Genomic DNA, 72089 nt, shown 5'->3' with positions numbered 1-72089 from the left:
TTGTCAACATGCTGGCTCTTAGGCACCCAGTTCTGAGTGTCGTACAACGTGACCCCAAAATCCTTCCAGCCCTTCTGTGGGCGGAATTCGGGTCCTCATCCCCGAGAGACGCTTCGCCCACCTGAGCAAGCCGGGATCTGCCTGATTGGGACACCCCCCCACCCCCCCGATCCCTCTCCTGGCCTGCGGCCGGACTGGGACCCAGCCAGGAAGAGGGCGGCGGGTTGTGCGGGACCGGAGCCACCTAGCCGGCTGCGTTCGGCCCCCGCCCCTTCGCCCGGCCGCGGGGCGGGACTAGGGTCGCGCGGGCCGGGTAACAGGAGCCAGCAGTGGGAAGCAGCCGCCGCCCGGGCCGCGCGGGGCGAGGCGAGGCGGGGCGGGGCCGGGCGCGACGGGAAGGGGAAGCCGCGCGGGCCCGGAGCCGCGCCGCACCAGCCCGGCTGCATCCACCGCTCATCAAGCGCCGCGATGGGGCTGGAGACCGAGAAGGCGGATGTCCAGCTCTTCATGGACGACGACTCCTACAGCCGCCACAGCAGTGTCGATTACGCAGACCCCGACAAGTTCGTGGACCCAGGCAGCGACCGAGATCCCCACCGGCTCAACTCGCATCTCAAGGTGAAGCCGAGGGCGGGCCCTCCCCTGGGTTTGAGGGCGTCCCAGGACCCCCGCCAAGGCCTAGGATGAGGGTGCCTCCTCTACCCTGCTCCGACCCCAACTCCCACACTTGCCACTGGGTCAGCCCCGCAGGGTCTGGGGCCCAGATTCTCGCCTCGGGGCCGCCTGCGTAACCAGGAATTTTTTACCAAATCCCTGTTCTCGCACCGTGACCCTAAGAGAAGGTGGGGCATCCCAGTCAAGTCTCTGTCCTGAGTACTCCCGGTCCTGGTGAGGCGGCTGGAGGGCAGTTCAGGATCCGCGAGTCTTGTTTCCGCAGGTGGGATTCGAGGATGTGATCGCAGAACCAGTGTCCACGCATTCCTTCGACAAAGTGTGGATCTGCAGCCATGCTCTCTTTGAAATGAGCAAATACGTGATCTACAAGTTCCTGACGGTGTTCCTGGCTATTCCCTTGGCTTTCGCTGCGGGAATTCTCTTTGCCACCCTCAGCTGTCTGCATATCTGGTGAGAAGGGGCACACTGGGATGGGCCAGCTTTCTGAGACGTCGGAATGTTCTTTGCCACCTGCCCCCTGCCCTCCCCTTCTTCCAGCTGGGCAGAAGAATGTGCATCATTTCCCAACCTAGTAGCAGGAACTGGGAGACCTGGAAAGGCAGTGTGCTTCGATCTGTAGGTAGGGTTAGGAGTTAAAAACAGAAGAAGGTGTGTCCCTCTGTCCTCGGTGTGATTTTCCGTTGAGTTGCTAAGGCCCAGCTGATGGTGGAGGTGGAGGTCTGGAGGCCATTCTTCCTGCCACAGGCTGCGCCCTCCCGGGGCCCTGTTTTGACTTATGCCTCTGGTTCTGGGCAAGGCTCTTACTTCTTTTATTACCTTTCATTCAGTCACCACCCGTGTTTGGGGTAAAACAAAAGTGATCTCTGAACAGAATGCTAGGGACAGTATCATTGCAGAGGGATGTCAGACCGGGTTAAGCAGTGCTATGGAGGGGTTGCTCCACGCCTGCCACTGGCAAATGGCAAGGATAAGACCAGAGAAGATGCAAGGTGTGTGCAATTAAGATGTATAGGCTCCCAGCACAAATGAATGAAAATTCAAACTACAGATAATGAAAATGAGAAGGCTTCCAAGTTACTTTTTCACCTCTGAAAACCCCGATAGGAGTGGCATCTAGGGCATTAAAGGGAAAATAAATATAGAAACCTATTGGACATTTTAGGATGTTTTGAGTAACCTTCTTCACACAAAAATCCATCATAAAGCTTCAGAGAACATTTTTAAGCATTAAAAAATTTTTAGGGAAATGTCACATTTGACCTGTAAGTTGTGTTATTGTTGTTTTAAAAGATGTCCACTTTATTCTGAGAGGAAGAGCATTCAGATTATCCCTGGTATGGCAACAATTGTGAATCTTGTCTTTTAGGGCAGTCCTGGAGAAATACATAACCCTTGATGCTACCATATCTTTTTCTTAATCACTTTATATGGTAATACCACACCCTAATACATCTTGTGTTCATTGTTAGAAGTTATGAAATTGTTCTACATTTGCCTTTACCATCTGAATTATTTTGTCAGTTAGCTAGCTGGTTAATTCAACTAAGAAAATTTATTGAGTACTGAGTTTGCACCGGGTACTGGGCCCAGGATGAATATGATGCAAGATCTGCCTTCAGCTTACTCACAGCACATCAGGGCAACTGGCTAGGTACAGAGGTGGCTGCTGAGGGAAACACCTAAATCTGTGGAGGAAGGAAACACAGGGAAGGCTTTGTAGAAAGAAAAGAGTTTAAAAGACTTTTTAAGGATAAATTGAAGTTCACTCAATTTATGAGATTAAAAATTATGAGATTAAAATTAACAATTTATGAGATTAAAAATAACAAACATCAATTTAATTTGATTACTAAAAGCTGTAAACAAACTATATTGAAAGTGTCAAAAGACTACTAAGAGGAATGAAAATCTTTGCCTTTTTTACATGAACAGCTCCTCAAAGGCCAGATTTACAATCAGGTCATATTTAGGTATTAGCACAAATCAGCACATCTTTTGAATAAAACCAGTCATGTAACCTCTATGTCCATTTTCTCACTTTCCAAAATGTGAAAAACTGAGTGACCACACCGTGTATTATGAAATGCTGGCTATGGAACTATTTGGAAATACAGACTGCCAGTCAACAAAGCTAGGCTTTCCTAAAGCACTTGTGGAATAATTGACAACAAAAGGGTTTTTATTTACCAAATGGTAGAGGGATATAAGTAAAACTACAATTAACCAAATGATGCTTCTCTACACCTGGCTCTTCTGAGAATGGGAGATGTTTTTGGTGTAGTGCTTCCAGCAATCATCAAACCACTTTTTTCCAACCACAGAAACTGTATTATTTAACTTCAACTTATTTTTCAAATTACTTTCATGTTGGGACATTAATATTTAACTGTCATACATCTGTCATGAGGTAGCTGTGATTGCAAGTAGAGGAGTGACTTCAAACAAAAATGTTTAGAAGTTAGTTTATATCTTGATAAAATAGGTTTATTATTAATGGATTACATTCCCGTGACACAATAAGACCAGATCAAGGAAAGGTCTCATAGAAGAGCTAACTTATTTTAAAACCTTATTTTTTGGTGGTCAAGGCTATGAAAATATGCAGTTAAAAGCTCTTTGAACCACACTCCGTGGTCACAACAGATCTGACTTTAGATTATTTAAACAAACAACAACAAAGCACTCACAACTCAGTCTGATGATGTTGGATCCTAGGACAGAAGTATACAGGACATTAGGAACAGGTGAATTGGTTTGAGTTCATATCAGAGACGGGTTTGAATCTGTATGCCATTTGACAAACGCAGGTCATAAGTGGATCATATCAAAGAAATGTAACTTGATACATTTTACTCTGCCTTTTACTTTTGCTTGAATGTAATCCAGATATAGAATCTAACTGATAGAAATGCAATAGTAACAGTCTCATTTCCCAGAAGGTTTTAATACAGCTAACTGCTGTGACAAGGCAATCTGCGTGACACTATAAATACAAAGCTAAACAAAAGTCCCAGTTCTCAGGGATTTATTGTCCAATGGATGAATATATCATTTTGCTAATTATAAAATGTGTTTAAGAAATGACTGAGGCTGACACTGTTCAGGCTGACACTGAGCCTGAACGAAATTGTGGGTCACTCCAGATCGCCTGGAGTTTCAGAAAGGGAACCAGCTGGAATGTTAGAACACAATTTAAGTTTGTTGTCAAAGAATCATTGGATCCTCTGATCCAAAGTGAGAGAACAACTTGAAGAAAATGAAGTTAAAATCCTATGAACTGAGTCCTCAAATGTGGGTAACTACACTTTTGTCCTGTGCTTATTTCCCTCTTAGGACATGGAGATCTAAGGCACTAGAGGTTAGAAAATTTCTCAACCTAAGAAAGAATGGAAAATGCGTTATATACTGAGGAAAGTGAATTTGGTTAGGAAGCGTTCCAATCTAAACAAGTCAATTTGAGATTATTTTGTCATAATTGTTTTTATTATATATTCTGACTTCATAATAGTTCTATTTATTGTTCATCATAATGGCATCATCATATGGACATGTCAGAGATGCATAGTAAGTGGTAAGCCTGATAGCTGGTCTCTAAGATTTCCTGTTCTTACATTAATTTGGAGGGAATTGCCCAAAGCCACACATCAAGTGAGAAACATAATGGAATAAGAAGTCAAAAGTTACCATCACTCAGGTTTCTATTCAACCATTTAGCTCTAAAACACCTAGTAATTAATTTTCTTTAAAAAAAAAAATTGCTTCAAATCTTTAGCACTTGGGAAAAAAACACAAGATAAATATAATTTTTGTAGAAAGTCCATATGAATAATTCAGTAGTTTAAAAATATCTCAAAATCAGACAAATGCCTGATCTCCTCTTCATTTTCGGCTAAATACAACAGACCTTTATTTAAGTCACTGTTTAATAGGAAACCAAGAAAATCAACCTTACTTCTTTGTGTTCACCCAAGTAATAATAAAAATTCTATTAAAGCCCTCCAGCAATGCCTGAGAGTTCACAAATACTTTTGTGCCCAAAAGCACTACAATGACAAAGAACATTATTCAGAGGATTACTGAAAAACTTAACCAACCTGAGGAATATGAAAATATGTAGTTACTTTAAGAAAAGGCGTACAGAAAAAATAAATTCAGGGTATTCGAGTTCTTCTTGTCTAAGGATTCTGACATAATTGCACGACTCTTTTAGCTACACTACACAACCCTTTTCAGTGTGTGTAATTACTATGAAAAATTAATAATATAAAGCATAAGAGAATGTTAAATTCACTTCAGTTCAAATGTTTACCAAGGGTAAAGGATGTCCTCGCTTAAAAGCTTACATTCTAATATGAAAGAGAAACATAATCATCTATTTATGATATCTTTTGGTAAATTTGAGAATTAAGAAATTTGTTTTAGTACTTCATAAACACAAAAACGGAGTATCCAACCTATCGTGGTCCAATGGGGAGGGAAGACAACAGGAAAAGCTACCAGGAAGTGGAACTTCAGAGAAATATGAAGATTTAGGTAGGTTAATATTTAGGGCCAGAGATCAAGTAAATAAATTTACTATTTTGTTTAATTTTGCTTTACTATTTTAAATTGCCTGCTACCAATAGAAATAATATTGGTGTTGATCACATACATGCCTGTTTATTTTTTTAAATATATTTTTTGTGTATCTTATCACAATGTAGGTCACTGTTGATTTGTTTCAAATGCTCAACCTGGCTTAGGTGAATTGGACCACTGTTGTATCTTTTCATGCATGTGCAAGAGTCAGCGGCCTTATTTGGTAACAGCAGCAATCCTTACATATCTCTCTTCCTCCATTCCAGGATTATAATGCCTTTTGTAAAGACCTGCCTAATGGTCCTGCCTTCAGTGCAGACAATATGGAAGAGTGTGACAGATGTTGTCATTGCCCCATTGTGTACGAGTGTAGGACGCAGCTTCTCTTCCGTCAGCCTGCAACTGAGCCACGATTGAATACTGGGGCCCCAGGTCCAGAGATCTGGATACTGTAATACTTGTTTTTATAACATAAAAGCACTACTGTTCTGTTAATTCCCCAACTGTTCAGATTAAGAAAGCTATTAAGATGGGCAACCACATGTAGAATGTTTATTGGCAGATCTTTTCAAATAATGCTTTTCTAATTAAAAGTCAAGGATTTCATATCTAACTTTATAACCAGAATTATTCAGTAGGCAACAATTAATTTTAAAGGCAGACAGTTTTTTCTTTAGTACAAAGGTATGCATTTTATAACGATGAATCTGCAATGATCAAGAGACCTTTCTCTCAAACACTACAATAGTTTTGTGTACAACTGCTCATAAAAATAAGGAATTTCCTATTTTTTCACTCTGGAAGTAATACTTTTTAAAACCTTTGCAGATAAAGTCATAGGGATACTTAGAGATAAGATAATACAAAGATCCTAGAAATTACAGTAACAAAAGTGACGATAGGGGCTCTCAAATAAATGTGAAAATAGATTCATGAAGACATGTTCCTTTAAATAGGGTATTGTTAACTTACAGGTATATTTAATAAGATCTTTCAATTTACTGTATATTTTGTAGTTATTGTACATGTTGCCCTAATCAGATTGCTTTAAAGCACTCTTTTTATATTTGCTATCTTCTTGTACTAATATATAGAAGGAGTAAATGTATCTTCCATAAGGAACTTCATTGGTGAGATGGCACTGTCTAGATTACATAAGCATATGCATCTTCTTTGGTAATTGAATGCAAAAGAGAGATATACAAGGCTTTTATTTCTTACTTTTCCAAGTGAAATCCTTAAATGTTTCATGACTAATGTTTATCTGGCTGTGATCTTAATACAAACCTAACTGATATTTCATCTAAGAGATTATTTCTGTCTTGTAGTTAAAAATTAATCCTGTATTCTGCATTCTTATTAATGTTTCTCTTTACCTTCAAGTAATATTGGTGCTATTAAATAACACTGTATAATAATGGCTATTTCTGATACTTAAGTACAATTTCAGCTACAGTAATTCATGTATTAACTTCAGCAAAGTTGTTAACTTATTGGGTCCATGCTACTGAGCTATGTATATATAAATTAAAAAGTAATAGCTACAAAGTTTCAAAATATTATCTAATATGAGTCTTACTGCACAGTATAAAATTATTATTTTTGAACTGTAGAGTCCTATTTCAGTGTTATGAGTCACTGTTGTTTTAAAAATCTCTATTCTAAAATGATAGGCCTATACAAAAGATGTCTATAATGTGAGTGGTTAACTATAATTTACACATCCTAAAAGTGTGTCAATGCTCAAATTTCAGAATTACTATCAGAACTTGGATTAACAGTCCTTTGAATAGTTTCATAGATGACAACTCCTCATTCAATGAAAATTAATTTTATTTTCCCAAGTTTCTAAGACTGGTGAATATAAAGGATGATTGAACTGGAATTCTACTGGGGAACCAAGCAAATGAATGATTAAATTATGAAGCTTATATTCTTTTGAAGGTAACTACAAAAGAGATTTTTTCAAAACTGTCTTAGGTCATTATTAGAAAACACTCATGATCATTAAAGCATTACTACTCATTTGACAATATGGATGTTACTATGTTAGTCAAAAAGATCAATCAGTCTCATGACTTTATAGTTATACCTTATATTTAAGATGTTTTTAAAAAATATTTGAATATGTCGTTTGAGCAAAAGTATTTGATTAATAAAATATCTATTTAAATAAATAATGGCGTCTATCTTTTCAAATAGCAAGTTTTTTCAAATTGGCAAGTTTTAAAGCCAAAATATACATACATAGTCATATAAAAATAACCTATTAACTTGTAACAAGTAGACTATATGATATCCTTATTTCTGAATAGCATTGATCATTTTCAAAATTACTTTTTATTGAGATTTGTCATTAACTATTTTATTTCAGAGACTGAAATTTTGTACCAAGTGGATCTAGGTTTCATGTACAAATATGTTGGTTCTTTTATTTGTGAGTGGGGAAGAGGTGGGTGATGGTCGACTTTCCCAGTATCTATAATAAACTTTTTAAAACTTACAAAATGTGTTTATTGCTTTTATTTCATATCAAGTTCATTAATAAAGAACCTTTTAAAACTAATTTTTCCTTATTAAAAACTTATAATAGGTAAACACACATGAGTTATTGCTTATTTAGGAATATATTTGTGGAAAATTACATGATTGGTAATTTAATTTTTTATTTTCCCAGCACTTAAGAGGTTCCCTATAAATTTTTCTATCACTTGATGAATATGATAGAATAGCATGTTCTTCAACCAACCATACTTCATATTCTTCATAAAACAGTCTCTTGCTAATCCTAAATAAACTCATATTTCTGTTTTCAATTTTTTAAGTAAGAAAGGAAAACAATATAAATCACATGTATTTGGATACTAGTACCAGACCAGAGTCCAAAATTATTTTTGGAAAGTTAGTATGTGAAGAGTAGCTGCTGATATTGGCATAGATTTTCTTGCTGTGAGTTAATCTGGAAAAATGACCTACCTCCAATAATAAAGTATGTGTTTGGCTTTGTGAAATGCTCTTTAAAGATGTGGAGAACTTAAAAGTCCCTCTTTTCAGTAGTTGTCTACATCCCATGAATTTACTTAAATAATTTTCTTGGGAAACTGTTGGACTTGAGTGAAAAGAGCCCTCCCCTCCAGGTCAGGCATCTGGCTGCCTATCTCAGCACTGCCATTACTGAGGTATGTCACCTCCTGCAAATGGTTTAATCTCAAGGTCTCAGTTTCCTGCCTTTAATGGGAGGATTGGACTCAAGGATCTCTTAGGAGTTTCCCATCTTCTTGTTTTCTGTGAGTTCCATAGAACGAAGTTTGGCTATGTATATGCAATCTTGTTGTTCAGTCCAGAAATTTTTTTAAATCAATTTTTAAAATCATGAATTTTCTAACAAAGGACTGGCATGCTATAAATACAGGAATTAATGCATAGTTAAGTTGACTGAGACTTTAATTTTCATGACAGGGATTCCTAGATTTATAATAATTCTATCTCCATCATTGTGAAGTTTCCCCCCTAATAATATATTACTCTATGTTTTAAATTAATTACAATTTATTTTATTTGTAGATTTTTTTTTTCTTCTAAAATTACTGCTACACCACCATGATCATTGCCATCTTCTTTTGCCTATCTAGTTGCTATAGCCTCCTAACTGGTCTCACTCCCAGTTTCAATATGATCTTTTCCAATCCATGTTCCCCTTCAAAAAAGAAGTGATCTCATCAAGACTCCATGCCCCTCCCCTGTGTACATTACCAATTACACGTCATTGCCCTTTTAATAAAATTCAAACTCTTCAGCAATGTTCACAAGGCCTTCACTATCCACACACGGTCTTCAGCAATTCTCTTCTGAAGCACTCACTGAAGTGCCCAGCCCTCTCCTGTCTCCATGGCAGCCTCACTCTTCCCCTCGGCCTGTGCTAACCCCTCCTGTTTCCAAAACTCCTTCACATTAATGCCTCTTCTATGTTTTCATGTAAAATCTTGTAAGGACCCCTATTATCACTTGCCACATGATAAAACTATGCCTGCTGACTAACCCCATTAGACTGCTGGTTAGGTCTCTGAGAACCAAAATGTGACTTCATTATTGTTTTCTGGGATTCTAAAATGGTGCCAAGCACTTAACAGGCCCAATCAATATTTTCTGAATGAATGGCTATATGAAAAAATAATTGAAGAAAATTTGGGATGACTACTGAGCTGGAGTGAAAATCACATTTTGACATCATAATTTTCTTCATTTGAGTGAGGAGTTTGAAAAGTACTGATTCTAATAAGATGTTCCTTCTCACCATTTTTCTCACTCATAAGTTATTAAGTTAGGAAAATTATATGTAAAGCACATCAAGTATATTTCATCCTTCAGGGTAATGCCTGTCTACTCTCAATTCTCTTATCTGAAATTTATTTTCACATGTTCAGGGGTAGGAAATGCTAGTATTAATACACAGAAACTGGTTAGGAACCATTCTCTCTGGCGTTTTAGAAAGTTGCTATTTCTTTTACTACCCTGTTTCCCATTTTGAAATTTATAATACTAAAATATTATTTTTATAGAATTTTACATTTTAGAAAACACAGTCTCATACAATGTCTCATTTGAATCCAGGACAAATTAAATAGCATAGTGGAGAAATCACATAAATAATAGCTTGGTTTCTGTAGCTTGCAATCTTATCATTTTTGAATGTTTACTTAAGATAACAAGAGTTTAAAGAATTTTTACATGGTTACATATTACTTTAAGATAAAAAATAGGTAGTGCTGCGATTAAAAATTAAGACTACTACTGCAACTTATCATAGATCAGGATTTGGTATATTTCCTTCCTTCAAGGTATATATGTATATAGGGAGGACAAGAGAAGGATTTGAAGCAGGATGGAGCAAAGGATAAGGACATACTAGATATTCAGGTTATACTTCTTAGGAATAAAAATAATTTGGGCTTCCATATCTAATCTTCCCAATTTCTCCTCCCTGTTAACCCCCAAAGCAAAAGAATGCACCCTGTTGTATTTTTAAATCATTTTTGTACCCACTCTTCAGCTTCTTTCTTCAAACTATATCTGAACTGCTACCTCTGAAACCTTACACTGTGATGCTTCTTTAAATGAAAGGTAGCTGTGGGTGAGGTAACATTTCAATCTATTAGTAGACATCCATTACTTCGATGTGAATGGATGATCTGAAAAAAAAGAATGCTGAAAACTATGTTAGGGACCTGAGCAGGAGGGCCTTGAGTGGGGTGCCACTTGAGAGCATCCAACACTGATTAAAAGACACGCCACCAAAGAGAAAATCAAGACAGACAGGGAAAACAGGAGGTTCCAATGACACAATCTTCACCCTTCACTGATTTGTTTTGGAAACCTCTGTTCAAACCTCTAGTCAATGGAATTGGGTCAAAGGAAACTGAACTGAGTGGAAGGAGCTTAAGTCAGCTAAGACCATAAAGGAAAGTTACTTATGTCTTCTTAAATGAAAAGCACCCTGGTAGGGGGGATGGGGGCTCTCCTAGAACCCTGTGCCCTAAAGACAATGGCAAAAACTAAAATGAAAACTGTACCACAACTTGTGACCATCTGTCTCTCCTCCACCTCACCTCTCTGTGCTTTTGACTGTTGCCTTGTATCTGTGGCAAAGAAGACCAGGCAGCAGTCAGAGAAATCAGAGGACACCACTTCAACATTTATCCAAAAATAGGACAGACACCTATCTGCCTGCACTTGGACGTGTTTGGTCATTTGGCTCGGCTGCACAGCTGGAGAAGTCGTTTTGCCATTATAGGAAAAGGTAGGGGTGGAGGATGAAGAGAGAAAGGAAGAGACATGACTCATAGTGGGAAAGAGCATGTAATCAAGGGCAAATATTTCTCCCAGACACAAACGGACCAGGAAGAGATAGGAGCTACAGGTCATCTTTGGAGCATTCTTTTCTCTCCCTGCCTCTGAGTAACTTGTCATCAAGCACCTGCTAGTAACAAAAGGGGAGAGAAGGGCAGGAGGCAGGATCTGCCTCTAACTGAATTGCATATAAGTTCCAGCCAAGGGCTGGCTCAGCTAACTGGGACAGTGAAACAAGGAGACATTTGGAAAGCTGCAGGGATAAACACCATTTCCCAGGGAGGCAGGTGGCAAGGATAACATGTTTCTTTTACTGAGAAGGAAACTGGTTGGAATCCTTCATACATTACAACAGTGGGAGAATTCTGATTTCTGGTACAAATAATAGTTCATTTGTTGAGCATTTATTACCTGCTGAAAGTTTATTTGGGGCTTCCCAGATGGCTTGCAGACTACAGTCCATGGGATAACAGAGGCGGATACAACTGAGTGACTAACACTTTCTCAGATGGCTCACTGGTAATGAATCCCCCCGCCAATGCAGGAGATGGAAGAGATGTGGGTTCAATCCCTGGGTCAGGAAGATCCCCTGGGGGAGAACATGGCAACCTCCTCCAGTATTCCTGCTCGGAGAATTTCATGGAAGTGACTGAGCATGCAATCATGGGCATTTATTTAATTTGCACAACAACTCTATAGTATGAGTTCTGTTACATTTTTCAGATGAGAAAACTGATGCCCTTAAGTTGAGCAATTTTTCCAAGATCACATGGAAGTCAAAATTTAAACCAAGAGAATCTGACACTGGAGTTCAGGCACTTAATCACTGATTAAGATTACACACATATTTCCTCACAAAGTCAATATCAAAATAGGCAGCAATATGGAAAATGAAACATCACAGAATATATAATAGTCACTGGAATATATAAAAAAAGAAGCACAAGATACAAGCAAGCCTTCCTCTCCAGTTTAGATATGACCTTGTTGAGGCAGTCACAGGAAGAGCACACATTATTTAGGGTTTTTGATAATATAAACTAAATTAAAATCACCTCAGAGCATCTAGCATAGTCAATCAATTTCATGGGATCCTCTGCATGAAGGGGCCATAAAAAGGGCAGAAGGGGTGAGGGAAGGCCATGATCAAAGCATTGGAAATAAAACACCAAAAAACTTTTTTCATCATGTAGAAAAGACAAGTGAGCAATTAACTGAATTATTCATATATTTTTTATTTAGACAAGAGGAAGATCCTATGATGATTATAAATTTGAAAAGAGACCCCTGAAAAAGAGACAGAGTTGTTGGCATTATTAAGTCTAAAGGTGATTAAAGAGCCACCTAAAAGATTAAAAATATTGTACAAAAATTCCTTTATTAAACTATCTTTTTTCTGAGAGAAAGTCTAAGTGAAGTCATCCTAAGTGATACTTTCATTGGAGTAGACACACACAAAAAGAATTGTGATCCTAAATATATTCAACAAGGGGAAATGGCAAAAAGAAGATCTTAAAATGTTTTTCTGGAAAGAACTTTGGGAATGATGAGACAGATCAGATACAGGCAGTCTCTATCATGCATGATGAACTAGGGATTCACATAAAGATTTCCATGATTTCATGATTCTTAGAGCTGAAGAAATTCAGAATTGGAAAGGGAAAGTCCTCCCGATACTAAAATTGTCTATGAAGTTGGCCCAGCATGACACACTTCTAGTGCAGGATGTGTTTGGGCTACCTTGAAGCCTTTCCTAAGAAACTGCTCTGTCTTCTTACAAAGTTAAAGATTGGTCTGCTTCACCTCTTGTCACAGTCAATACCTTTTGGGTCTGGGTAATAGGAGAACTTTGGCTTCCCAGGTGGTGCTAGCGGTAAAGAACCCATCTGCCAATGCAAGGTTTGATAAGAGACACAGATTTGATCCCTGGATTGGGAAGACCCCCAGGAGGAGGGCATGGCAACCCACTCCAGTATTCTGCCTGGAGAATCCCATGGACAGGGGAGCCTGGTGGGCTACAGTCCATAGGGTCACAAAGAGAAGGACATGACTAAGGGACTTAGCACAAAATGGGAGAACTTAAAACAGTTCAACTCTTTTTGTAGCAAAAACCATAAACAAACAAGCAGGAAAAAAATAAAACCAACAACAACAAAAAACCTCATTTTGGCTGCTGCCCAGTTTATAATTCTTGATTTCACATTCCAAGAAGCCTTCAGTTTATAGAAATGGAAAGAACTGCCAGTTCCCTGCAAGCAACTTGGCAAATGTAGCCTGTCGGGTTCCCCCTTAAATGATGTTTCCTTCAATTTGCTTACAAATATTTCTCTAACAGTATGTCACTTCCTTTTCAGAGTTGGGATTCCCTGTTAAGTCATCCAGGATGCCTTTCTATTGCTCTTTCCATTATGATGTACAGGCTCTTCTATGTTCCTATTTTTGAAGGTTTTTCTTCATTTGAGGTTCTTACTCAGAAGAGGACATTTTGGGGGGGGAGCTTTTTAGTTTATTTGCTGACATATTGTCTGCCATTTTTATTCATTTTCTCAAGATTGACTAATTATTAAAAAAAATATGCCACACTTTATAGAAATCAATACTCTCTTCCATATTTCTGTGCATCTGGGACTATAGAAATGTCACTGCCCTTGCCCCACATCTTCAAATTAACATTCTTGGATCACAACAATAAGTCTTCCCAAAGGGGAACTTCTGGAAAAGACATGTTATTTCTTGGCTAATATTTCCCCTTTTTTGTAGCATGCACAAGCCATATAAATAAGAAGTATATATTAGGGGGTAAGGAGGGCATCCATGAGCAATTCCACAGCTGTTGACAGTCATAAGACTAGAGACAAGCATAAAGGAATATGTAAACATACTGGAAAAAAATCATGTGACAACTAGAAACCAACTCTTCATTTCATTCATGGTGGAAAGTCCACTGTCCAACACATGGACACTGATGAGGTAGACCAGTGAGTTACAGAGCCACAAAGAAATGATGTCACCTAGGAGGTGAGGAATAAGATCTGTAAAAAATCCTAGGATGCCCTCTTCCTGGCAGACAATTACTATGGAGTCACAAAATCCACAGTACTTGGATTCTCTCCCGCTGAATTGTACCATAGATCTCAGAGTGATCATGTGAAAGGGATGTGTGATGAGAGCAATAGCACAATGCACCATCATCTCTCCAGTTGTCTCCTTAATAACTCTGTCAAAGGAAGATGAAACTTCTTTCTCTGTGTTTCCAGATCCTGACTCCTCAACCTTGTTACAATTCTCGTAATTCTGTAAAACTTTATCATGGACCACAGTTCCAAGGATTTCTGAACAGTCTTGGAGTTAAGCCTGTGAACAACCTATGCTTCCCATAGATATTCACAATGTGCTGAGCATAACAAAACAGACCAGGAAGCTGACATACTTGCTGCCCAAAAATATCTGTCCTATTGCTGGAGTTAGAGGTTCATATCCCACCTGGTTGAGCACCTTCACATACACAGGCAGCTGGAACAGAATGGTGAAATCGGAACCAAGTAGCACGTGACTGGCCAAGTCCAACAATATGGCACCGACTGACAGACAGAGCCACCAAGCAACAGAGCCAGCCTGATATCACATGCCAAGGCCACCAGCTTCACTGGCCCAGTCTCATACACACCCACATACTCACCAATGTGTGTCTCGCTGCCCAACTTCTGCCTTTTAAAACACATTGAGAAAATAAGCATTTTCAAGTTTCCCCTAGATCACTGCTTTTCAAAGTTTAATGAGCACATGAATAACTTGGATATCTTGTTAAAAAGTGGATTCTGTCTCAGTAAATCTGGAATTGGACCTGAGATTCAGGTTTGTACCTGGATGCTGCAGGTCCTTCTCAGTAGCAGGATCCTAGTTACTAACTTGAGTAAGACATGGAGAGAGGTGAAAATAAAGTAGCTCTTGGTCAGAGTAAAGAATAAATTGAAAGAGAGATTACTTAGCCCTCTGAAAAGATTCTACAGTCTGTCCCATACCTATAACCCCCACTCCATACTATTGCAGGGAGGAAGCCAATTCTGACTCCATGTTGGAAAATGTTTGACTTGCTTTTCATTGCTTTTGTTATTATGAAAGTCACTGAGTCATGTCCGACTCTTTGTGACCCCTTTGGAATTCTCCAGGCCAGAATACTGGAGTAGTTAGCCTTTCCTTTCTCCAGGGGATCTTCCCAACCCAGGGATTGAACCCAGGTCTCCCACATTGCGGGCAGATTCTCTACCACCTGAGCCACAAGGAAAGCCCAAGAATACTGGAGTGGGTAACCTATCCCTTCTCCAGTGGATCTTCCCGACCCAGGAATCAAACTGGGGTCTCCTGCATTGCAGGTGGACTCTTTACCAACTGAGCTATCAGGGAAGCCCTGGAAAAAATATTCTCCAGACCAGAATACTGGAGTGGGTAGCCTTTCCCTTCTCCAGGGATTCTTTCCAACCCAGGGATCAAACCCAGGTCTCTCACATTGCAGGGGGATTCTTTACCTGCTGAGTCACAAGGGACATGATTATAATCATACTTAATAGCTTGCCTCAGAGGACCCTTCCCCTCTGCTTGACTGTAAGCTAAAGTATCTTTGTTCAGCTCAGATAAATAATTTGTCCCTACCCACCTGCAGATAGAAGAGGTTAATATGCCCTTTCCAAAGGCTGACCATTCCTTTGGAGACGTTTTGCAAGACTGAAGACCCTTGCACTTTACTTCCCCACTGCCTCTCCCTCTCTATTCTGCCTTTTGACTTTAGTTCCTCATTGATTTTCCTCTAACTCTACAAAAGAAGCTGGCATCCAGACTCCTAAAAGATGGTTATTTTGAGGCGCTAGCCTGCCATCTTCTTGGTCTGCCAGCTCCCCAATTAAAGTCTCTTCCTTGCCTCAACACCTGGTCTCTCGGTTTCATTGGCTTGTCCTGTGGCAAGCAGAGTGAGCTCGCACTCGGGAACAATACTAGCTTTAAAACACATTCACATTCCCCCTGAAGTAAGGTAAATTAATTGACAGAAAAGTCAGCAGTGCAGAATTAAACCTATCCTCCAGTATGTATAAAAGCTGATGTTACAGTCCCAAATTTTCTCTAGAATTGTTTAAAAAAAAAGAAACAGGAAAAAACCTCAATATGTAAGTAAAAGGAAGTTCTCTATGAAGACCAGCCCACTTAATAAATGTCCGATATGAACTGATATGCAGTTTTTAAGAGTGAAGTATTTTATGATTAAGCATCATTGCCTCACAGGGAGTGGCTGTAGACATAAATTTCCCCCAGGTAAAAGCAACTCCTGGTAAATAGTTTATTTACTAGGGAAAGAGCCAAAAGGAAAGAGAGTTTCCTTTGTTAAATAATAGAGCTCTGACTAAGCCAGATGGATTGGTTACAAAACAAAGGGCTTTTGTAAAGGACTCCTCCCAAATATTTACGTTAACTTAAGAAAAAAAAAAAAAAAAAAGAAGTTCTACTGTGTGTATCTCCTTATAAATTCATGGTAATATTTAGGCACTACTATCATTTCTATTCTTTATCATTTCATTATAACTAAAATAAAAAATTAAATTATTTGTTAAAATGTTCTCATATGCTGCTTAAGTATATCATATATAGTATAAGTATATATATAGTATACTAGTATACTATGAAATGCCAAATATCTCAGGTATATATGACATTATATTAAATCATACTATATTACATTTTGTTGTCTTATTAGGTTTTCTGAGAGTTGGTCACACATTGAATAAGATTTATGGAGTTTCCATCTTCCTAAAGGGTGATCAGAATTTTGTTTCACTTGAATAGGAGGAAACGTAGTCATTGTCCACATATCTAAATATTCTACTTCTCTCAACTAGATATAATGTAGTAATCTGGCTCACACCTTGACCCAAATTTTTCTGAAAAATTGCTATGCTTAAGTCTGCAATTAAACAATCCCAATCTTGGATTAGCCAGGATTGCTATTATCATTAATTTTATATTGATATAAATCTACCTAGATGAAAAAAAAAAATAAGCCAAGTATTTTTTACATCCCTTCTCACACTTTCTAACTATATTGCTCCTTGATTATGTCAGTGTTTGTACTAAGACTTTTCCTCTCTTTAATGAAAGCTAGAAGGATGATTTTAGTAGGGCTATTATAAGCCAATTATTAAACAGTCAAGGTAGCAATTTCATAGCAGTTAGTTTGATTTCTTATATGGCATCATGATGAACTGATGAGCTGAACCTGGCATTTTAAATGGACTTTAAGCATAAAAAAAGAGAGAACTCAATGTGATTTGTGTTTGCTTACATTTAGTATTGTTAGGTAGTTAGAATAGGAAAAAGGAGTCCAAAATGGTGGTGGCTAAAAGACAAAGGTAAAAGCCTGGGAAAATGGAACAAAAGAAAATCTGAGGACTAGAGTGAGAACCTTGGGTGAAACAAACACGCCCCCTTCCTGGCTAGCCCACTTTGCATAGGGTGGGCTCAGCAGGGAGGAAACAAAATCTATAAAAAGAGGAAGCCAAAACAGATTGAGGCCTCTCCTTTGAGGTCGGAGGTTGTACTATCCAAGGATATGGTTTTTCCAGTAGTCATGTATGGATGTGAGAGTTGGACTATAAAGAAAGCTGAGCACTGAAGAATTGATGCTTTTGAACTGTGGTATTAGAGAAGACTCTTGAGAGTCCCTTGGACTGCAAGGAGATCCAACCAGTCCATCCTACAGGACATCAGTTCTGAATGTTCATTGGAAGGACTAACTGACTCATCTGAAAAGACCCTGATGCTGAAAAAGATTGAAGGAAGGAGAAGGGGACAACAGAGGATGAGATAGTTGAATGGCATCACTGACTCGATGGACATGAGTTTGAGTAAACCCCAGGAGTTGGTGATGGACAGGGAGGCCCGGCATGCTGCAGTCCATGGGGTCACAAATAGTGGGACACGACTGAGTGACTGAACTGAACTGAACTTGTTTGCTGAATGAAACTCTGAGCTGTAACCAAGCTGTAACATTGGTCCACTGTTTCAAATCTTTGTTGCGGCAAGACAGGACCAAGGAAATTACACACTCTCTCGACAGTATTTTCTCAGTATTTAAATTTACCTATATGCTGACAAATCAGATTGTATTATGATTTTTCTTTTAATGTAATTTATGGGAAAAAAATTCAAGGAAAAATTGACTGATAAAAAGAAAAAACAAACCTTTGAATTTTGAATACCTATTCTTAAAGACAAAATTTTGCTGCTCTTTCAAAGAAAAATCATGTTTCATCATATTGAGTTCTGAGGCCAGAGGAATAATAAAGACGATGACAATAAGATGGTCTAATTTTTTGAAGGTAAGGTAGACTCTCAGCTGCCTTGAAAATCATATTCTGCTTTAAGGCAAGAGAATGTGCCTTGTGACCTGCTGGGCCCCTTGATCTGAGGCCCTCTGTCAAGCATCATATTGTGAAATGAAAATATCTCTGGCCATATTAATAAATAAGAAATGTCATAGCCATCAGTGATTTCTGGCTTCCAAATGTGAGTGAGGGCTCCTAAAACTTCGATCAAGGATGCTGTAACCCCCCATGGTGACTGCTGAGGAGCTGAGGGAATACAAGAAGCAAGGTGAAGGAGGATTGGCCCCAAATAGCTGAGGTGTATATGAAAGGAATGAATTCAGTGAGCCCAGAGCCTTTCATCTACCCATATACATAAGCTAAGTTCCTTAACTTGATACCTGATCTCTTTGATGTTTAGACTGACTTCCCCTCCTGCCTCCTTGGAGAAGTTTTCTCAGAGCTACTGAAATGCTGTCTCCTGGGCTTGGAGTCCTAAACATTCCCACCAAATAAAATAACTCTACTTCCAGGTTGTGACTATATTTTTCAGTAGACAACATTTAAGAATCTTCACATAGAAAATCTGCATTTAACATGAAGATATTTTGTTATTATTGTTACAAATGGTTTAATAGATTTTTAAAATAATACATAAAGCTTTCTGAGGATGAAAGAAAAGAAGCAAAGGGTATATAGAATTGATGCTTTTGAACTGTGGTGTTGGAGAAGACTCTTAAGAGTCCCTTGGACTGTAAGGAGATCCAACCAGTCAATCCTAAAGGAAATCAGTCCTGAATAGGCATTGGAAGGACTGAGGCTGAAGCTGAAACTCCAATACTTTGGCCACCTGATGCAAAGAACGGACTCATTGGAAAAGACCCTGATGCTGGGAAAGATTGAAGAAAGGAGAAGAAGGGGACGACAGAGGATGAGATGGTTGGATGGCATCACTGACGTGATGGACATGAGTTTGAGCAAGCTCCAGGAGTTGGTGATGGACAGGGAAGCCTGGCATGCTGCAGTCCATGGGGTCACAAGGAGTCAAACACGACTGAGTAACTGAACTGAGCTGAACTGAGAGGGTATATCTCATAAATTCGATTAAGACTTGAAAAACTGAAAGCCAAAAGCCAGTCTCTAATGACCACACACAGTTGATGCAGATTTGGGCTCTTCATACCTTGCTGCATTCACACCCTTGCCTTGGCCTCATCTTGGGATTTATTTGCCAGTCCCTTGACTTTGGGTGACTTGCCGTGGCCAACAGAACAGGACAGAAGTGTCAGCATGTCATCTCCAAGTGTAGACTTCTCTAAGTCTTGCATATTTTATCTGACTCTCGTGCCTCTGTTACTTCTTAGAGCCTGAGAAGAACCTGTCCTGACTAACTTGCTGGTCCAAGGAGGCCGAGAGGCACACAGAGCAGAGCCAGCACAGACCTGCAGTGGGCAGCAGAGACGCCCCAGCCACCCCAACCTAGACCAGCTGGCACCCAGCCAAACCAACCCGTAGATCTGTGAAAATAAACAGTTTTTCTTCCACTGAGCTTTTATATAAATTATATATTTGGAATTTAAGGGTTTGCTATAATTCAAAAAGACCAGATAGATTCTCAGTTCAGTTCAGTCACTCAGTCGTGTCCAAATCTTTGCGACCCCATGGACTGCAGCACGCCAGACTTCCCTATTCATCACCAACTCTCGGAGCTTGCTCAATCTCATTTCTATCGACTTGGTGATGCCATTCAACCATCTCATTCCCTTCTCCTCCTGCCTTCAATCTTTCCCAGCATCAGGGTCTTTTCAAATGAGTCAGTTAGTTCTTCCCATCAGGTGGCCAAAGTATTGGAGTTTCAGTTTCAGCATCAGTCCTTCCAATGAATATTCAGGACTGATTTCCTTTAGGATGGTCTGGTTGGATCTCCTTGCAGTCCAAGGGACTCTCAAGAGTCTTCTCTAACACCACAGTCCAAAAGCATCAATTCTTCAGTGCTCAGTTTTCTTCATAGTCCAACTCTCATATCCATACATGACCACTGGAAAAACCATAGCTTTGACTAGACAGATCTAGATAGATCTTAGATGCTACCAACAATATCTCACCAGGATTATTTTTTCTTCCAGTTTTATTAAGATATAATTTATATACAGCACTATATAAATTTAAGGTATATAGCATAATGATTTGACTTATATACATCATGAAATGATTATCCCAAAGTTTGAAAGTGAAAGTCACTCAGTTGTGCTAAACTCTTTGCGACCCCATGGACTATACAGTCTATGGAACTCTCCAGGCCAAAATACTGGAGTGGGTAGGCTTTCCCTTCTCCAGGGGATCTTCCCACCCCAGGGAATGAAACCAGGTCTCCCGAATTTCAAGTGTAGTCTTTACCAGCTGAGCCACAAGGGAAGCCCATCCTAAAGTTTAGTAAACGTTGATCATTTAAAATAGATACAAAATTAAAGAAACGGGGGCAGGGGTGAAAAAATTTTCTTTCTGATGAGAGCTCTTAGGATTTACTCTTTCAACAATTTTCATATATAACATATAGCAATGTAAATTACATTTATCACATTGTACATCAGATCTCTATTACTCTTACCTTATAACTAGGAATTTATACCTCCCAACTACCCTCATCTAAATCCCAAGGGAAGGAGGAAAGCTAGTGAATGATGACACTTTTGATATGTTTGTTCTTTTCTGGATGCCCACGGAGCCTTCCCCTACTCCACTTCCCACCATACCTAGGGAAAGATTATTACAACAGAAAAGCAGAGATGAAGAGAGAATGTTTCTCTTGATTCCAAAAACCTTGGTCTTGGGGGAATTTAGGGCATGAAAAAGAACTGTTGAGTGATATATGAGCAAGACTTCCTGGTCAAGGGAGAGTAAGTTAGGAAAATAAGCAAAGTAATTTTTGACACATGTGCATCTCTAGCATTGACCCAGATGAGGGAGGATCTAAAAGCAGCGGTACTTGTGCTACCTGCTTGAGTAGGGCCCTCTGAGTAGTTCCTTCCAAGTAGTTCCCCTGCACAGTGCAGGGCATTTATTCTGTTCTCCACACCACATTCATCATATGAGGCTCCATGATGCTGCATCAGGCCTGCTCACTCAGATTTATCAGACTTGCACAGAGCCCCAAGAAAAGGAAAGAAGTATCAAAAAGTGTCTTTAGCCCTAAAGGTCATATTGAATGAGCACGAAAGACATTATAGCAGCATCCCCATCAAACCAGTGACTGAGAATAGACAAGATGATGTACCCATCAGCAGATCCAAGATGTAAAACTAAGGAAGAGACTCTCCTCCACAGACCCACCCTGACAGTCCTTGGCAATAAGCCCCTGGAATTTATATGCAATACAGTCTTAACAAAATGGAAGAAACTAGGAACTGACTGAGATGAAGTTTCTGCCACCTGCAGGAATGGGGGTTTGTAAAAGAAATTAAGTTCAGTTATTTGAAAAAGAGAAAGTTTTATGTTACAAAGGACTTCAATAATCTATGTTTTCTACTTTTAAAAATCTGAATCAAACCAGGCAAAATAAAATTATTTCATCGAGCTGATGGTAGGTATTCATTAATACTATTTGGTATATCTTAGATGGTTGAACTATTTTACAAAAGAAATATTGCAAAAGAAAATATATTTATTCCAGTCCTGAATCTATGGACTGAAATTTGCCTCCTGAACCCTAGCATCTGTTATGATTTAGGCAGTATCCTCAGTGCTTTTAAGTGATTCACCTCATTGAATGTTCATGGCACTCCTCTTGGGTAGATGCCAATTATATTTTTCATTTTACAAATAAAGAAAGGAAAGCTAATTTAAAGAAACAGTATAAAAAGAATACTTTCTTAGCCATCTTGATCAGATTTTTAAGATGTAGAAATAGCTGTCTTTTTTTTAAGAAAATAAATAGAAAAAAATCATTTAAGAGAGAAAATGAAAAGACTCAAACAGGAAGATTCCAGTGAGGACTTCAAACCAGCACAGGAATAGGAAGGGATTGGGTAATGAGGCAAAGTCTTCTCTAGAAAGCGACTTTTTTCCATGTATAAAATGAAAGGTATAGAAGAAGTTACAGCAGGTAAGGGAAGAAGGCCTCAGTGGGCTCTGGTGTATGAGGGTGAATAGGGAAAGGTATGAGAGGTGGTGGTGGTGCAAACAGGGTAAATACTCAGCGGAAATACAAGCTGTAAAAACACTGGCATTTATGTGCTTGTATATAAATAGTCACTGCTCTAAAATGTACTCCCTCCCCTCTTGTCCTTCTCCCAAGGGCCCCCAAATCCTACTGAGACAGCAGCTAGCCAGCAGGACGCGAAGGCAAAGCTCCCGAGCTGGGACCGGGCCTGGAATGACTCCTCAGTGGCTTTGCATACTGGTTACTAAATTGTTTCTATACCACACCTAGTGATAGTCCTTATTATAATCCAAGCTATACTCTTTTTGAACTCATCAACAAAGGCACATTTGGGCAGTCTCAACTTTCTGTGTGTTAAGAAATCTTGGAAAGATGACTGCATTTTCAAACCTTCATATCATTATAAGTGGTCAAACCTTAGACTCCTAATCCTGGAGTAGGAATCAGATGAAGCCAGCTGAGAGCATGAAGAGGACCAGGGAGGTAAGGATGAGAAGAGGAAGCTGTGTGAAGGGGTTTAGGAGGCCAAGAGAAGGTGAGAGAACAATGAACTTCACAGTCTTACCCTCACGCACCACTTAAGAATCCCACACCCCACAAGATGTTAACAGGTACCATAGTTATTTACCAACTTTAAAATGTTTCATTGCCCCACAAAACTCCTTAAGGTCCTTTTCTTGTCTTTAAACTTCAGTTTTTCCATTTCAAAGATGGCTGGTTTGATGATCTACATTCTTTGTAGTTCTCTATACAGTAACACTGAATGCATGAGCCGATCTTTAAGACAGCTTCTTATTAAAAAAAAAGAAGAAGAAGAAAGAGGGCAAATAAGTCTCCATTTACCTATTTTTTTTCCTAGTCAATGATTTAGAGAAGTTATTAACCTGCCTCTAAGCCTAAAGTTATCTGTGTTGGTATCAAAGAAAAAAAATATATTTTTTAACATGATTATTCATTTCAATCTTGTACTCTGCTAACAATGTCATACTTCATCTTTTCTCTATATCTCATAAAGTTGGATGCAGCCAATTATCCAAATCAGCTATTATAACCAGAATATGATCTGTTTCTCTTTGGTGCCAGCTTCTTGTTGGGGCAGGTTATTGAAGAATTTGTGGTTTTTCCTCTCATTAGGAATTCATTTTGGCCTTGACGACATTTCACTGATCATTATGATTCTATGTGCTATGCTGACTTTGGGGTGGAATCCCCAGGGAGACTGCTATCCCTGCTTTAAGTGCTAGTTAAGCATTCACTCAGGCCTCCCCACAAAGTCCATTCCTTGCTGGAATGCAGGACATGCTGTCTCCCTGTTCCTGTTGACTTTTTTCACAGTCAAGATTACTCATCGCAGCTGAAGACTGGATAACAATAGATGGGAAACAGCTTCCACATTTTTCCATAGAACAAAACTCAACTGCTTTGCAGCCAACATTTACGAAGGAGTGTTTCAGAGAAGCCAGTTCTGACCCTGCTGCAGAGAAGAAGCCAATTCTGACTCCATTTTGAAAACTGTTTGACTTGCTCTTCATTGCTTTTGTTATTATAATCATACACAAGGGCTTGCTTCAAAGGACCCTACCCCTCTGCCTGAAACTAAAGTGCCTTTGTTAAATTCATAGATAATCTGACCCTGCCCACCTGTGAATAGAAGAGATTAACACATCCCTTCCAAAGGCTGGCCATTCCCTGGAGTTGTTTTGCAAGACTGAAGACCCGTGAACTTTTCTTCCCCACTGCCTCTCCCTCTCTTTTCTGCCTTTTGGTTTTAGCTCCTCTTTACTTCTTTCTCTCCGACTCTACAAAAGAACCTGGCATCCAGACCCCAACAAGATGGTTATTTTGCGGCACTAGCCTGACATCTTCTCCATCAGTTGGCTCCCCGAATAAAGTCCCTTCCCTGTCCTAACCACTAGTTTCTCAGATTTATTGGCCTACAGTGCAGGGAGCAGAATGAATTCATACTTGGTAACAGGAGGAGTCAGAGGAACAGTAATCTTTCAGCAATTATTACAGGGAGACTAGGCACTCACAGGGCTTCCCGCGTAGCCCAGCTGGTAAACTGCAATGCCGCTGGCTTCTGTTGGAGTCCTCGGTCAGGAAGTCCCCTAGAGAAGGGATAGGCCACCTACTCCAGTATTCTTGTGCTTCCCTCGTGGCTCAGATGAATGTGGGAGACCTGGGTTCCATCCCTGGGTTGGGAAGATCCCGTGGAGGAGGGCATGGCAACCCACTCCAATATTCTTGCCTGGAGAACCCCATGGACAGAGGAGGTTGCAAAGAGTCAGACATGACTGAGTGACTAAACGCACACACAGGCACTACACAACACACTGACCCTGACACACACACACCCTCCCCCGCCCCTTTGCTAGAATATCTTGTTTGTTAACAGGTAATCTGCTCAAAGCATTTAGAAGTAAAATTAAAAACTCAACTTTGGGAAGATCTTTAGTATTCTAATGATGACTAGTCAGCATAATTAGTCATGCCAACATTTGTGACACTTCTCCTCCCTTATAGTTGAAATTTATCTTTTCTTAAAAAAGTATACTGCCTTTCTGCCATCAACAATAACAAAAGCCTGTGCTTTTATTATAAAGGGAATGAAACACATTCCCTTTATGTGTTTGCTTTCTCTTCACCTCCATAATCTACTCTAGGAGTTCCATCCTCTATTTCTCCTTCTCCTCCTTTTGTGCCCATATTCCCTTTTCTAGACTGCCATGTATTCTATGCCATTTCTGGTATAGTCCTAACTTTTTCAAGTCATAATCTGACTTTTGATAGCATGTGGAACATAATGCAAAATGTCCTTTCCATTTTTGGAGAGTGAATTTCCTAACAATAATAAATGAACTTGTTATTGTCCTAAAGTAAAATGACTGATTATCACTCAATTCATCTTGTGCTGATTTATAATAAGGTAAAGAGAGAAGCTCCCAATTTAGGAAGTTTCTTAGATAAGATATTTTAACTTCTAACAACTTTTTAAAATTTCTAATAAATTACTAAAAAAACCAAGCCTCCTTTAACTCACAGTCAAGTACTTTAAAAAAATGTCTGGAAAACTTGAAACTCCAATTAAATAGCTGTACAATTGTAAATATTTTATGTATTTTGTAAACATGGCATAACCTGTTGGCACAGATTTCCTTTGTTCCAGAAAAAAAAAAAAGTAATAAAATTATAGAAATGTTAAACATTTTTATTTCTTATTTCAAATTCAAAGCATTTGGGAGATATTTCAGAAGCAGTTGGTAAACGTTAAATTCTGCAGGCCTGTTTTTCCAAGTTTCCATTCACACAGACTAGATGTAAACCAGTGTCACCAAAAGCACACCACACACGCACCCACACAGATTCCTTCCTTGTGTTTAGATATAGAAATACACCTAAAGATTCTGGGTCACTTTTCATCCCTTCCTCTGTAAAACTGGGAGATAGTTGTATCTTAGGCAGCAATGGAACTTGAGCGATGGGAAGAAATGGCTTAAAACAAGGCAGAATTCTTTCTGAAGCTCGGTTGCCCATACTGGGCATCACCGCACACGGTCTTCGTCTCCCTCCTCCCGTCCCCACCCTGCTGGGATGATGCACTGCGAAAACATTAGCTCTCCCCAGTAAGCCTCTCAGTGGCTTATAGCTGAGAAAATGTTGCCCCAGGTTTAAAATATCTGCCCAAGGAGCCCAGCGCGCGGTGAAACGCTTTCTCATTGCTCTTCACTCCCTGCGGGCTCTCCCCGCCCTCTGCTGCCATAACCTTGGGGATGTGCCTAGACCCGGCTCAGCGCACATCCCGGCCAACCGCGAGCAGAACAAACCCTTGGCTGAGAGCCAGGAGGCTCCCTCCCAGCCACCGCCCCCCCCCGCCCCAGCGCCTGTTTTTTTTCCCCCCATACAATACAAGATCTTCCTTCCTCAGTTCCCTTAAATCACAGCCCAGGGAAATCTACCCAGAGCCTTCAACCAGCCACGAGCCAGAATGTCGGGGGGCAAATACGTAGACTCAGAGGTACGCTTGGGTGGGTGCGCTCCGGGACGCGGCGCGCAAGGAGTGCTGCTTCTGCTATCTCCCACTCTAAATATTCTGACTGCTTTGCTCGCCCCAGCCCTCTCTCGACGTTGGAGCACTCCTCTGGCTCTGGCATTGCTGAGGAATGGGCTTGGGCGGGGAGGTGAAGAGGAGGCAGGAATGTTTCATGTTTCCCTATTAGGAAGGGGGCCAAGCGAGCCTAGGGGCCTAGGTCGCGGAAAGAGGGGGTCGTCGGGGTCCTGAAGTTGGGTTGGTCGACTGAGGGCGCGTTTCTGAACGGCTTAGGGGTACTGCCTTATTGAGAGACCCCCATGGTCCGGCCCCTGTCTGCTGGGAGGTGGAGAGCTAGAGTGCAGGGTGGGAGCTCATTCACTCGCAGTCTTGGGGACAGTCCCCACGACTCCCCACCAGGCGCCTCAACCAGCTGGCCGGGGCGGCGGCGCGCGTCATGTTTGCACTTTCCAAAGCTCTTGGGCCACCTCTAGAACTTTTCCTGCATCTCGGCGTCTGGCAGGGGTGCTTGGATAAAGCACCCTCCTCCTAACTACCACTCCCCCCACCCCCCACCTTCCTACCACCTCCCGGCGCTCGGGCTCCGCCTGGGTGTGGAAACCTAGTTTTCCCAAACTCAGCCACCGGCCAGGGGTCTGAGAGTGACCTAAGGGTGGGTCGGAGGAGTTGTGCAGGTGGAATATCGTTCTAGACAGTATGGGGGTCTGACACTTGGCTCGATCCAAAGATAGGAGATGCTGGCTTGTGTGCACCGGGGGAGGGGGGTGTAAGGGTAGCTGTGCAGAGACAGAAACCGCAGAGGGAGGGTGGAGGACGCGGGCAGGTGCAAAGGATACTTGGCCAGAAAGGAACGAAAATGGGAACACCGCGGCGGGGGGGGGCGGGGGGTGTTCAAGCTGGATCTTAAAGATGAAGTTAGAAGGAATTATGGAGAGAAGGGAAATAGGGACCAGGGACTGGAGCAGGTGAAGAGCTGGGGAGAGGGTGGCCTGGCGGAGAGAGGGTCTGGATGAAAGTCGGAAGTCGGATCCGCTCCCCTGTGGGGGTCTCCGCGGGATTCAGCCGGTTGGGAGTGAGTTGGGCTGGGGCCGGGTGGACCGCGCTGCGGGGTTTGCCCTGACCCCTGGCGGTGGCGGGCGGGGGAGGCAGGAGCTCCCAGCCTGGTACCGAGGGGTGTGGTGTCCTCTCCCCGATCCTCTTAAAAAGCTTGCGGCGCCAAGGAGTTTACTGTGCGCGGAGCCACCGCTTCGCAATCGGTTAGTTCGATTTTGAGCCTCGAGGTTTGCCTCGCTGCCAGACTAACTTTTCTGACTGCGGATTTTTCTTTTTGAAATCTCCTTCCCACCGCCGGTGCCACCCTCTCCCTCGGGCCGTCTGCCCTCTGCAGGGACATCTCTACACTGTTCCCATCCGGGAACAGGGCAACATCTACAAGCCCAACAACAAGGCCATGGCCGAGGAGATGAACGAGAAGCAAGTGTACGACGCGCACACCAAGGAGATAGACCTGGTCAACCGCGACCCCAAGCATCTCAACGACGACGTGGTCAAGGTAAGGTGAGGCGGCCAGCAAGGAAGGGATGTGCCCCGAGGAGACGCTGACAGGGCGGGACAGCTCTCCTCTGTCAGGAAGGCAGCTTGTGTTTCTTTCCCTGTCTTTGCCACACACTCACCTTTTCTGGGGCTTGATGTGCGGGAACCGCGGTCGTCAGAAATGTCACATCTCCCCTACCCGCTCCTCCCAGTTAGTTCAGCTGGAATTTAGCTAACTTGAGTTTTGTAGGAGTTCATATAACTGCACCCTTCTCCTGGCATATGAACCTCCAGGTCTCAGTAACAGACAGCCTTGTACCCCTTGAGAGCGGGAGGTCTTTGCTCTGCAGGTCATCCTCTCTCCGGCTTCGGGTTGAAAGTCTAAGTGAAGCGTGGTGCTCCACTGCATATAGAATTAATAAGCAGTGAGATTGTTTTGTAAGGTCTTATGCCAAAGGTAACAACCGGAGTACTAAGGGGGCAGGTTCCCCCGGTTAAAATTAAGATAACCTGAAATAATTTTCTTAAAAATATGGATGGAAATGCTCCTGACTAAAGATGAAATATGTGTGTGTGTGTATATGTATGCAGAATAGAATCGAATATTTAATATTTATAAGAAGGGTATTGGAAAAAACATGGTGTTTGTTGTACACAGCTAAGCATATTTACACAACCAAAAATAATATGTCTTTTGATTTCTCCTATAGACCTCTAGTTAGTTGTGGAGAGTTGCTTCTTGAGCTTGTGGGACATTCAGGTTGGAGTTCCTTTTTATATTTCCAAGATGTGCTTGGTGAGATTAAAAACAGATTAATTGAAGGGGTATTGGCTAAACTTAGATCTGACTGGGTGGTCAGTTTTTAATTATCATTGTGTTATTCAACTTTGACCCTTTTAGTAAATCTTATCAGAGGAATTTGCTGCTTGAACCCATCTTGATTGGGAAATCATAGGCCTGAGCCATCCTTGGCAGAGGGTTTTCTTTTAGGAAAAGGGAAGGTCAAGGGAATTCCTGGCCCTTGACCAGATTAAAGTGCGAAGACCCCTGGGGCAGCCAATGGGGTGGATGAGCAGTTTCCACCTACCCAGCATCCTATCCAGGATGGGAGGAGCCATAGTTCAGAGACTGTTCACATTTATGAATAATATATTTCAAAAAGGGGAACAATTTAATCTGTAACTGGAAGGAAAACGGAACAGTCAGAATTGAGTCTCTTGGCTTGCTGGTGGAGGAAAAATGAGAATTGGAGCCTTAGCAGACTTTTCTACAAGCCAGACTATGGAACACTTAAAAGCAACAGCAACAACAAAAGTAGTTTATAAACTGGAAATTAGAATTGCTGAAAACTATTTATTAAAAACATTACCTTAAAGGAGCAAAGGGCATTTTTGCTTGTTTCCCTTCTCATGTAGCTTTGAACAAGAAGGAAAAGTGTCAGGAAAAGAGGCAGATTTCAGAAAGGCCTAGCTTCATCTCAGCCTCCCTGTTGTTCTCCTGCAGTGTGAGAGGGATGCCTGGAGCAAGAGAACCTCCCAGGATGAGTCAGAGAGGCCAGTAGTGTGGATGTGGGTCTCTACACATAGCATGACTAAGTTGAGAAAGGCCCCACTGGGAAAAGAGACTTCAACACAGATGGAAAAAAGGCATAACAGGCTTAGTGGAAATAGCAGTTTACAAAACAGCATTTCAAAGAGCAAGTGTGGGGATCTTCATATTAAAGAAATTAAAAGGAGGAGCTAGAGCAAGCTTCTGATGGCCTAGAGAAAGCAAATCCCACCCACTCACTCATAGAACTAGACAATCAGACAATCAAGACAATCAAGACAATCAGACAGAAAAATCAACCTTGAGAAGAATTTCGTACGCCCACTTACTTAGAGGTCTTGCTTAAAGAGGTCTTTCGAGAATGCCCTGCAAAGAAAGACCCAAAGAGTACCATCTGCCAGTAGGGCTGGGAAAGGGGGCCTATGCCCAGTGTAGACGCCTATCTTATATTTTTTTTCTTTGAGTCCAATCATAAATGTAAGGATAGAAACAGTGATCATTCTCTCCATGTTACCATGACAATAAATAATAAATCTCTGCAAATTTTACTTTTGACAATATATATTTCTTAAAATAATAAAGCACTCAAAGCTTCACTCTTAATGCCTGGTAACTTAAAATTTCATAAAGAAAGGGTGGTCAAATGAATGTACTGTTAGAGCTACCCAGTCAGGTAAGAAAAAGTCTATTCTAAAAGCAAGCAGCTCTGTAAAAGCTGCCAATTCTATCCAATACTATAGTCACTAGCCACTTGTGACTATTTTGATTTAAATTACAAGTAATTGACATTAAATGCAATTTAAAATACAGTTCTTCAGTCACACTAGCTACATCTTGGGTTCTCAACACTTAAGATTAGTAGCTACCATATTGGATAGCACAGATACAGAATATTTCCACCTTCATGGAAATTACTATTGGACAGCACCAGGCTCTTCTCTTTATATTAAAAATGTCCCCATACCAAGGTTAGAAACTTGTAGATGGAGAAGAAATGAAACATAGATGTAAGTGTAAGGAGCAGCCCAGTGTGTCTCCACAGTATCCTTTAGTCTCATAAAACAGCTATTTAGGGTAGAGAAGAAAACTCAAAAGTTAGAGGTGCCATGAATTTATATTCATGAAGGTGGAGTATTATTACCTATTCCACTGTTGATAATGACATAAGTTAGACTACAATTTAGTTCCAATAAAACTGGTTTCTTCTTTCACTAAAGGTTTCTTGTACCATATTATAAGATGTCTGTATAGGTATTTATCCAAAAAAAAGTCAGTTACAGATTATTTTAAAAATTTCCTCTAATTAAAATGGTCATACCTTCAGACTCTCCATTCTCCCTCTGAGATTTCTGTCTTCTTCATTTATATGTTTACTGTGTACTATTTTGGTTTTCAAATAAAGAAAATGGCTTCAGATTTATTACTCTGGTATCACAATAGCCACTGATCAATTTATTAAATTCCTAACATATGCTAGAATAGACACTGTGCTACGTTCTACAAGGGTAATTCCTAAAATAAGCCCTAGCAATCACAAAGATTAGAGTTTATGAAGATGAGATGCATATAGATTAAAAATACACACATACAAACATATACACTATCACAACAGTAAGTCACTGCCAAATGTTAACTAATTGGTCCTTTTATTTTTCACTTTGACTGCCAGGAAACATATAACTAGATTTTAAGTTTCATTAATACATGTTACTTATCCTCTCACATATAGTTTTGAATTTTCACTTTTTCAACTGGCATGTTGTTTTACGTGCCCTCTATTGTAATGCTTCTCATCATCATTTTGGAAAGAGACCAGATATATACTATAATAAGAGCTTCCCAGGTGGTTCAGTGGTAAGGAACCTGCCTGCCAATGCAGGAGACATAGAGACTTGGGTTCAATTCCTGGGTCGGGAAGATCCCCTGGAGGAGGGCATGGCAACCCACTCCAATCTGCTTGCCTGGAGAATCCCCTGGACAGAGGAGCCTGGCAGGCTATAGTCCACGGGGTCGCAAAGAGTCGGACACAACTGAAGGGACTTAGCCTGCACTCACAATACTATAATAAATTAAAAGAAAATAGTATTGAGCATTGCATAATAAAAAAGTTTATTTTAAAGTGAATCATATCAGTTATCTTGATCTTAGTAATAATTCTGCAATATGGATGTATACCAAGTTATCATGTTGTACACTTTAAATATTATATTTGTCAATTATTCCTCAGTAAAGTTTTTTTAAAAGTATCTTAAAAAGTGAATGGAACTGATATTGTTAGGGAGGCCCTACTTGGATAGGGCAATAAGGTGAGAGAGGAAGGATATATTATAGAAAGTTTAATGGAGAAGGGCATGAAGGAGATACAATCTGAGTTGGGTCATAATGGACAGATGGAATTCAAATAGCTGAGAAAATTACAGGAGAACATTCTTAATGAAAAGGCATGGAAATGGGAATGTCCCACACAAGACATAAGTCTAGGAGGTTTAGTCGCCCATTTTGACTGACATTAGAGTTCATGTGGCATAGTCACAGGTCATAATGAGGAAAACATTGAGTGTGCCCAGATGATAGAGTCCTAAGTCCAGTATTCCTGATAAGTTTAAACTGTATTATGTCAGCAGTGGGAAGCCAAGAAAACGTCAAGCTTGGGATGGCAAGATGAAGGTGGGGCTTTTTGGAAAATGACTGGTGGAGGTACGAGATGTAATAAAAAGGTAGCCAGTCTGGATGAGGAGCAGTTATGATGTAACTGCATCACGGTCCAGACATGAAATGAGAAGAACAGTTATGTGGTGGCATTGGAATAAAACCACATAAGCACAAAAGGACAGAATTTTAGAAATAGAAGAGAATGTAATGGTTATCAGGTTAACCTCCAATTCCTTTTTTTTTCCTTTAACATTAAGAGAAATTTAAGGGTTAAGAAAGGTTAAATTTTTATACACATGTTCACATGGTTACTGTACAAAAACAGATATTTTCAAATATCATAAGGGATGAATAGATAAGATTATGTGATTATTGTCATTAAAGGAGAATTCTGAGCCTAGCTCTGAGACAAATCAAGACATCTTAGAGGAGATATTTTTGAAAATAAAAATAATGCATTTATAACTTTCTTTTCTAAAATTTTAATGTAATATTAGTAAATATACACAGATATAACGTTTTCTTTAGCGATCAAGGAAAAAGCATACAAATGGTAATCATACCAGTTTTGGATTCAAAATAATAGCCTAAAGCCACCATGATCCCTTTCAACTATAAAGCATTTTAGAGCCATTAGTGATTAATATCAATATAACCAATTTTAAATTTTATGTTTGCTTACTATACTTATAGTCAGAGCACAAGATTTAAAAGATCAGATTGACCCAAAGCATTCAGCACCATATTAATAGTCTCTTCTGTTGGAACTGGTATTGGTTTTGTTTGTTTATTTGTTTAGGAGATAGGCACACAAGATGGTTATTAATACTCTACCACATGTAAGATCATGCATGGCATTCAGAATCCCCAGTTTGTAAAAGAGCACTGTGGTTGTGTTTGGTGGGAAATTATTCTCACATCACTGAGCAAATAACGATATTAAAATGGGAGACATTATTCATTCTTAACCATCTGAAATATTTTCAAGTTTAGTCAACAATGATATACATTTTAAATGCTTATTAAAATAAAGTGTTATTTTTTTTTCTTTCTCTACCTCATAATTTCAGTCAAAAATGATTGAAGCATTAGCTCAACTTTGGTTCAAACTGAATAAACTTTCATATTATTTATTAAAATTTAAGACAAAATATACCAAATATTCTTTTTTTTTTTTTTTTTAATTTTTTTATTAGTTGGAGGCTAATTACTTCACAACATTTCAGTGGGTTTTGTCATACATTGATATGAATCAGCCATAGATTTACACTTATTCCCCATCCCGACCCCCCTCCCATCTCCCTCTCCACCCGATTCCTCTGGTGTCTTACCCAGGGCCCAAGGCCCGACACTGGTCCATCACCACCTGGGCTGGGTGATCTGTTTTCACATAGAAGTAATAAATGCTGTTACTTTTGAAAATCCCACCAGCTACCTTCTCCCACAGATTTCAAAAGTCCTGTTCTGTATTTGTGTCCTCTTTTCTGTTTGCATATAGGGTTAGTCGTTTACCTTCTTAAATTCCATATATACTGTGTTAGTACTTAATGTTCGGTTATCTTCTGGCTTAACTGCACTTGTAAAGGGCTCCAGTTTTATCCCATCTCATTAGGACTGGTTTCAAATGAATTCTTTGACGGTCTGAGTAAAATTCCATGGTGTATATCCAGCTTCCTTATCCATTCATGCTGCTGATGGCATCTAGGTGCTTCCAATGTCTGCTATTAAAACAGGTGCGGCGATGAACATTGGGTGCACACTGTCTCTTTCGTCTGGGTTCCTCAGGTGGATGCCCAGAAGTGGGATTGCGGGTTTCATATGGCATTCTATTTCCAGTTTTTAAGAACTCCACACTGTTTTCCATAGTGGCTGTACTAGTTTGCATCCACAACATGAAGAGTCCCTTCTCCACACTCCATCCAGCATTTAAGTTGCTTGTAGACTTTGTGGATAGCACCATCCTGACTGGGGTAATGTACCATCATTGTGGTTTGATTTGCATTTCTCTAATAAGAGTGATGTGTGGAGCCCATTCTTTTATGTGTTGTTAGCAATCTGGTATGTCTTCTTTGGGAGAATGTTCTGTTAGTTCTCTGGCCCATTATGTTTTGATTTGGGTCATTTATTTTTCTGGACTTGAGCTGCAGGAGTTGCTTGTATATTTTTGAGATTAATCCTTTGTCTGTTTCTTCATTTGCTATTATTTTCTCCCAATCTGACGGCTGTCTTTTCACCTTACTTATAGTTTCTTTTGTAGTGCAAAAGCTTTTAAGTTTCATTAGATCCCATTTGTTTAGTTTTGCCTTTATTTCCAATATTCTGGGAGGTGGGTCATAGAGGATCTTGCTGTGATTTATGTCGGAGAGTAAAAAGTTCATGATGTGGGGTTTTCTTCCAATTAATAGCAGTGTTGGCTACATTTTAAAGTGACTTGAAGTAAGAGCAGCTGCAAGAGTAAGAAGCATCTGGAAAGTTCAGTAATTTATAAACCCACCTGCTCATGCATTCTGCCCACTCAGATTCATAAAATAGCACTTTCATATTCCACATGAAACTGCTTTTTAGTTTGCCCTACTTTTAAGCATAAGTTATCATCTTCTATGATGAAATGTTTAGAGTGAGCTGGTCCCTAGATGAAGAGGGCTGTGTGCCCTGAACTATGGGGTCCTGGACTCTTTTGTGATTCTCCTGGCCAAATTTGCAGTGGGAAAAGGGTAGGGCTGCTCTTTTCATATGAAGATGGTTTAGACCAAGAAATACACTCTCTTCTTCCACTTTTCGGACCTCATATATTTATTTATTTATTTATTTTTATATATATAAATCTAAGTTACTATAGTAAGGCCCTAGAGAAAAAGATTTGCATACTATACTTCTGTTAAAAGAAGTTTTTATTTAACAAAAAAAAAAAAGCCTTCAGCCCCTAAAAATATGCTTAACCATCAGCCTCTAGAAATATGCTTAACCATCAGCCACTAGAAATATGTTTAACCATAGGTGCTCAGAGGCACCTTGACAATAGAAAGAGTATTGTGTCAGGAAAGTACATTTTTGAGACTTTGATAACTTTATTTTTTAAAACTTGAACATAATGATTTTTAAATATATTAGACACAAAATTCTGTTTCTTTAAAAATCAAGAAAAGGCGTGCACACAATAATCAGGTCAGTGTTGGTTTTAACCTAAGGACCAAATGCTTTTGCGGTCTCCATCAACTGGAAAGTGTCTTATCCCATTAGTGTGGGACTGAACACCAAGGAAGAGGGGAAGTTATGTCAGGACAACCGGTTTCTCAGCCTCAGCAGTCCCCAAGAGTGGAACTTAGAAACAAAGAGCAAACTTGTTTGATTAATGAAAGCTAGTAAACCCCAGCCCTAACAATACTTTAGCAAAGCTATTTTACGTATCTATGCTTCAGTTTCTCTAACTATAAAGAAAAGAATGAGAGTCATTCTCATATAACAGCATTCCTCCCTCAAACCCATTTATCTTTCAATAAATGACTATTATATACCTACTATTTTGCGCTGCACATTACGGTTGGTTGGAACAAAACTAGACAGGAGCACAGCCCACAGAGTTTTTGACTATCTCCTTTGACTATCTCTCTTCACACAGTTTCCTTTGAAAACTTTTGCTGAAATACCTTTACCAAATTCTACTGTCTGTTAAAATCTTAAAACCTTCAGGACTTTCTTTTTAAAATGCCTCATCAATAATGCTTCAGATTATTCCTGAGCCAGTAAATAAGACTAGGGGAAAATAAGGAGCGTATATTTTTTAAAACAATTTGCCCTTGTTTAGGTCCTATAAAAATTGTAACTTACTTATTATAGAAAATATTTCAGTTCTCTAATATTCTCTCTTCCCATATTAGTGCTGAACCTTTAATCTTTCTATTGAAAACTTAAAATTTCCAACCTTTTAAAAACCTCATTGCCTCTTTGCAAACCCAAGAGGGCTTTCATATTCACCTGGGCATCAGAGTCATCACAGGAGTTTTTAAAAATACAGATACCTGGACCCACTACAGAGCTACTAAATTAAGAGTATATAGGAATGAGGCCTAAACTAGGGGCTTTTGGCTCCCTGGATTGTGAAGTCAAGTTTAGAAATGATTGTACCCAAGGTCAGCTTAAAGATATACACCTGGATGTTATTATCCTAAGAGAACAGTCACACTGTGTAGTCTAGATGTTCTCCCTGCCAGAATACTTGAAGGTTGCGTGCATGTGTGCTAAGTAGCTCAGTTATATCTGATTCTTTGTGACCCCTGCTAGGCTCCTCTGTCCATGGGATTCTCCAGGCAAGAATACTGGAGTGGGTTGCCATGCCCTCCTCCAGGGGGTCTTTCCAACCCAGGGACTGATTCTCAGCCCCTGCGTCTCTTATGTCTCCTGCACTAGCAGGTGGGTTCTTCACCTCTAGTGCCACCTGGAAGCCCCACTTGAAGGTTAGGCCAGTTTAAATCAGGGAGTTTTGAAACACCATAGACAGTTCCCAAATCAGCCTTGCTCAATGGTCCTCCATCCCTTGAGGCCACTTGGGCTTACAACCAACTGCAAGCTTAGAGCCTCAGGGTGACCTAGGGTTGGGGTAGCCATATGTTCTAGGTTGTCCCATGCCCCTGAGTAACTATTAACACTGCCCTTTTCATGCTCAGAAGTGTCCCAGTTTGGAAGAAAAAGTATATGCTCATGAGTGAATTGGCAATGACCTGTAACTGATTCCTATACCTGGAATTCACCAGAAGTCCCTGCTTACATTATTTTCTTAGCAAATGGGCAAAATTTCCACGTTCTAGGAATGTCATCCTTTTCGTTCCTCTCCAGTCTCCAGTGTTACCTCTCTCTTACCTTCACTGGGCCATCAAGCTGCACTCTAACTTGGGGGACATGCTCTTAAGTACCAATCTACTCTACCCTCAGACCTTAAGTTTCTTTCCCTGCAACACAGGGTTAATAAACCAACATCCTTCCATCACATGTTTTGTCAGCTACTCAATCAAAGAGTAGCAGCAGCAGCAGCATCAATCAAAGATTTAAATGTTTAAAATAGTTTTGATTTTTTTCATTCAGTCCAGGAAACATAAAATGGCGTGCTTTCATATGAGCCATTGTTTAGGGTGGGGGAAGTGCTTTTAATTTTGTCCTAAAGGAAATCTGCATGATCCATGTACTGTGCAACTACCAAGGGAATTTAATTGGTAGAACAGATTTACACCTGCACATAATACATATTTCCTGCCTCTCCTATGTTGATGTTTTAGATATAAAATACATTTTGTTTTCTTTATTGAGCCTTGAGAAGACGTCTCTTGTCGGTCATTATTTCATAGCAGGGGAAGTACATGTTCCTAAACAACTGAGCTTCCCCTTAGTCATCGTTAGCTATTTAGGTAATGAAGAGCAAGTCATTTTTAATTTTTATAAGACTTAAGTGTTGGTAGTGTATATATGTGCTTAATATATTATAGCAATTTAAAAGTGAAATTTTTAAAAGTGCATTCAGTATATAAACCTATCTTGAGCCCGGCGGCAAGGGCATTATAATACACATAGACATCGATATATTCTATGTAAAAAGATAAACTGCATCCAGAGACCGCACTAGGTCATCTCACTGATGTAGGCATCAAACACAATTTCTCATTTATAATGAAGAACTGAAAAAGATGTTGACTTCTGAACCCAAGTAGTGAGAAACTAGGAAATTGGGAGGGAAGGAAATAAAGATAAAGAAAGGACAACAAGGCCCCTTCTCCCTGCCCTGCCACTCACTCTCTGCTGGACTAGGTTTTACATATGCCAACTCCAGGACCTGCCACATCCACTGCTTTGCATAGTGCTGGCATATCTAATGACATGATCAGGTCCAGGCACTGACTATTAATTCTCAGCCCCTGCCCCCAAGGGGTTTAGAGGTTATCAGGAAAGCACACATGCAAACAAATAGTGTGGTCACTGTAACTTGGAGATGGCCTGTAGCTGGGCACAAAGCAGAGAGTTCTCAACAATCTCTAAAGCTAAACACACGTGGCAGGAAACGATTGCCACCGGAGGGAGCAGCAGGAGCAAAGGTATGCAGACCTGAGGGCACCTAGCATGTTTTGGGCACCAGTGGCAGGTCAGTGTAGCCAGAGCAAGGGATCCAAGCAGGAGCCAGGTCAGCAAGGCCTTCTGTGCTCAGCCAGAGCATTTGTTCCTTTGCAGTCCACAGCAACCCACACAGGTGTTTTCAGGCCAGGAAGTGACCTGATGAGGTGAGACCTCTGTTAATAGAAAGGGCTAACTTCAGTGCAACTGGGCAAACCAAGGGATGCCAGATGTACAGGTGGTAGTAAAATAGGCATGGAGAGCTTTCTCCAGTACTTCCTGTAGGCTAGCTTGCTGGCAAAGATTATTTTACTTACTCTTCCAATGGCCCTTTGAGGAGGTAGTATTATTTTCAGTTATATTCACCTGGCAGATAAGCAAATTCAGGTCTAACCATTTGCTCAGGATTTCATAGGTAGGAAATGGTACTCTCAGAATCTGAACCCAGACTTCAGGACCTGGGTTCTCAACCACTGTGCCCCAGTGCCTCTCTGTAATAGATCACCATCTAAGCAGACAGTGGTGTCTCCACAGCAAGGAAAGACATGACCGTGTTCTCATAGCGGCTGAGCAGCATTTGGCAGGGGGGAATCCAGACATGGTCTATTTGTGAAGTGACAGGCCTACAGTTCTAAGGTCAACCTTTAGGTCCTGGTAGGTGAGTTGGGGGAGGAGGAGAAAGGACCAATGTAAAGACCAAGATAAAACCTCACATTTCAAGAAAATATGCAAGGTGGGCAAGCAAGCTCCCAACAAGGCAGCAAAGGTCAAATCCCAAAGACAGAAGTGGGGTGAAAAGTAGGGATGTGTCCCAGTGATTAGAAGTGGAATACACGTTTGGGATGAGACAAGCTTCAACGCTAGCTTGTGTTGAATTACCTGAACCTTTCAAGCACCCTGACTGCCCAGGTTGGCCATAGCTCCTGGGCTGTAGCTGATCCTGCCTGGATGTGCAGGGAGGGGTAGGTGTGAGTAAATGAAGCAGGTCCTGACATGCACTTTGCATTTAACAGCTTCATTTAAGGTTCTCAGTTTGTCTGCTCAGCTTCTACAGATATTCATGCCATTATAGAAATACATTGTAAAAATAAGAAACAGTTGAGAAAACTCCTAGGTTTTATGCTGGTGGGAGAAATGCCTATTTAATCCTGAAAGAAGTTTCTCTGAGACTTCCTCTCTGGTAATTACGTAATTGTTCTCAAAAACAAATACCAGAAGTAAGGAACAGACTTAATAGTGCATTTTAGAAGGCAGCATTAATCTCTCAGAAAAACAATTAAAATGTTCTGTCAATCATAGCTCACTGTTTGCCTTTTCTGTATTATTAGCAATAATATATATACAGCTGGAAATGGGCATACCAAGACATGTTCAGGAAATGGAACTGCATTCATTGGAGTTCATTGCCAGTTATTTTGGATGGTCAACAGATCCCTATTTCTCACGTGTTCTTAGTGTCAGCCTTATTATTAATATGTAGGGAGAAATTGTCTAAAACAGTTAACAACCAGCAGTTCACCAAAATATTTTGGGTAAACCTTTCTCTTATTCTAGCTATAAAGGTAGGAATGAGAGTCATTCTCAGATAAAGTGATCCCAGAAAGTCCATTCAAAAAATATTTAGGAAGCACTTCCTCTGCACCATGCATGGAGCCTGCATGCATCCTGGCACACCAGAACCTGCCTGACAGAACCACAGCCACCTGCTAAGCCTCACCTGGGATATCCGGGCCTCTCTCAGTCCTCCCCGATGGCCCTCATCAGCACTGATCATCTCTTCTCTTGGCTCCCACCACATGGTGATTTTGTGTCTATTTTAGCATGTATCAAAGCCCTCTAAGCATTCAGCTTCTCTATCCTCATGGCTGTCTCCCCTCTTCTCTTCCCACATCATGTGTGAGTCCTTCGGAACAGAATAGTGGCTCCCTGGACTGGCTGCCCAGTGCTTACCCAGGGCCCCCACTGAGTCTGCTATCAGAAAATGGATGCCGAACTGAATCTGCTGAAAAGAATCTGAAACTTCTTTTTTAACTGAATGTTTTAAGTGAGCGAAAAGACAGTGGGATTATGTCACTGTCTTCCTTTGTTCCTTTTCTCTGTGGTGGCCACTTTTAAAGCCTTACCAGGAAAAACATATCCAAATAATTAAGAAATAAATCTAAAAACATTCACTCTATCTCAGGTAAAGAGAAAACTCATTCTAACATGTATATATATTTATTATTAAAAATTCATTTTAATCCTCAGTTTGAAGAGAACACAGATATGCATCTCCTGAGCCTTCCTATAAGCAGCTAAGACACCTGGACAATCTCCCAGGGCCTGCAGGATAAGGTGACTCTCCTAAGTAGATGGCAGGCAGGGCAGGCAAATTCCCAGAATGCCAAGCGATACCACTGTTGCGGCTTGGCACTGTCTCCTACGGCCAGAAGCATGAAGGCAGAGAGTCGGGTCTTAGGCCACGTGAGAACTCCCCTGCCAAGAGAGGGGTAGGAGGACTTCCTCTCAGACTCCCCATATACCTCTGGACAATTACAGGGGTCAACATCAGAGGAATGACTAGGTCAGGAGAGAGCCCTGAAGAAAAACCCAAAACCTGAAGAAAAAAACAAAGCCTAAAGAAGACAACAGCTTTGAAGATCCCAAGCCTCGTCTTCCTGCTCTTTCATTTTATTACTTCTATATATTAATTATACAGAGCTCTGAGATTTTACTAGCTGGGAGGTGGTGACTGTTAATCTACCATTTCGACAGCATAGAAGTTTCTTTGTACCTCATAGGTGGTCTCTCAGAGATTTCAGATCTCTTCTCAGGAACAAAACAAAACAAACAAAAATAAGCAAAACACTTCAATATTTCTAGGAGTCAGACATCATTTGTTTCATTATTGATATCTGGACCAAGTGAATGTTGGCTCCTTTTCCAGACACACTTCTTTCTCTCATCTCCTGTGATATCAGGTGGATTTACTATAATAAGAATAAGAGTAAGACATGTCAGTGGTAGTCGTTCAGTTGTGTCCAACTCTTTGCGACCCCATAGGTTGTAGCCCACCAGGCTCCTCTGTCCATGGAATTCTCCAGGCAAGAACACTGGAGTGGGTAGCCATTCCCTTCTCTAGGGGATCTTCCCAACCCAGGGAACAAACCTGGTTGCCCACATTGTAGGCAGATTCTTTGCCATCCGAGCCGTCAGGGAAGCCCCAAGACATGCCAGTTTGATCCCAAAGAGTTTCCCTATCAACAAAGTATAGGAAATCAGGATAATTTAATACAAATTAATAATAATTTAATATAATTATTAATAATTTAATATCAATTAAATAATAATATAAATCATTATTCAGTTAAGCATAGGGAGAACTAGAAAGCTGCCATTAAAAAAGGATGGCGATGTGTAATGTGGATTTTAGATGTGACTGGTATCTAATACACAGCCAAGAACACAGTTTTAGCACATTTACCATTTTATCAATGAGTGGCACAAGCAAGTTAAGAGGACTCTCAACTTACAAATGACATGAATTATAACAACCTTGCTAACATCTACGATTAAAAATAATATCAAAGTGATTTTTGGCAAGTTACAAATATTCTATACAAATAAGATTAAAAACCAATACAAAGTGAGATAATGTTAAAAGACTAGGAATACAACATATAGCTATTAATGGGAAACAAATAGGCAAAAGTATGAAGAATAAGAAAATACCAGGAGAGGGTTTCTCCTGGTATTTCTGTGGGAGCTTGTGATGTGGAAAATCAAGATGCTTGGTGACACAATGGATATGGAAACCCTTTGTAATAATTCCCTAGCCGCGAAGGGACCAAGATCTCCTGGGTGAAAATCACTATTGTAAACATACCCTTGAATGAATCCATCAAGTCCCATACACCTTGGGCAATAGGGGACCCAAACTAAGTCTTATCAATTGTTCCTGAACATTAAACATCTCAATAATTTAATGATATTTTAAAGGAAATATAATAAATAGACTCAAAAGGAGAATGCAACAAAAAAAAAAGTCATAGACAAGATTCTCTACTTTATTTGCTACGAATCAGACTTACTAAATATGGGTTCTGTTTTGAGCTTATGAGGGAGGTGGAGATGCTGGAAAGATCCTATAGAAGAGCAAAAGGAAAGAGATAGGGATGAAGAGAAACACCCAGGTAGGGCTGGGGAGGGACTGTCTTGTCTGGCAATTTGTTAGAAGAGTTGAAAGGGAACATAAAATGTCAGCTGCTTTTAGTTATTGCTGGGATCTTATGAGACTTAGAAGGGAATTATTGCTCAGATGCAATCACTACTTAGGACAAGAAAAAAGGAGGAAAGAGTGAGTTTAAAAAAAAAAAAAACACACATTAGATTACGTGGGAGAAGAAATTCCCAGTAATGAGTGGTTAATCCCAGGAATGTGTCACAAGAGGTTGTTTTGTAACAGTTGTGTGTTAAATTCCTAATTTGTCTATGTAGCTTCTCAAATCCTTCTGTCTCTGCAATTACAATTTGGTGTTTAAGAATACTGACACAGAGTCTCATAACTAAGCCTAGGCATATGTATGAACACTTTCCTCTATTCCTGCAGGATACCTGGTTTGTTTGGGGGCAAAGAGGAGTTGATGTGGCATTGTGTTAACAGTGGTTGAGAATGCAAGTGTAAACATCTGAAAGTAGAACACTGAAAAATGCATGCATTGTATGTTCCAAAAGGTCAGTATGAAACATTATCTTTATGGCAAGCCTGCCCATCCACTCCCTCCTACACATTGCATATTCACACAATTTTGCAGCTTGTATAAACCCCTATTGTGATTTAAACTCATGAGACAGTGTGGCTTCTGCAGAGGGTGGCTGTTTTGTGATTTTAGACCAGTGGTTCTTTATACTAGTTGCAAATCATCTGGGGAACATTTAAAAATACTGTTGTGCATGCCCCATCCCTAGAAATTCTGACTGAATTGGTCTAGGATGGGGCCTAGGCCTATGTATTATTAATTTTATTTTTTAGAAAGCTCCCCAGGTGATGCTAATGTACAGCTGGAATTGAGTCTGGTTTCAACTCAGAATTTCTCTATAATAAAACCATGCATCATGACAAAACTATAAGCACTACAGTGGGAAAATTATCACTTCTCTAGGTCCTCATCCGGCAGAGTCCTTAGAATTTTTATTGGAATATGGTGTTTGTCACTCAAATTCCTATTTAAAAAAAAATGCTTTCTGGAACTCTGCTCTAGCAGCTATATAAGATAGACTTTGTACATAGGATAAATCTCGTGTTACTTACGTAATTCAGTCCTGATGTTTTTCCCTTTGCTTTGCTCATTCTTTCTATTCTCCCCAAGAGGAAGGTCAGCTGGTTAAGAGTATCAGAACATCATCCCTGTCATTCCTTTTTTAACTTGGGTTCATGGTTCAGGCATATACTAGGAATGGAGCTGACAACATGCCCTGGTTTCTCTCCTAATGGTGTAGAGGTCACAGGAAGCTTCACTGGACCTAGGGATGGCAGTGTCCTACATTTTTCCAGACCTGGCACAGAGAAGAGACCCCAAGTCACCTGAGAAGTACTTTACTGATGCCAATCACTCCTCAGAACAGATGGGGAAACTGAGTCTCAGAGGAAACCTGAATTGCAGCCCTCTCTTGGACACTGACCTCAAGTATTACCTTGGGCCTTGGAAAAGTCACTTGGACCCTTTGGGCAGCAGTTTCATTATCTATAGCAATTAAGAAGTTGAACTGGAAGATTGCTAAGTCACTTTTTATTTCTAAAATTCTGTGATTCCAGTTAACCAGTATTTATAAAAGTGCAGAACACTACAAAAGCACATAGAAGTCCATGCAGAGAGAAGGGTGGAGGACCCCTCATCAATAACTATTTTTATTACCTTCTTCCTAGATTTTACCAATTGTCATTTTCACTTTTAATATTAAGGCTGTGGGACTTAATTAATCATTTTTGAAATACTGAGCTATCAACAGATGGCATGCTGAATACAAATATACCACAAACAAACATTTGGTCCTGAAGAAGATCAAGAACTGGAGTTCATTTCCCCTTCTCATTTGGGTTCAGAACTCTGTGGTCTTTCCTTTTATTGCCCATGCCTCCAAATTGGCTGTTTGTGTTCCAAGATAGGTCAGTTCCAAAGTTGGTTACAAACTTTCCGTACTTTTTATTTTTTTTAACCAGCCAATTCCTCTTGGTTCACAAAACAGAAGAATGCATCATCACTTGCAACTTAAGTTAAAGCAATGGCATTAATAAGGTCTAGCTAAATAGAAAATGCTCAGACTTTCTGAGTGGTGACAGTTGTCAAATTCACCTAGTTCATATGGCCACATTTCTGAAGTTCTTTTCAACAGCCCATCTGTGAGCAATAGGATCAGATGACTAAGAACTACAGGGCAGAAGCACTATGACTTTGAATCAGATTTTCCCATTACCCAGCTATAAAGAGTCTGTTTCTCTCTGACCCATATAAAGTTCAGCATTTAAGACCCTATGTGATTTTAATCCCATCACTTAGCACCCCGGCTATATGAATCTGAAGGAAAACATGAATTTGTTCGAATTCCAGATGCCCTGAATATTTTCTGGGAACTCATCAGCTCCCTAAGCTAAAGTATAGGTTTAAATCTAAATCTACCTCTGTAGGTTTCAACCTAAATTTCATGATAAACGAAAACTGAATAGATCTGTCTTCCCTGTCTCTGATCATTCTTTTTCCAAAATTACTATGACTGCATTAGGACAATAGAATGCAGTCAACAAATGCAATCACTAGCCCCTGGCCAGATAATAACACATTCCAAACTTTCTTTCCTAAAGGAGATTTTATCAAGTTTGTGCTCTTATAAATAGGAGAAAGAGAGAAATATAACTTGGCAAATGGAAGCATTAATTAATTTATCCATTTATTCAACAAACATTAATTTAGTATGTACTACATTCCAGGGGAGCTTATAGTCTAGCAGCAGAAATAACCTCACACACACAATCAAACCATTAACTAAGTGTGGGATAGGTTGGATGAAAAAAAAATGGTCTGGTCTAAATTCAAGAGGTTAGTGATTTGGGGAGGGGCAAAAAAAGTGATTCTATTACCTTGAAAGTAAGGAAGTGTACCACAGAAAGACATCACTCCTCCTTGATAATGATTGTTGAGCAGGCTTGAGCAGCCAGAAGCCATCCCTATTTTATTTGCACTGTCCCCTTTTGAAAGACACTCATACCCAAATCATAGATCCTATTGAGGTTCTGTTTCTTCATTTCATTTATTCCATCCTCAAAGAGTAAGTACTTCATAACTACTGAATAAACTCACAAGGCCACAGTACTGTAAACCAACAGTGCCTGAAATAAATATGCAAGCATTCTGGGCTATAAATGTTTCTAAAGTTTAGGTTACAGCCTCATCAATACATATTCTGATTTTCTAGAGCAGCAGATTACAACAGGGATAATTTTTTGCTCCCCTAACAGGGTATATTTGGCAATGTCTGGAGACATTTTTAGTTGTAACAGTTTAGGAGGTGCTAGTGGCGTCTGGTGGTTAGAAGACAGGAATGCTGAGAATCACACTACAGTGCCTGGGACAGCCCCCCGACCCTCACCCTAGCAACAAAGAACTGGCTGACCCAAAATGCCAACAGTGCCCAGATGGAGAAACTCTGTATGAGAGACTGGAAGTTGCGTCTTGGGAACCACACAATGGGCTGTGATCATCCTTGCTTAGGCCTCACAAGGACCCTAGTGTAAATCCTTTTCCTCACGAGGCAAGCAATGTTCAAACCTGCAGAGATTTATTTCATTCATTTTCTATTTGTTTAATAAACAGACTGGAAGCACTGGAGGGAAAAATATTCCAGCAGTGAAGTAAGATGAAAGCTATTAGTAACCTTGGTTTGACTTAAGTGAATAGTAGGAAACAACATCTGCCATCAGGAAGTGAGTTGTAGAAACTGAAAAAAAAAAAAAAGTTATGAGTGTTTAAAAAGCTCTGGTTTAAACAAATGTCTATGTGAACCAATGGGTAGCTTGAAAACAGTGAAGACATTTCCGTTTCTTATGTCTTTGATAGAATGGAAAGAGCTTTTATTTTCTTTAGCATGGTAATCATTCATATTTATCCTATGACCTGCCCTAAAGCTTAAAGAATAACAAACTCCCAAGGGTAAACACAGAATTTTGTGACCAAGTGAGACCTCTGGATGAATTCTTATCATTGTATGCTTGGATAAAACAAGATTTCCATGCACTAAACAGTACAAGAGTTTCTGTTTGGGAAGTAAGCTTCCACCACTTTGAAGGAAGTAGCTACTTCTCGAGGATAACAAACATAAGCTCCCCCAAGGTATGACTCCTCCCCCATTCAAGTTCAGCGCTCTAGTCTCAGTGCTCCTATCACCAGCCCTTGCTTGGCTTATTTTTACACTGTTCGCTGTTCCATGTCATTTATTTGGTAAGACTCGACATCAACAAGTGCCACCAAATAAATCAATACCAGAAGCCTGAAAATTTAAAAAAAGGAATCAAAACACATGCAGCCTGCTTTGTACCAAGCCATCTGAAACTAGGTACTTTTTGTAATAATGAAAATGTGAGACCATGTGGATGGGAGAGATGGTTCCAGATTCCTGAAAAAGGCTCATGGTCAACTGGTCTCAGGTCCACCAAACATGGTTTTAGGTTCCTGCCTGGGATCCCCAGAAGTAAGAGTACTCAGCTTACTCAAGGAGGTATAAAAATGCTGTGGAACCCCCAAATCATCTCATCATCGAGGACAGTTTTTAACAATTTCAGAAGGATGTATATTCATTTCAAAGAAATGCCTTTAAAAGTATCAAAAACTACGGGCTTAAAGCAATAGAAATTTAGTCTCATGGTTCTGGAGGCTAGATGTCCAAAATCAACATGTCAGCAAGACCATGTGCCTTTGAAACCTGCAGGGGAATCCATCCTTGTCTCTCCCTAACTTCTCCTGGTTTTCTGGCCATCTTTGGCATTCCTTGGTGTTCAGCTGCATAACTTCAATCAATAACATGGCCTTCTTGTGTCTTCACATTACACCATCTTCTTAAAAGGATACCTGCCATCTCAGATGGGAAGCCCACTCTACACCAGTGTGACCTCATCCTAATTACATCTTCAAGATCCTGACTCCAAATAAGGTCACATTCCAAGGTACTGAGGATTCAGACTTCAATATATTTTTTGACGGGGAACACAATTCAAGGCACAACAGGATGTAAACTATGCACGTATATTTTTGTTATCAAAACAGGGAAATTTAACTTTAATACAAACCCAAGGATCATTTATACTCCCTCCTACAAAGAGCAAAAGATGGAGACACCTGGTGGCTCCCTTCAGGCTTAAGGTGAAAAGAAAAGAAGAATAAGGCAAAAAGGAATTAATCTAAAGCAAAGAGTCATGTCTACTTGATGTTGCTGCCACTTTCAGACACATTCATGAACTCAGTCAGCTGGAGCATCCTCTCCCCCAGGGCACGTATGCTTCAAGTTTATAATAAACTCCAGAAGGCTAATGCACACACAAGAGATGAACTAATTCTTATTTGCTCAATGGCAGAATGCAGAATAAGCACCCACTTGCACAAAATGATATCAGGAATGCCAAGAGAGTCTCTCATTCCAAAAGAGCTCCTCCATCCTTCCAACACTGTTACTGAAACCCTTGACACTTCCCCACTTCTCCTGGTTTAGGTGCCTGGGCCAGAAGCTCCCGATGTAGTATTGACTTGACACTGTTCCAAATACTTTGCCTAAGTTATTTAATACACAGAATAATCCTATGAAGTAGATGCTATTATACCTACAATTTACAGGTAAGAAACTAAGGCACAGGGAGATTTAATAATCTTAGCAAAGCTGAGATCCAAAGTGGCCCCAAGCTATCAACCATGTTACCATATTGCCTTTCAGCAGTAGGGAGAGACACAGTACTAACTTACTGTCATGCCCACTTAGATCGTAGTGTTAGGATATTTAATCCTCTCAGTAGAGAACTAAGACAGCAAACAGTTTTTTGTTTTTCAAAGTGTCTTCCCTGTACCACTTGTATCAAAAGGAGGGAAGAGGTACACATACCTGGACTCTACCGTCAGACACAATTGATTCAGAATCTTAGTGCCCAGAAATCTGCATTTTGACAAAGAAATGAGGGGATTAATGTTTGAGAACCACTGACCCTACAGGAACAGAACAGGGAAAAGTCCAATGTTAAGGTTAACTAGAAAAAGCCACAGAGAGGAGACAAGGCAATGGGGACCCTGTAATCAATGGTCAGATGACTCAGGGGGTCCTGAGCAGAGAAGAACTTGGCTGCTGGAGAAGGAAGGTAATGCTGAACATGGAGGTTTGATAGAAGCAGTAGGCCAGCCCCAGCCTCTGACTTGGATATGCATGCCCTGTCCTGTTAGAAATGGTTGTTTGCTGAGTCAGGACAGCATTTTCTGTTCATTTGGATGAAAAGCATGGTTGCAGGCAAGGGAGAGCAACCAGAGCACATAGATTCAGAAATTCTTACTCTGAGTATTTGAATGAGCAGGGTTTCATAAACAGAACGAGTACTGGTGTGAGATTAAAGCAAGTGGCATGATGGAGGATCCAAGAGACTTAGGTCCTGTGTTTGGTTCAGTCACTGATTACAGCCTCCCTGAGGCTCAGGCTCTTGATCTGTAAAATGGAGGAAATAACACCTGCTTTGAAGGTCCTCACATATAGGATGTGAACTCATTGAGACAGTACTCTATTATGTACATTATTGCTATTCCAAAGCCTCTAAAAATCTCTTGACTCAGAATATATATGCCACACTCATGCCCTAAGACCATTAATAACACAACAAAGGCCAACTGGAAATGATGCTCTGCCTTACTCTGTGCATCCCCCTATGACTCTGCCAGGAAAGACAACATAGTCACCTAAATTCATTCTAAAGTACAAATTATTTTGTAGGCCTGCTGCACTGGGACACACACACACACACACACACACACACACACACACACACACGAGGAAAAGTGGAGGCTAAAGACACCAAAGGACAAATTCACTCTTCTCACCCTATCTCATCCACACTGGTGTGCTCTATTAATTCTCTGAAGAGCTGGGCCTCTATTTCTGCTTCTACCTCTGCTTGCCCTCCTCAGCCTACTCTAGTGCACACCCCTTGCTTTTGGGCCAGATCGGTACAATTATAGTTATTCAGATCATTGCAGTAAAACTCAACCAAGCAACAACATAATCAGTATTTTCTAAATCACTCTTCCTTAAATCTGAAAACTTTTGAGTCTGAATTGCCTCCTCCTCTGTAGGCTTTCCATGCCTTTCAACTAATTTGCCCTCCACTTCATTTTGATCAAATCATGGTATTACAGAGCTATGGTAAAAAAAAAAGAATATAATTTTGAATAAAATAGGATACCAAAAAAAATTGATAAATAAAAGTGTACTTGTGAAGTCAGGACTAGAATTCATAGTAGATAATATGATGGTTAATGTATGCCTACATCCTTTCAATGGCTATTTATAGCACCTTTAAAATATATATATTGATGGAATATTTGCTAATTAATGTACACATAATACTATTAGGAATTGTGGAGGATACCAAGATGGGTGCAGTGGACACCAACTTGCCCTAGATCCTGGTTTGTTCCATTCATTCATTAGTTAAGTGACCTTTTCTTGTCAGGGAAATAAAAGACAATTTCCTAGTCTTATTATGAAAATAACCTAGAACTTCACAAGTTTGTGAAGAGAAGCAGATGAGTGAAATAGGACACTAAATGTGTACAATGTCTGTTCTGAGGTCTCTGTAATGTCTGAGAAGCAATCCAGAGGGAGAGACAAGGGTTCCAGCTAGAGGCCCAGGTCCAGGACTGCAGGTGCCCTTTGCACTCTGCCCTGTACACCCAGCCCTCTGCTGTCACTCACAGAGGTATGCAAATACCCACCTTCCTGTTCTCCAGTTTGAAACTCTGACTACTAATGCAGCCCTCTCCCTTTAGGTCCAAAGGCAGCCCAGTGCTCTCCCACAGGGTGAAGTTGCCTAGCACCTGCTACCCCAAGGCAATCCAGGAACGCTTCAGTGTTCCCACCGCTGGTTTAAATTCTTCCTAGTTCTCCGTGTAGATTCTCTGGAAGTCCAAACAATCACAAGCATTAAGGATACAATACAGGCCTCCTCTTTTCAGTCGAGGCTGCAAGAACACTGCAGCTTTCACTGTGGCTTTTTCCCCTCAATGATGCCAGTTCAGTTCAGTAAACAAATTGATATTTGCCCTTGCCCCTGAAAAAACACATAGGCATTAGGGCAAGTTCCTGTGTTCTGGTAACATTTAATTGTGCTAGTTCTCAACCCTGTCTACACCCACACACTCATGGACCACATTTATTCCACTGACTTCAAAGGCCATTCAACATGTTGGAAATATGTGTGGGAACACTGAGGGGAGTTTGAAATTAGTTTCAACCCTCTTTCTGCATGTGTGGATTTGGTTCATGTAGGGTAGGATTTTAGAAGTACATATTCGATTTTTAAAACATTCATTTGTTTATACTGGGTTTAAAATCATAAAAAAAAAATCAGAATTTCTATTGCCAGTTTTTGTGTTTTTCATAATAAATAAGTCATTCATCCTTGTCCAATAAATATTTATAGGTTTAAATTAGGAAAAGCTTTTCAAGAGGATTTCCATTCATTCTTTGTCCACAAACTTTCATATGCCAGCCAGCACTGGAAGAGTTTCAGGAAAGAAGCAGGAAGCAGACTAGGGCTTCCAGGCACAGAGGGAAAAGAGTATTGACAACAGAAAGAAGCTGTCATTAAATCCATACAGATGTTGTCATTCACTAGGTTCACTTTTTTGTATAAGATTCACCAGGCCCACCCAGCGAGTGTGATCTAAGTCTGAAAGGAGCTTAAGAATCTGCATTTTAACAGGTATCCTCCCTGCCTCCCATTAACCTTTGCCACACTACCCACACACTGTGCCAGTGCATTCAACACATTATATTCAAAAGTCCAGATTCAGTGGCATGTCTTCAAGGGGAGCTGACTCTTAGTCTTTGGTGAATATCTGGGTAGAAATCCAAGCACATTAGCAACATGAGCTGATAGCACTATCAACTGTGTACAGTGTTTCTAATATTCCGTTTAATATGAATTGTTGAAAGTCTAAAATACTGTATTTCCTTCTCATATATTTCTGGACCAAACTGCAGGATATTTACATACATTCATTGTGTATATTTTTCTATAAGCATGAAAATGGAATTATATAACAAAAAAAAATATAATGGAAAATAAAACATGATCATCAAAATAAAGGTGGTTTGTTTTAGAATTGTATTAGTCATCTATAGCTGCATAACCAATGACCTCAAAATTCGGTGGCTTAGTACAGCAAATATTTAAATCATCTAACAATGTGTCTGAAATCCAAATGTGACTTAGCTGAGTGATTTTGTTCAGGGCCTCTCACAGGCTTTAATCCAGGTAGCAGGGCTGGAGTTCGTCTCAAGGCCCAACTGGGGAAGACCTACTTCCAAGCTCACTCACATGGCCACTGGTAGGATTCAGGTCCTCCCAGGGTTCTGGTTTGAGGACTTAGTTCCTCAGTGGCTACTGGCTAGAGTTCTGCCTCAGTTAACTCCCTCACACACCTCTCCATAAGGCAGCTCACGACTCGGCCCCTGGCTTCCTGCAGAGCAAGCAAGCAAGAGAGTAAGAAAGGAAGGAAGATGATACCATGGTCTTTTGTGACCTAGTCATGGAAGTGACGACACCATCATTTCTGCCACATTTTATCATTTAGAAGCAAATCAACAAATCCAGCCCACTCTAAAGTGGGGGTAAGTTACACAAAGGCATAAATACCAAGAAGTTGAGGAGGGAATCACTGGGAGCCATCTTAGATGTTGTCTATCACAGAACACATGAATTTGTTTTTTTTATTGTCAATTTATCATCCTACTTATGGTTTGCTAAAACTAAATGTAAATGTAAAACTTTTCTGATACGGGTTAGGGAGTATATTCTGTGGGTAGAGTATAGTAGTGCTGAAAAGATTCTGAAGTGACTAATTGAACTTAGGTTTCTAAATGAGGAGTTGTACACCTACTATGCTAACCAAAATGAGTGTTAGTTACTATATCACTTCAGAATGCTTTTTGATATAGGTAACTGAAAATCTAAATAGCTGTGGCTTAAAAATAAAAGCATAAGGAGAGGTCTAGAGGCAGACAGCTACTGAATTGTTTCAGTAGATTGGTAGAGCAAAAGCAGCATCTTCTAGTCTCTTGGTCTTTTAATTATATATGTCACCTCATGGTCAAAAGATGACTTCTCTACATTAAGGCAATACATCATTTTCTAAGTAGGAGGAAAAGGGCAAAGGGCCATACAAAATGCCTCTGTTTCTTTTCATAAGAAAGATAAAGCTTTCTGGAAGTCTAGCCCCTCAGACTTCCACTTAATCTCACTGGCTAGAACAGGGTCACATGTCTACTCTAAACTGACCACTTGACAAGGAGATTAAGATTACCATGGCAAGTCTAAACCATCTATAACTTATCTGTAAGATAAAAGAATTATTTCCATGACCTGAACAAATGAAGCTTCACTGGCAGAAAAGTGGGACTGTGGGTGTCAGGAAGACAACACACATCTTCTATAAACATCTTGTTTGTTATTACTTATGTGTTCCATATATCCAGTATAATCACAGTTTCATAATTTTATCACAGTTTTCACAAAAATCTAAAATGATATTTTCCCATGGAAACAGGCAAGCATCTTTGCTTATTAAATCCCAAATGTACTTAAAGTTTCCTTCTTGGAAATTCTTTATCCAGAAATAAAATGTCCAAATTTTGAGACAAAAAAATGAGCCCATGTTTTTTAATCCTGTGTACATGGAAAAAAATTTTTTTAATATTTCCATCACATACATTTAACAAAATGACTTACTGCACTAGCCAACCACTATTATTAAAACACAGTGAGACAGATTGCTTTTCTTGACGTCTCCTGCTAGATTTTTGCTAACTTATGTTTCAAAAATTATAGCATCATAAGTCAATGTTTTACAAAAGTATTTAATGTCATTTATAAAAATCTAATAACATAAACTCTTGACTCCTTATAAAGCATCTATTAAGACATACAAATACTGAAGTATATTTATGCCTTTGATTTTGAAGTCTGATTCTTGCCAGAAGGGCAACTTGTTCCATAGTTTACAGAACTGAAAATCAGCTCATGGAGGAGCAGCTCAACCTCATCTGAAGCATCCCCATTCTAAGAAACTAAATGGCACCTGCATGTCTTGGCTTTTATGTTTGTCCGAAAGGAAACCTCTAATTCTCGCTCTGCTCCAAATCTAGGTGAGCAAATACAGTTCGCTCTGAGTAACACCTGCTCTGAGACTTCCTCTAGAGGGGTAAGAGGGTCATGTCCCTGAGGAATGGGACTCCAGAGTGACAGCTTTGATGAGGGATAAATCAAACCGATGATGCATATGAACAATGAGCACACTAGAGATAATCAGAAAAAGGCATCACTTTTCATTCAATGATGTTCAAATTTACATACAAGCCTAGTCGCCTTTTCCACTGGCTATGGAATGCAGCATCCAGATGATGGAGGGTGTGTGGTGATAGCAGTCAGTAGTGGAAAAGCCCAGGAAAGTTTCTAAGCCTGAATTCCAGGCCTGTGTCTGCCATTAAATGGAAAACTGTTCTTGATCTGGTCATCTAACAGCTTTGTCCATCAATTTATCTCTCTCAAATGGATCTCCTTTTCTTTAAGAATCCCTTCAGCTTTAAATATCTATGAATCTGCTAAGGCAACTATGCTTGGATGGAATTTGTGAACTGCCTTTAAATGGAATGACTGATTACTAACAGAATTTTGTTGGGTTCAATCAATTATGAATGTTTCAAAAATAAGGATATTTTTCAAAATATTCCCTCCGGTTTTCACCTATTCACCCTATATAGGTATACAGAAATGTCTATATTTATGTTGAGAAAAGGACATTTCTCCTAACCTCACACAGTGATATATTTCAAGTCTATGTCTTAGAAGACAATGAGAGACTTACAGGAGACCTAGAGATAGGAATGGGGTAGGCAGAGAAGGGACATAAGGAGAAAGATGTACATTTGTAGGGAAATAGTGTGGAGGGCATGGGTGGACCTAGGCCTGGGAATCAGGAAATTAGAGTTCTAATTTCAGCTTTTCCACTGATTCACTTGGGACCTTGAGAAATCTGGTCCATTTAAATTGTGCCTCAGTTTCCTTATCTGCCAATTAGACAGAGAGTTCTTGGCTGGGTGCCCAGGATTGTGAGAACATGATGTGCAGGACCATGGAAATTCAGTCACTACCAAAAAGGCAAAACATCCTAGTTACTAGATGTCCTAACTTAAAATAGAAACATTAACAAGAGTAATTTCTTTAATAATCAAAATGTGAATGTTTTAGGAAACATATCATTCTGGGTGAAAATTAAGCAAATAGGTCTATTAGAAGAGCTTATAGTCCCAGGGATACAAAAGCAAAAGGAAGTTAGACTTGGAGAAGGACAAGTTCCAGTTTTGTCACTTATCATCTGTGTGACCTTGGGTAATTTCTTAACCTCCAACAGTAGCCTCATTATGTAAAATGAGAATAATGGCATGTACCTCAGAGGTTGTGGTAAAGATGATTATAGATGGAAGTTAGTTCTCTGGAAGCACTGATGAGGTTTGAATTTACAGCCACCATGTACTTTGCAACTGGTAGTTTCTCTTATTTCAATTGCTTATTAAAAACATAGTCATCCAGAACAAGTAATTTTTAATGCTGTTTATTGAGCATTTACTATATTGCAATGCTCTATCCCCATGCCAAGCACTTTGCATAAATTTTCTCATGTCCTCCTCACAAACACCTATCAATATATTACTATTACTGTTGCAGAAATGGAGGTAGAGAGAAACTAAAGATTATTTCTGGCCTCACTGTGTTTCTTTAACCTGCCTTTTCTCTCTTCAACTGCATCTAATTGCTGTTACTTTTATTTTAAGCCACGTTACATTCTTAAGACTAAAGCAGCAACTAACTAAGGAATATATTTATATAACATGTTATTTTTGTCATGTTGCTTTCCACCCCTGGAGACTTGCTCTAAATTCACTTGGATATTTGAAAATAAATCATACTCACTGCTGTTTTGGAAAGCATTAAAAAAGTAGCCACTCAAATTTTCTAACCAACTTAAAACAAAACTTAAGAATTTCCAAAATGTTCACTAAAAAAAGCATTTATATTTATGCTTAGAAAAGTTAAATTATCAGTAAGAAATCTTACACATATGGCACATGTTTATAGATCTTCGCTAAGGACCAATCGTGTATATATGTGTATGACCTCATCCTAACACTGTTCTCAGAGACCAGGCTGTGGGAATTCTTACAGTTACCAGAGGGTTAAACTCAATAATCTCTCTCTCTTTTTTTTTTTTTTTCTGGTCAATGTGCCTTTTAATTATGAAATACTAATTGCCTTAGAGAAAATTTTAAAAATATTTTTTAAGCAATGTGGTATTAAAAGAAAGAATCAATAACTTTCAAACCAGATTGGAAATTAAAATCTACCTCTTATTTACCTGGACAATTTATTAAACTTCACATTTTTCTATTAAATGGCAATAATAAATTACAGAGTTGCTATGAGTTAAATGAGAACAGCGTTTGATCATGATAGCCAGTCAACAAATGTTAGTAACTATCCATTCCCTTGGAAAAGAATCTGTAGGCAAACATGCTTAAATTCTGTTCTGTAAAGAGACAGGAATCCTTGGTTCTTGTAAAGTCCTTACCAGCCTTCCTTGGCAATAGACTCTCTATTTTCTATAAAAGTGATGGCCTTCTTCTATTAAGTGCCCACTTCGGGGCATTCATGGACCACCACTGCCCAACCTTTGATTCAGATTAAGAATACCCTGCTCTACTGCATTCATTTTGACTTCACCAAATCCTCTTACAAAATAGGGTCATCTTTTTAAAATAAAATTATTTGGGGACCTTTTGAAGGAAAAGCACAGACCTTTATTTTTAACAGCTTTGGGAAAATCCAGTACCAGAGCAAAATCCTATAATAAACAAGTACCTGCACAGAAACTTCATTAAAAGATTGATCTGACTTGCCACACATTTAGAACAATCTTTTAAAACACACAAATGTTTACTTCTGAGTCTAGATCTAAACAGGGAAAGAAACATTAGAACAACAATAAATTTATTTAACTTCTTTAGATAATTATGGACATACCTTTTTTATGTATTACATATTCTTAGGACACTGGACAACAGATCAAGAAACAGAATGTTTTAGAAAATAAACCTTAACTATTGGTAAGCATCATGTATTTTTTTCCAAAAGAAGTTTATTGTGTTTAACCAAAAGTGGCTCCTTGGCAATGAGAGGCTCCATGGAGTCACACAAGTCCTCATTCCTTAATCCTGAGCTTGCCTGGATTGCTGCTAGCAGTCATCAACTTGTTTATATTTCAAAGCACATTAGATTCCTTCATATAGCTGCCACCACTCCGCAGTTAAACTGGCTCTGTCCTACACTTCTGGTGGTAACTTTTTTACCCCATGCTTCAGTTTAGCCTATATAATCCTTCCAGATGGATAAAAGCTCCTGAAAATTAATTCTGTGGGAAAGAATGCTATTGGGAAAGGGGCCAGGCTTGCATCCTGTCCCCACCTTTGCTCTGCGTTTGACTTTAGCAAGCCACCATTATGTCTCTGAATCTATTATCTTCTTTTGTAAAATGACAACCTACCTTCCCATATTAGTGTGAAACCCTAGATCACATGGAGACAATGCACGTAGAAGCAGTTAGTAACAGTTAACTGCTACATGACTACAAACTAATATGATTATTTCCTAGTGGCCACCAAAAGGGACTAGTACAGGTACTGCTTCTGCTGCTAAGTTGCTTCGGTGGCGTCCGACTCTTTGCAACCCTATGGACCATTGCCTGCCAGGCTCCTCTGTCTATGAGATTCTCCAGGCAAGAATATTGGAGTGGGTTGCCACGATTTCCTTCAGTGGATCTTCCCGACCCAGGGATTGAACCCACATCTCTTATGTCTTCTACACTGGCAGATGGTTCTTTGTTTTTTTTGTTGTTGTTGGTTTATTTATTTATTTTTTCATTTATTTTTATTAGTTGGAGGCTAATTACTTTATAATATTGTAGTGGTTTTTGTCATACACTGACATGAATCAGCCATGGATTTACATGTATTCCCCATCCCGATCCCCGCTCCCACCTCCCTCTCTACCCTATCTCTCTGGGTCTTCCCAGTGCACCAGGCCCGAGCACTTGTCTCATGCACCCAACCTGGGCTGGTGATCTGTTTCACCAGAGATAATATACATGTTTCGATGCTCTTCTCTCAGAACATCCCACCCTCGCCTTCTCCCACAGAGTCCAAAAGTCTGTTCTGTACATCTGTGTCTCTTTTTCTGTTTTGCATATAGGGTTATCATTACCATCTTTCTAAATTCCATATATATGTGTTAGTATGCTGTAATGGTCTTTATCTTTCTGGCTTACTTCACTCTGTATAATGGGCTCCAGTTTCATCCATCTCATTAGAACTGATTCAAATGAATTCTTTTTAATGGCTGAGTAATATTCCATGGTGTATATGTACCACAGCTTCCTTATCCATTCATCTGCTGATGGGCATCTAGGTTGCTTCCGTGTCCTGGCTATCATAAACAGTGCTGTGATGAACATTGGGGTGCACGTGTCTCTTTCAGATCTGGTTTCCTCGGGTGTGTATGCCCAGAAGTGGGATTGCTGGGTCATATGGCAGTTTTTGTTTCCAGTTTTTTAAGAAATCTCCACACTGTTCTCCATAGCGGCTGTACTAGTTTGCATTCCCACCAACAGTGTAAGAGGGTTCCCTTTTCTCCACACCCTCTCCAGCATTTATTGCTTGTAGACTTTTGGATAGCAGCCATCCTGACCTGCATGTGATGGTACCTCATTGTGGTTTTGATTTGCATTTCTCTGATAATGAGTGATGTTGAGCATCTTTTCATGTGTTTATTAGCCATGGCACATGGTTCTTTACCACTAGCACCACCTGGGAAGCCCCTAGAGAGAACAGAGGTGACACTGACACCAAGAAGAAAATTAGGAAGGCAGTTAAGAAAATGTTAAGAGAGAACTTAGTTTTTGAATTGAAGAAACAGTAAAGTTTTGAATAAAGACAAATTCAACCTGTAGTGGGCCTCGCAGGAGGTGCTAGTGGTAAAGAACCTGCCTACCAATGCAGGAGATATAAGAGATGCAGATTCGATCCCTGGGTGAGGAAGATCCCCTGGAAGAGGGCATGGCTTTAATCCTTAAAGCTCAAGATTAAGCAGCAATCCAGACAAACTCCAGTACTCTTGCCTGGAGAATCCCATGGACAGAAGAGCCTGGCGGGCTATGATCCATAGGGTTGCAAAGAGTCATACTCGACTGAAGCAACTTGGCATGCATGTACAACTCTCTCTAGCAGGCATGCCTGAAGCTCAAAGTTCATCTGAGGCTTTTCTCTCTCCCTATCCTTGAAGTTACCAAGTCCTGGGGACTCTTCCTTTAACATCCCTGAAATTCATTCTTTTCTTTTTTCATGGTCACTATTCCGGTTTTGGCCCTGCCATCTCAAACTTGGGATACTGCAAGAATTTTTCTGCCTTGAGTCTCTTTTCCTTTTCCCCCAGCCTAGACACTGCTATCAAATTCATGTTGGTAAATGACTGAATTGGATTGTGGCTGTATTCCTCTGCTCCAACATCTTCAACAGACACCTCCCCACCCCCCACCCCCTGCCACCCCCATCACCACTGTATATAAAGTAAAACTGAGTCTGGCCTTAATCTTTCTTTTCAGCCATGGCCACACAGGTCTATCTGCCTGTGACACTCACTGCATCATCCTTCCTTGTCCTGGGGTCTTGCTCACAGCATTTTCCAGATCCCTTCTTCCTTCCTTTCCAAGTCATACCCCATTTTCCAATCCCTGCTCAAATCCCATCACACCATGAAGATTTCTTGAATCCTCAGAGCCCACAATGATCTAATTTCCTGAAGAAATTCTACCAGCTGAGTGTTGGAGAGTTGATAATCAGTCATGAACTGCTTCCCAGGTGGGGCTAGTAGTAAAGACCCCACCTGCCAATGCAGAAGATGTAAGATGTAGCTTCGATCCCTGGGTCAGGAAGATCCTCTGGAGGAGGTCATGGCAACCCACCCATTTTCTTGCCTGGAGAAATCCATGGACGGAGGAGCCTGGTAGGCTACAACCCATAGGGTAGCAAAGAGTCGGATACGACTGAAGTGACTTAATACATATGGACTAACTACCTCTTAACATTGTTTGTGTAGTTGTCTTGGAATGCAGTTAATTTAGGTCATGTTATTTACATTTTACTGAATGCCTAGTATACTTATCCATGTTGCTGGGCTTTACTTGAAGGCAAGAATTTTATCATATCCCTTTAGTTTTCCCTAGAGCAGCAGTTCTCAACCTTTCACATAGCAAAGAGACACCCAGAGAACATGTTAGAAATCCACCTTGATACTACCCCTAGAGGTTTGGGTGGAGCCCAAATCTGCATTTCCCACAAATTCCAAGTGAGGCTGATGCTGCTGGGTGCCTTTAAGCATTTTACACAGAACCTGTACATGAAAGCTAATATATATTTATGCGTACTCAGAAATGGGTTTTTTCTTTTTTCTTCTATTTCAAGCTCATGTTGTGTCACTTCTTCTTTTCAGATTGATTTTGAAGATGTGATCGCAGAACCAGAAGGAACACACAGTTTCGACGGCATCTGGAAGGCCAGCTTCACCACCTTCACTGTGACAAAGTACTGGTTTTACCGTTTGCTGTCTGCCCTCTTTGGCATCCCAATGGCACTCATCTGGGGCATCTACTTTGCCATTCTCTCTTTCCTGCACATCTGGGCAGTTGTACCGTGCATTAAGAGTTTCCTGATTGAGATTCAATGCATCAGCCGTGTCTATTCCATCTACGTCCACACCTTCTGTGACCCGCTATTTGAGGCTATTGGCAAAATATTCAGCAATATCCGCATCAACATGCAGAAAGAAATATAAATGACGTTTCAAGGATAGAAGTATATATGATTCCTTTTTCCCTTTTAATTTTCTCAGTGCCAATTTCAAGTTGCTAGTACAGCAACAACATATGAATGAATTTCCTGGTTCAGAACAAAGATATCACTCTCTCAGTTTTCATAACTATTATTTTTCTCCTCTATTTCATCTATGTTGGGGGTTGTCTGAACTTTTAAAACCCATTTAAAGTATTTTTCTTTCATTTGGATCATTGTTCTATTGGCTGAGATATGAACCTATTGTTGAAAGATAACTTGAGAGAAATACAAAGAACTGAGGAGGAAGAAAAGAACTAACAACCTCAACTGCCTGTTCTAAAATGTCGATCATTTTATGGTAAGGGAAGTATTCAAGTATTCCAGGCTATTGTCACTGAGTGTACAGATATGTGGGCAGTCTCAAGCAAACTCTTCCCTCTGAAGTGTTTAGTGAATTGCTGCCATTCACTGTAATGATTCAGTGGGATCTAGTGATCTTCATCAACTTAGAAAACATAATCTGCACATGATCTATTGCCTTACTTTCTTGAAATTTTAACCTGTGATAGATACTTCTATGCCTGGATATTTGTTATATAGATGATGACACCTAAGTGCCTTCCTGTTCTTTAGGTTTTCCTTTTAAAATAGGGTCCACCTCATCAACTTTCATTAGGTCAGCAGCCTTCCTGAAGACCAAAATTAGAAAAATCCATTACCTAATTCTTCACACTTATTTCTGACTCTAAGATATGGGATCAGATGAAGTTCATGTCTGTACTTGATCACACAACATCTTTATCCATATTGAGTATGGTCCACATCAGCCCCATTAAATGAATTAAGGTGAATAAATGGGGCCAAGCCCTCTGGGCTGGCAGAAGTGGAAGCCAACTTTCCCTGCCTCTCACTAGCTGAATGAGGTCAGCATGTCTATTCAGCTTCGTTTATTTTCAAGAATAATCACGCTTTCCTGACTCCAAACTAATCCATCACTGGGGTGGTTTAGTGGCTGAACATTGTGTTCCCTTTTCAGCTGATCAGTGGGCCTCCGGGGAAGGGCTCATAAAATGGAGGCCATTGTGTGAGACTGTCAGAGTTGTTGCAAATGTGACCCCTTCAAATTAAAGCACTTGCAACTGTCTGTTATGCTGTGACACATGGCCCCTCCCCCTGCCATGAGCTTTGGACTTAAGCCAAGCATCACTTTGCTCAGAGAGAAGATGGGGGAGGAGGCAGTAATAAAAGATGGAGGTAATTTTGCTGGAATAAATTCAAATTCTTCTGAATTCAAACTGAGGAATTTTACCTGTAAACCTGAGTCATACAGAAAGCTGCCTGGTACATCCAAAAGCTTTTTATTCCTCCTGCTCATAGTAAGATTCTTCCCTGGGGGACTTTATTTTTAACCTTCAGTTATGCTTTTATTTCCATACACCTGTTGGAATTCTGCTTGGTTTCTTTTTTTGCCTCTTCCAGTTTTCCTGGCACTTTAATCGCCAACCTATTACCTATTTAGGTTTTCTGCATTAAAACAGACACTGGCATGGACATAGTTTTACTTTTGAACTGTGTACATAACTGAAAATGTACTATACTGAATAATTTTTAAGTACAAAGATTTTTTTATCTTTATATGAGGAAAATCACTTGGGAAATTGTTTTGTGATTCAATCTGTAAACTGTGTATCCCAAGACATGTCTGTTCTATATAGATGCTTAGTCCCTTGTGCAAATCAAGTGCTGGTCCAAAAGACTGCTGAAATTTTTATATGCTTACTGATATTTTACACTTTTTTTTATCCTGCATGTCCTGTAATAAGTCTACACAATAAAAATGTTTAACAGTTAAACAGTCAGATTTATTATTTTTCCCCAAAATAGGCCTGTATGTGTTGATTTCCATAGTGTGGTGTGTATGTGTGTGTGTGTGTGCGTGTAAAGTGCATGTACATAGAGTCTGTACATATTTGTAGTATGTTTTGGGGGTTGGTGGTCTTCCACTTTTCAACTATTAAAAAGTCATTTAGTTGGGATCTTTCTTTTAAGGTCATCACCATTCATGAGTTACTTCAGATAAAAGTTATAATTAATAAATATTTGTTTAGAAGTTTAGTCAATATTTTGTTACTTGTCACCTAATTTGAGCCACTAACAACTTTATGTGATTGACAACTTTCTCCATTGGTATTTGACACATTAAGGGAGGCAGTTATGCTTTGACTCTTTGCCATTTCTTAACTGGAATTTTTTAAGATGTACATTTCAGAAGTAATTTATTTTGGCCTTGGCTAAGTTTACATTAAGATATTCTGTATTAGTCAGGGTTCTCCAGAGAAGCCAATAGGATATATATATATATATATATATATGAAATATACCCATGTGAATATATAACAAAAGTACAGAGAGAGGGAGGAGTAAGAAATTGGTCTACACAAGTTAAGGAGGCTAAAAAGTCTCAAGGTCTGCAGGTGAGTCAAGCTACAGGAAAACTGATGGGATAATTCCAGTCCAAAAGCTGGCAGGTTGAAACCCAAGAAAAGCTATGTTTCAGTTTGAGTTCAAAGGCAGGACAAATCCAGTCTTCCAGTTCAAAGGAAGTCAGGCAGGAACAATCCTGTCCTACTCAGAAAAAGATCAGCTTTTTGGTTCTGTTCAGTCCTTCAACTGATTAGCTGAGGCCCACCCATGTTAGAGAGGGCAATCTGCTTTCCTCAGTCTACCAATTTAAATGTTAATCCCATCCAAGAATATCCTCATGAAAACACCCCGAATAAAGTTTGACCAAATATCTGGACACTCCAGTCAATTTGACACGTAAAATTAACCATTACAACTTCCAAATAAAATTTTGCAAAGGAATCTTCTAACTTCTTTGCCCTGAAACTCCTTTCATGTGGTTTACAGAGTCCCTCTTGCTTGGCTCTCAAGCACACACTGAGGCTCATTATTTAGAAATGCAGCCTGGTATTTGTGTTTATCCAGCAAATCCATTTCTAGCATGCAGTGTGAAGACCTGCTTTTGACCATGGCAGCATGTCATGTCTTGGCCAAAGTTATGCCACCAATTCAAGCAAAATCAATGAAGTGACTTTAAAGAAAAGCTTTTGCACAACAAAGGAACCATCGACAAAATAAAAAGACAGCCAAATGAAGGGAAGAAAATATTTGCAAATAATATGACTGATAAGAAGTTAATATTCAAAATATATAACTCAACATCAAAAAATAAACAACTCAATTGAAAAATACATAGAAGATTTGAATAAACATTTTTCCAAAGAGGAAATGCAGATGGCCAACAGACATATAAAGATGCTCAACATCACTAATCAGTAGGGAAATGCAAATCAAAACCATAATGAGATATCACCTCCTATCTGTCAGAATCGCTATTATCAAAATGTACACAGATAACAAATGTTGGAGAAGATATGGAGAGAAGGGAACCCACCTTCACTGTTGGTGGGAAATTGGTGCAACCACTGTGGAAAATAGTATGGAGTTTTCACAAAAAATTAAAAAGAGAACTACCATATGATCCAGCAATTCCACTATTGGATAAACATCCAAGAAAAACAAAAACACTAACTTGGAAAGATACACACATCCCAATGTTCATAGCAGATTATTTACAATTGCCAAGATATGGAAGGAACCTAAATGTCCATCAACAGAAAAAAATGGATAAAGGAAAAAAGAAGATGTGTGTATGTGTATATATATATATACACATACATATACATATACCCAATGAGAGCCATATTGATATGTACACTTTGTTATATTTAAAACAGATCCCTGTATATCACAGGGAATTATGCTCAATATTTTTTAAAAATCTAAATGGGAAAAAGATTTTTAAAAGAACAGATACTGGTATATGTATAACTGGGTTTCCCTGGTGGCTCAGGCAATAAAAAATCTGCCTGGCATGCAAAAGACCCAAGTTTTACCCCTGGGTTGAGAAGATCCCCTGGGGAAGGGAATGGCTACCCACTCCAGTATTCCTGCCTGGAGATTTCTATGGACAGGAGAGCCTGGCTGGCTACAGCCCATGGGGTCGCAGAGTTGTACACGACTGAGTGACTAACACACACACACGTGTGTATAACTGAATCACTTTGCTGTACACTTGAAACTAACAAAACGTTAATCAACTATACTCCCATATAAAATAAAATTTCTTTAAATAAATTAATTTACTGCTGTGTCTAAAAAAAAGAGAGAATGAAATAAGCCCATTTGCAGCAACATGGGTGGATCTAGAGAATATCATACTAAGTGAGCTAAGTCAGACAGAGAAAGACAAATATCATATGATATCACATATATCATGAGCAATTTTTTCTTTAGGACGGTTTCCCTTTTATCATTAATTCACTGGATTCTGTCAGTTCCATCTTCACTATTATCTTGCTTTTGAACTCTTGCTTCATTTTCACTGTCATGACCTCAGTGTAAGCAACCATTATTTAAATCCTGAACTAGCTTAGCTAGTTTTTTTGTTTTTACTCTTGCCCCCTAATCTAACTCATTTGGTCATTTTGTGATACAGAAACACAAACTGTCATACACACATACATACACACAGCTTAAAAATCTCCAGTAGCTTACTGTATTCAGTATAAAATCTAAGACCCACAAAGTCTTACATGACCCAGACCCTAATTATATCTTCCATCTTAGCTCATACCACCACCTCCTCTTACTATCTGTGCTCTAGATACACTGATCTTCCATTCCCAAGGGCATGTGAAGTCCTATCTGGTCACAGGACTTTGCACAGCTGTTCACTCTGACTGGAATGCTCTTACACCTTCCTCTCTACTTTGCTACCTGCTCATCCTTTACATCTCAGCCTCAATATTACTGCTCAGAGTGGTCTTCCATATCTGAAGCAAGTTCTTCTGTCTTAGTCACTATCTTAGCCTCTTGCCTATTTTCTTCACTGCATGTGCCATATTAAGAAATTATTTTGTCTGTTTACAATATTTTTTCTTCATCTTCCTTAGGATATAAACTCCATGAAGCAGAGATTTTATCATAATAGACATTCAATTAGTATTTGTTAAATGAATGGATTGATGGATGGATGGATGGATAGAAAGGGTGGTCAGACCATCTTGGAGACTATGAAGGCATGAAGTGCCAAGTTTCTGCTTTACCACTTACAGTGTCTTAAAAATGGTCTTCTAATCCATTCTGAAGTAAATTACAGCATTATCAAAACATACTTGCCATTTGTTTTTATTCCCCAACTTCATTTTTTTTCTCCATGATTTTCCTCCATTGAAACTTCCTCTATTGTACTCATTTGAACACTTTGATATGTCAAAACATGAGTTTCCCAAATGAAATTCTAATGAGGACTACAATGGATATTTGATATACATTTTTTTCTTACTTGAATAATGGAAAACACATGTTGATACAGTTATTAAGAAAAAGGATGATTTGCCAGCAGCTGTTGACTTCATCAATTCCACTATGTGATGAGTCACCTAAACTTCCACAGAGCTAGGAAGTTACATGCAAGAAAGAGGATTTCTTATTGTGATCAGAGAGGAGTGGGAAGAGTTAGATATGGGGAAAGTGAACAAAATCAACAAAAATGAAGGATTTGATGCTACAGAAAACTAAGTAATTAGGGGACATATGTATATCTATGACTGATTGATGATATTTAGCAGAAAACAGCAAAATTCTGTAAAGCAATTATCCTTCAATTAAAAAATAAATTTAAAAAAGAAGATCAAGTAATTTATATGTCAAAGGGAAAAAACTATAATCTACCCAGTACTTTAACAGAACAACTGAAAACATGTGGCAACTAGCATAAAGGGTAGGGAGAGTACTTACAGCAGGAAGAAGGTGGTCATTTAAAAAGGCAACAGCTGCCAGTCTGAGCTACTATGAATGGGCAGCAAAGAAATCTACTCCTCTATTTCATTTGTATTATGATCATGCCAAATATTAACAAAATAATAACTGTCCCAGGTATCAGTCAAAGTCCTTCTTGAGAGGATATTCTTAAACTCTTTATCACATTACACAACCTCTTGGAAAAGGTAAGATTTAGTTACCTGTCAACTCTAAAACAAATTTCTATCAACTGCATAAGTAAGCACTCTGTGAAATGCACAACACTGCTAGATATAATTTGGCTTGAGACTGACTTTGCATTTTCACTGTGATTTTGTCCTTTTGCTCGTTGCCTTTCCTTCATTGAGCATATACCACACATGATGGAGAAAGAAATGGCAACCCACTCCAGTATTTTGTCTGGAAAACTCTATGGACAGACTAACCTGGTGGGCTTCAGTTCATGAGGTCACAAAGAGTCAGACATCACTAAGTAACTAAACCACCAACACACACAAAGCAGTACACTAGCATTTTACAAACAATCCTAACAACATCCCTAACAACATCCCTATGGCTTATGTGACCTTCTTTAGGTCAAGTGGTTGCCACTGCTCTGTTTTTGAGATCAGAAACAGAAGCTCAGATGGACTAAATAGTTAAATGCTCAAGGTTACCCAAACACTTTAACACCCATAACTATTAGTCCCAAAGCTTTTCTTTATAGAGAAACTCTATAAAAACCTGGAACGAAGTGGGGAACTGTAACCACTATGATCTTGGGAGAAAATGCTAAAGTGGAGCACCATTTGGCAGTATTAAAATAGCACTTTGTGTCCTCAAAGGTTAAAAAAAAGACAGTAAAAAGTTAAAAGTCATGCAGATAATATCTCCATAATCCAAGTATCTGTTCACATAGTTATTCATTTTATTCCTTCAGCAGGAAGCAACTCTTTGGTGTAGTAGGGAATAGAAAAATAAGTAAGACAAAGATGGGTAGGACAAAGGCCTTTGTCTTCAAGGAAGCTCAGTGAAGCACCAAATGAAGTCAACTCTAAGATACAACAGAATTGATATTTTGCTATTTTTCTCCAAGAAAATAAGTTTTTGTAAAATAAATGTTACTGACAATAAATTTTATGGTTCAATACAATGGCCTTAAAACTGTAGAACACAAAACTATAGAATCCAGAAGTACTGATAGCTTTCCTAAGAGAACAAGGCTGGGTTAGAAGTAGAGACAAGAGGAACAGTATCAAATACTTTCTCCCAAACAAGTTCCATTTTAATTTTTTTCTCATATTAATTTTCAGCATAATATTTTGCTTGATTAAACAGTCCCATCACTGAGAAAATTTGAAAACCTCTGCCTTGGTGAAATAAATACATCTTTTATACCAACTTAGATCTTATGAAAGACTGGTGCTTGCTTTTGTGCTTATTACTCAAATATGTCCTAATAAAATTCTTTGAAAATCCAGGCTGAACTGAAAAGACAAAACTCAGACAAGATCTATCAAAACCATGAATAAATACATAATAGCCTTGTAAACTCTCATACTCCAGATCTAACAGAAATGAATAATAATTTGAGAATCTGAGTGGGATGAGTAGGAAAAAACTGGGAGTGTCATTTATATTCATGAGGAGGAAACAAATTTAATAGTGAGATTATGACATTAGGACAAATATCTGAGATGATGTCAAATATTGCTCAAGCAACTTATAAAAAAAATCAGCCTTCAGTATCTACACTGGGTTAGAACAACTTGTTTAGTCCTTGTTTTTTCACCATCAACCTTAAACAATGATGGATGTGAATAATAAGTCATACTGTAGCAGAAAAAACCTGGAACGAAGTGGGGAACTGTAACCAAATCCACAGCCAAACAACTATGAGATCTTGGATAAGTCACATAATTACAGTCTCTTAAACCAGCAGTCATAATGCCTCCAATCTCATGAGATTGTGCTTCAAATAAAAATGTGAAAATGACTAAAATAGAGCCAGACCTCATGGGAAATAGGTTTCAAACAGTCTCTCAATCCACCACTCAATTTCATTCTTTCCAGTGCCTCTGGGTCACTTGATTTTCTTAACACACCCAAGCCATTCTCTTGCCTGTCTTCATAGACCATATTTCTTCTAGTGCTTATCAAATGGACTGAGTCAAAATGCCCCAAATATACCTGACATTTTATTTCAAGAATCTATCATTGTCCGACTTCCATTTCTTGTCTCTATGTTCATACATCTGATTGGCTCAGGCTAGGTCACGGATAGGCTTCTCCATCCTGAACCTATCAGTGCTCTCTACAGCATCAGTGTCAGCCGGTTTGAAAAGTTATCCATTCAAGGTGTGATGGAAAGAAAGGGAAGCTAATTAGAAATAGGGATATGACCAGTAAACTAGCCAAATGCCTCTTATAACCTAAATATCTGTAAAATTCTAATCTTCCAAATTCTTCCACATCTGTGTCCTCCATGTTCCCATGAGATAGGAAGGCAAGTAGCCTCATAGTCTCATTTTACATATGGGAAGAATAAAACACCAAGGACCAATGACTTACCTATGGTCACTTAATGAGTGACTGATGGAGCAGGAAATAAATCCAGATTTTCTGAGAGCTTAGGGAGCCTGGTCTCTCTTTAACAATTAAGATCGCAAAGATTTCTAAATACAGCAAGGGCAACAACAGTACCAATTGCATCAGTACCAGTTGTACAGGCAGAAATACAGGCACAACTAGAGGGAAAGTCATTGAAGTAAGGGAAAAAACCAGCTTGACATGGACTTGTGTCTCGACAGTGCTACGCTTTCACTCCTGGGCAACTTCCTTCTATAGAGGAATATCCATGCCAGTCAGAAAGAACCTAAGGGTTAAATCCTTGGCACTAACCCTAGAGGGCAATGGAGAACTTCCCCCATCCCCTCCAATAATTCAGCCAGTGAATAGATGTCTCTTTCATAAATCTCAGAAAACACAGTTAATACTCAGCCACTACCCTCAAATTAAATGAGGACTTATCTTACTCTAAAAGACATAATGATTTCATTATTTGTGCAAATTTAAACAACACATGATAAAAGGAGAAGAGACACAAAATAGCAGCTCTCAGAAATTTCGATAAAAAATCACCACTGACCACTCTTAGAACACAGGGACCATGTTAAACATAAATGCCTTCTGCACCTGACCCATAGTGGGAAGAGAAGATGGAAGGAAGGTTCCCTCAGCCTTAAGCAGCAGAGTACAAAGAGAAGAGTCACTGGCATGAGGTCTAATGGCCTGCCTGATGAATAATGTCACCAGGCCAATTTGGGAGTTGTCACGGTTCCTGCCCTATAGTCCAGGATTATTTGTAAAATAAAGCAAAGGGAGCCCAGTGCTTTGAGAATGCCAATGCAAAATTATAATAATTGCTTATTACATAATACAGTTATAAAGTACTTTCTGTGTTGCTCAGAAAATAGGGCATGTACATGGATAGAGAAGCCGAAAGAAAATGAACATAATTGTTTTCCTCTTGTAACTTTCCCAGGCAGAGAAAGTTGCTCTGCCCTCAAGGCTTTGGGACATTTTATTTGTATCTCCACTGAACTGTAAGCTACTACGGGGCAGAGACCAATTTTTAGCCATCAGTATGGCCATAGAGCTCAGCATCTGCTAAACTGACACTCTGTGATTGAACTTACCACGATGTACTCTCTTCAGCCATAGACATACAATAATAATAAGTTTTTAAAATGGTGGGCCCCAGTCTGATCCCTTCACATCTCTGTCACTTTGGAGCAGTGCTATCCAATGAACTTTATTCGAGTAGAGAAATGCTTTATTTCCAGTATAAAAAATGGAAAGCACTAAAAGGAACGTTTTAGCCACTTGTGGCTCTTGAGCATTTGAAATGTGGCTAGTGTGACTAGAAACTGAATTTTTAAATTGTAATTAATTTAAATTGCAATTAATTAATTTAAATTGAAGTCACCACTTGTGATTCACAGCTATTATGTTGGACAGAGCAGCACTGGAAGTCTAGTATGATGTGCTGCACATAGAAGTTATTATTCAAATGTTCCTGAATGAATGAATGACATACCTATCCTTCCTAAGACTACATCCCTCCAAACAGCTGGCAGTTACAGAGTACTGGGCGCATTCAAATACCTAAACATTAGCTTGGCTCAGTTGGGATTTTTTTTTCTTTTGAATTTACTTTTTTATTGAAGGATAGTTGCTTTACAGAATTTTGTTGTTTTCTGTCAAACCTCAACATGAATCAGCCATAGGTATATACATATATCCCCTCCCTTTTGAACTTCCCTCCCATCTCCTGCTGCATCCCAACCTTCTAGGTTGATACAGAGCCTCTGTTTGCGTTTCCTGAGCCATACAGCAAGTTCCCACTGGCTATCTACTTTACATATGGTAATATAAGTTTTTATGTTACTCTTTCCATACAACTCATCCTCTCCTCCCCTCTCCCGAGGTCCATAAGTCTGTTCTCTATGTCTGTTTCTCCATTGCCGACCTGTAAATAAATTCTTCAGTACCATTTCTCTAGATTCCGTATATATGCGTTATAATACGATATTCACCTTTCTCTTTCTGACTCACTTCACTCTGTATGATAGGTTCTAGGTTCCTCCACCTCATCATAACTGACTCAAATGTGTTCCTTTTCATGGCTGGATGATATCCCATTGTGTATATGTACCACAACTTCTTTATCCATTCATCTGTCGATGGACACCTAGGTTGCTTCCATGTTCTAGCTATTGTAAATAGTGCTGCAATGAACAATGGGATACATGTGTCTTTTTCAATTTTGGTTTCCTCAGGGTATATGCCGAGGAGTGGGATTGCTGGGTCATATAGTGGCTTTATTCCTAGTTTTTAAGGAATCTCCATACTGTCTTCAATAGTGGCTGTAGCAATTTACATCCCCACCGACAGTGCAAGAGCGTTCCCTTTTCTCCACACCTTCTCCAGAATTTATTGTTTGTATACTTTTTGATGATGGCCATTCTGACCTGTGTGAGGTGATATCTCACTGTAGTTTTGATTTGCATTTCTCTAAGAATGAGCGATGTTGAGCATCTTTTCATGTGTTTGTTAGCCATCTGTATGTCTTCTTTGGAGAAATGTCTGTTTAGGTCTTTTTCCCACTTTCTGATTGGGTTGTTTGCTTTTCTAGCATTGAGTTGTATGAGCTGCTTGTATGTTTTGGAAATTAATCCTTTGTCAGTTGTTTCATTTGCCATTATTTTCCACCATTTGGAGTATTGTCTTTTCACCTTGCTTATCTTTTACTGTGCAAAAGCTTTTAAGTTTAATCAGGTCCCACTTGCTTACTTTTGTTTTTATTTCCATTACTCTAGGAGGTGGGTCCATTACTCTAGGAGAGGATCTAGCTTTGATTTATGTCATCAAGTGTTCTGCCTGTTTTCATCTAAGAGTTTTATAGTTTCTGGTCTTACATTTAGGTCTTTAATGCATTTTGAGTTTATCTTTGTGTAT

The 72089-nt window shown here is 39.6% G+C and overlaps 2 protein-coding genes and 1 pseudogene across 6 annotated transcripts; 2 read left to right on the top strand and 1 right to left on the bottom strand.

Annotated features, from left to right (window-relative positions):
• Positions 1-316: 316 nt before the first annotated feature.
• CAV2 (caveolin 2) lies at positions 317-7756 on the top strand. Of its 2 annotated transcripts, XM_043463136.1 has the most exons (3): positions 317-618; positions 938-1125; positions 5520-7756. In XM_043463136.1, exons 1-3 carry the CDS (start codon positions 469-471, stop codon positions 5668-5670), a joined length of 489 nt encoding a protein of 162 aa, XP_043319071.1. In that variant the 5' UTR covers positions 317-468; the 3' UTR covers positions 5671-7756. The 2 variants fall into 2 exon arrangements, with proteins under 2 accessions (XP_043319071.1, XP_043319072.1); XM_043463137.1 differs by lacking the exon at positions 938-1125 and having other exon boundaries at positions 5520-5708.
• Positions 7757-13761: 6005 nt separating this feature from the next.
• Positions 13762-14630, bottom strand: LOC122438345 (annotated as a pseudogene).
• Positions 14631-26316: 11686 nt separating this feature from the next.
• Positions 26317-62554, top strand: CAV1 (caveolin 1). Of its 4 annotated transcripts, none has more exons than XM_043463131.1 (3): positions 26317-26623; positions 28044-28208; positions 60361-62554. In XM_043463131.1, the coding sequence occupies exons 1-3, from the start codon at positions 26594-26596 to the stop codon at positions 60700-60702; spliced, it is 537 nt and encodes a 178-aa protein (XP_043319066.1). In that variant the 5' UTR covers positions 26317-26593; the 3' UTR covers positions 60703-62554. The 4 variants fall into 4 exon arrangements, with proteins under 4 accessions (XP_043319066.1, XP_043319067.1, XP_043319069.1 ...); XM_043463132.1 differs by lacking the exon at positions 26317-26623 and adding an exon at positions 27197-27330; XM_043463134.1 differs by lacking the exon at positions 26317-26623 and adding an exon at positions 27211-27308.
• Positions 62555-72089: the final 9535 nt, after the last annotated feature.

Source organism: Cervus canadensis, chromosome 3 (genome assembly GCF_019320065.1).
Source record: "Cervus canadensis isolate Bull #8, Minnesota chromosome 3, ASM1932006v1, whole genome shotgun sequence".
In the NCBI taxonomy this organism is placed as follows: Eukaryota; Metazoa; Chordata; class Mammalia; order Artiodactyla; family Cervidae; genus Cervus; species Cervus canadensis.
The sequence above is the reverse complement of the archived record's forward strand: the minus strand, read 5'-3'. Positions and strand labels throughout refer to the sequence as shown.

Excerpts from the sequence above, each read along its gene's own strand:
- CAV1 (XM_043463131.1), top strand. The coding sequence starts at position 26,594 with ATGTCGGGGGGCAAATACGTAGACTCAGAG. Across the intron at positions 26,624-28,043 it reads GCAAATACGTAGACTCAGAG|GGACATCTCTACACTGTTCC; the intron begins GTACGCTTGGGT and ends TGCCCTCTGCAG. Across the intron at positions 28,209-60,360 it reads TCAACGACGACGTGGTCAAG|ATTGATTTTGAAGATGTGAT; the intron begins GTAAGGTGAGGC and ends TCTTCTTTTCAG.
- CAV2 (XM_043463136.1), top strand. The coding sequence starts at position 469 with ATGGGGCTGGAGACCGAGAAGGCGGATGTCCAGCTCTTCATGGACGAC. Across the intron at positions 619-937 it reads GGCTCAACTCGCATCTCAAG|GTGGGATTCGAGGATGTGAT; the intron begins GTGAAGCCGAGG and ends TTGTTTCCGCAG. Across the intron at positions 1,126-5,519 it reads CTCAGCTGTCTGCATATCTG|GATTATAATGCCTTTTGTAA; the intron begins GTGAGAAGGGGC and ends CCTCCATTCCAG.